Here is a 72,089-nt window from a genome sequence, read left to right on the forward strand (position 1 = left end):
CTGCTGGTGTTGTCACGACTACTACTACTGCTGTTATTGTCACGACTACTACTACTGCTGGTGTTGTCACGACTACTACTACTACTGCTGGTGTTGTCACGACTACTACTACTGCTGGTGTTGTCACGACTACTACTACTGCTGTTATTGTCACGACTACTACTACTGCTGGTGTTGTCACGACTACTACTACTACTGCTGGTGTTGTCACGACTACTACTACTGCTGCAATTGTCACGACTACTACTACTACTGCTGGTGTTGTCACGACTACTACTACTGCTGGTGTTGTCACGACTACTACTACTACTGCTGGTGTTGTCACATCGACGACTACTGCTGTTATTGTCACGACTACTACTACTGCTGGTGTTGTCACGACTACTACTACTGCTGGTGTTGTCACGACTACTACTACTGCTGGTGTTGTCACGACTACTACTACTACTGCTGGTGTTGTCACTACTACTACTACTGCTGGTGTTGTCACGACTACTACTACTACTGCTGGTGTTGTCACTACTACTACTACTGCTGGTGTTGTCACGACTACTACTACTGCTGGTGTTGTCACGACTACTACTACTGCTGGTGTTGTCACGACTACTACTACTGCTGGTGTTGTCACGACTACTACTACTGCTGTTATTGTCACGACTACTACTACTGCTGGTGTTGTCACGACTACTACTACTACTGCTGTTATTGTCACGACTACTACTACTGCTGTTATTGTCACGACTACTACTACTGCTGGTGTTGTCACTACTACTACTGCTGGTGTTGTCACGACTACTACTACTACTGCTGGTGTTGTCACTACTACTACTACTGCTGGTGTTGTCACATCGACTACTACTGCTGGTGTTGTCACGACTACTACTACTGCTGGTGTTGTCACGACTACTACTACTGCTGGTGTTGTCACGACTACTACTACTACTGCTGTTATTGTCACGACTACTACTACTGCTGTTATTGTCACGACTACTACTACTGCTGGTGTTGTCACTACTACTACTGCTGGTGTTGTCACGACTACTACTACTACTGCTGGTGTTGTCACTACTACTACTACTGCTGGTGTTGTCACATCGACTACTACTGCTGGTGTTGTCACGACTACTACTACTGCTGGTGTTGTCACGACTACTACTACTGCTGGTGTTGTCACGACTACTACTACTACTGCTGGTGTTGTCACTACTACTACTACTGCTGGTGTTGTCACGACTACTACTACTACTGCTGGTGTTGTCACTACTACTACTACTGCTGGTGTTGTCACGACTACTACTACTGCTGGTGTTGTCACGACTACTACTACTGCTGGTGTTGTCACGACTACTACTACTACTGCTGTTATTGTCACGACTACTACTACTGCTGGTGTTGTCACGACTACTACTACTGCTGGTGTTGTCACATCGACGACTACTACTGCTGGTGTTGTCACGACTACTACTACTGCTGGTGTTGTCACGACTACTACTACTGCTGGTGTTGTCACATCGACGACTACTACTGCTGGTGTTGTCACGACTACTACTACTGCTGGTGTTGTCACGACTACTACTACTGCTGGTGTTGTCACGACTACTACTACTACTGCTGGTGTTGTCACTACTACTACTACTGCTGGTGTTGTCACATCGACTACTACTGCTGGTGTTGTCACGACTACTACTACTGCTGGTGTTGTCACGACTACTACTACTGCTGGTGTTGTCACGACTACTACTACTACTGCTGGTGTTGTCACTACTACTACTACTGCTGGTGTTGTCACGACTACTACTACTACTGCTGGTGTTGTCACTACTACTACTACTGCTGGTGTTGTCACGACTACTACTACTGCTGGTGTTGTCACGACTACTACTACTGCTGGTGTTGTCACGACTACTACTGCTGGTGTTGTCACGACTACTACTACTGCTGGTGTTGTCACATCGACGACTACTGCTGTTATTGTCACGACTACTACTACTGCTGGTGTTGTCACATCGACGACTACTGCTGGTGTTGTCACGACTACTACTACTGCTGGTGTTGTCACGACTACTTCCACTGCTGGTGTTGTCACATCGACGACTACTGCTGGTGTTGTCACGACTACTACTACTGCTGGTGTTGTCACGACTACTACTACTACTGCTGTTATTGTCACGACTACTACTACTGCTGTTATTGTCACGACTACTACTACTACTGCTGGTGTTGTCACGACTACTACTACTGCTGTTATTGTCACGACTACTACTACTGCTGGTGTTGTCACGACTACTACTGCTGGTGTTGTCACGACTACTACTGCTGTTATTGTCACGACTACTACTACTGCTGTTATTGTCACGACTACTACTACTTCTGCTGGTGTTGTCACGACTACTACTGATGGTGTTGTCACGACTACTACTACTACTGCTGGTGTTGTCACGACTACTACTACTGCTGTTATTGTCACGACTACTACTACTGCTGTTATTGTCACGACTACTACTACTACTGCTGGTGTTGTCACGACTACTACTACTGCTGTTATTGTCACGACTACTACTTCTGCTGGTGTTGTCACGACTACTACTACTGCTGTTATTGTCACGACTACTACTTCTGCTGGTGTTGTCACATCGACTACTACTACTACTGCTGGTGTTGTCACGACTACTACTACTGCTGTTATTGTCACGACTACTACTACTGATGGTGTTGTCACATCGACTACTACTGCTGGTGTTGTCACGACTACTACTACTGCTGTTATTGTCACGACTTCTACTACTGATGGTGTTGTCACATCGACTAGTACTGCTGGGGTTGTCATGACTTTTACTATTGTTGCTACTTTGGCAACTACCACGACTACTACTGTTACAACTACCACGACTGCTCCTACCTCTGTTACAACTTCTACCAACACTACCATAACTAAAACCACCACTGTCTCCAAGTCTTTTGCTGTGTCCTTTGGTATAAACCTGTTCGAGCCTTACGGAAAGATTATCGCTTTAATGATCAGTAATCTTCATAACTAACTGATCGGATCAATGGATGATATTGACACATGTCAGCAGCGAGCGTGGCCTGGTTTCCGTGTACTCTGCGCCCTTCGCGCGTGTTGTTGTCAATCAGTGCGTAGGGTGCAGGCGGCTGAGCACTGCAGTGCTGGGTCGTGCAAGCGAGCAGCCGTGAAATTGATGTGTTTGCCTGCGCGTACTTAGAGACAATGCTCTCTCGAAGACAGGTCTGAACTGAAGTCGGAAACAGGATTCAACGTCGCGTCCAAGATTATTTTACATATATAGCGACGTGTATGTACGTGTGTGTGTGTGTGTGTGTGTGTGTCTGGCTGCTTGTACTAGTCCGGACTTTTATAGTACTATCCCACTGAGATACCATGCCGCAGTTTAAAATGTATACCCTACTCAGACACAGTATACTGACTCCAGCCCGACCAGTCCTTGTTTTAGCCCCTTAATGCCGAGCGGCAGACAGGGTAACAACAAGTACCACCTTTTAACGTCAATTTGGTATGACGCGGTCGGGAATCGAACCCCCGGCCTTCCGCTCTCTAGGCCGTCGCTCTACTACTACACCACGGAGGCGGTCGGGTAAGATGAGAAATTTCAAAGTAGACGTTTTTGGATCAGTAGTGCGTAATACCGCCACGATTTGTCAAACATTCATTCACCTGACGGGGCACAGCATGTACGCATCTCCCTGTGGCGATATGCGGGAGTCAGTCCCACTCCTCTTGCAGCGCTGGGCCAAGTTCAGCCAACGTGGTCGGCGGCCAATGACGTTGACGAACACGTTTCCCTATCTTGTACCGGATGCGATCAATTAGGGGGAAAGGTCTGGGCTCATTGCTGGCCATGGCCATGGGATTCTGTAGATGTTGTGCTGCTGGAGGTGAATATTGACGATTCATAAGCAGGTGCGTTGTCGTCCTGAAAGACAAAACGTCGATCCAAGCGCCTTGCACACGGGACAACAAAGACATTCGACCACACTCGCCCCTTTCCGTAACCTGCAAGAAGACTCGTCCCCCTCATTCGTCACCACTCGCCCCTTTCCGTAACCTGCAAGAAGACTCGTCCCCCTATCGATGAATGTTATGTGCGAAAATACGACAAACCAATCAGAATGCGTGTATGATTTCAAGTTCTTAGTCAAAGAATCCCTCAGAAATATGTTTTTATTTTACATATGTCTTGCATCTAAAAATATACCAAAGACACAGTTTAATCTATTCAATCATACTGTATAATTCCGCACGTCCCGATGTGCTTTAAATTGCATCTGAAATATAAATAATATTTGGGGAAATGTGTGAACCATTACGCAACGAGTTGACAACTGTTTTAGGTATGCCCGTTTGCGCTAAGACGGAACCCGGTCGCAAAAATGGCCACGAGAGGTGCACGAGTCGCTATTCGGCTTGTCACGGAATAACACGAGTTGGTCACGAATGCAACAAAGGGTGTCAGTATGTTGTCCCGGTAGTACTGCCCAGAGATCCTTCCTTGCACAATATGGAGAGGGTTCGCTCAGTCATAGTGATGCCACCCAACACCATAGCCGATCCACTGTCAAATCCGTCATGAGGTCTAGGGTTGATATTGGCTTGACGTTCATGTCGACGTCGCCAGACTTGACCACGCCTACAAAGGAAGTGCATGTGAATCGGGGCTCATCTGAAAACATGACACGTGACCAGCGACGATTACCTCAGTTCGACACCATTGACGTCTGTTTTCAACATGACGATTTGTAAGGGGCGGGAATTTAAAACACTTCGTTCGTGGCCGTCGAGCATGGATGAGATGCATGTCGACGAGTACTAATCGTCTGACCCGTAACTCGTATTAATGAAGCCTGATGAATGTTTGCAGCAATTCATTTCGCCGTTTTGAGCTCGATTTCGTTGAGCCTCGTTTCGGATCAATCGATCATGTACTCTTGTCGTTGACCTGTGTCGTCACCATTTTGAGTTTGTTGTTACCTGTTAGTTAGTCTGCTAATCACAGACTGTGTAACACTGCACTGACTTCTGCCAATTGCCAGCATGCCAACAGCCTTAGACCCTCCGCGCGTTGAGGACGCCCCATCGCTACACAGACAATGGATGATATCCAGTAAATAACAACTGTATGATAAGCAGAATCAATAAGATTGACAGAAATAATGGTCCATACGGATTAAACGACCTTCCTTGAAAGTGTCAAAATCAGGAATGACACCCTACGCACGTGTGTGTGCTACTGCGGCACGTGCAAACTATAGGATGTATTTGGCGTTAGGTTTTACAGACATAAACGTTCTTGCATAGGATGTTTGTTGTCAACACTTATCTTTGTTCTGATACTAACATTAATATTCATATTTCATTATCCCCTATACTCGTTTTGGAGAGTATTAAAGCCAACGCCAGAGGAGCGCATTGGATTGTATACTCCCCAGGGAGCTGAGAATACGATGTGTTAACGGGGGTAATAAGAGTACGCTGTGAGTTGCGTGCAATATTTCTTATAGAAATGCACTTTTTATTTATACTTATTATTATATATGTACGAAAGAATATCATTGTTGAATGTGTACCTAAAATAAATAAATGTAAACACAATCATTATCATAATTTCAATAATTGTTACAAAACATATAACCGACCGGATTAGCTTTCTTTTCTAGCAAAATTCAAAATGATTAACAGAATTGTTCGCCTTCAGTGGGATTCTTTTAGAAATGCGTTTCTGGTGAAAGACAAATTGGTGTTGTATGTTTTACCATGGAGTTTACATATGACACATATATTGACACATCGGGTTTACTGAGTTTAAACTCCTTTCATATATATTCAGAAACGTGCAGATGGATTCCAGCAATATCACGGCGGGGGACACCAGAAATAGGCTTCACTCACTGTACCCATGTCGGGAATCGAACCAGGGTCTTCGGCGTGACGAGCGAACGCTTTAACCACAAGGCTACCCGACCGCCCCACATTAACTGAGGCTCACGAGTGAATTTCATGTTTTTTCAGGTGTGTAAACATTAAATAAGGATTGCAGTTGTATGTTGTGCAACAATATATGGTACATACAGTTCTCGTCCTTGGTGTAAAGCAGAGCACTCAAGCATATAGAGGAATTAATCCCCAAGTTAGGATGAGTTATACAATCTACAAATTCTATCGGAAAAGTGAATGAGTATGGTTTTACGTCGCTTTTAGCAATATTCCAGCAATATCACGGCGGGGGATACCAGAAATGGGCTTCATTCATTGTACCCATGTTGGGAATCGAACCCGGGTCTTCGGCTTGACGAGCGAACGCTTTAACCACAAGGCTACCCGATCGCTTCTCTATCGGAAGAAGGTACGTTAATGTGGCTGTCTCAACAAGCATTGATTGATTACTAGTCCGAAATATTAACAAAGGTATAGATAACTTATAAGGAATGATAAATACGTTCTTTTCAGACTGAAACGGGGTTTAATGTAACTATATATTTTACCTTTAGATGAGTGTTGGTTCCTTGTATCGTGTTTGCAAAAATTGATCAAATGACATTCTTTGTGCAGTGGAGAGCAATCAATGTTTACTTAAGGATTCTTGAAGCGTTCGAGTTAATATTGTATAGTGCCCTTTGTTTTGTTACATAATCCCTCCATCGTCGTTCAATGGTTGCCGTTAAGGTTGACGCCCCGCGTGCACTGACGACATGGAGCAAGTGCGCGTGTCTTGTTCTTCTCTGAGAATCAAGGCCAAGGAATAGCGTGAACCCGCGTTGTAAAGAGCACATGTCACACAAAGACTGAAGTATTGACCCGTATTGAACGTCCAACGCTCGGGCTGTTTTGCGGTCTCTCAATCAGTACGTGAATTTAGGCCACACGACCCAGTTTATCGGGTAGATCAGCGGGGGAGGACGGGTGGTTGTCATAAAGGCAATTACTGGTATGGCAATTTAATCATCGTGATGTCCGCTTGACGCGTCGTGTGTACACACGTGGAGTGAGGACACGCTGGTGAACTCGGGTATGTGGGTGAGGTGTACTATAGGGAGGGTTAGGGTGCTTGTGGGGACAAGTCAGTGTTTGGGGTTCCCAGCCCAAACAGTACGTTGGGGTGGTTATGGAAATATGGGTTGGGCATGATGTTGGGAGTACTGTGTGGGATGTTAATACGTTAAGTTTTAAGGTTGTAGCTCATGTTAAGTGTGATATAGTTGAAATGTTAAGTGTGGTAGAGGTGACGTGTTAAGTGTGGTAGAGTTGAAGTGTTAAGTGTGGTAGAGTTGAAGTGTGTGGTAGAGGTGACGTGTTAAGTGTGGTAGCGTTGAAGTGTTAAGTATGGTAGAGTTGAAGTGTTAAGTGTGGTAGAGTTGAAGTGTTAAGTGTGGTAGAGATGACGTGTTGAGAAGAGTTGAAGTGTTAAGTGTGGTAGAGTTGAAGTGTTAAGTGTGGTCGAGATGACGTGTTAACTGTGGTAGAGTTGAAGTGTTAAGTATGGTAGAGTTGAAGTGTTAAGTGTGGTAGAGGTTAAGTGTGGTAGAGTTGAAGTGTTAAGTGTGGTAGAGTTGAAGTGTTAAGTTTGGTAGAGTTGAAGTGTTAAGTATGGTAGAGTTGAAGTGTTAAGTGTGGTAGAGTTGAAGTGTTAAGTGTGGTAGAGTTTAAGTGTTAAGTTTGGTAGAGTTGAAGTGTTAAGTGTGATAGAGTTGAAGTGTTAAGTATGGTAGAGTTGAAGTGTTAAATATAGTAGAGTTGAAGTGTTAAGTATGGTAGAGTTGAAGTGTTAAGTTTGGTAGAGTTGAAGTGTTAAGTGTGGTAGAGTTGAAGTGTTAAGTGTGGTAGAGTTGAAGTGTTAAGTATGGTAGAGTTGAAGTGTTAAGTGTGGTAGAGGTTAAGTGTGGTAGAGTTGAAGTGTTAAGTGTGGTAGAGTTGAAGTGTTAAGTTTGGTAGAGTTGAAGTGTTAAGTATGGTAGAGTTGAAGTGTTAAGTGTGGTAGAGATGACGTGTTGAGTAGAGTTGAAGTGTTAAGTGGTATTTGAAGAGTGAGTGGGTTAGATGGGGTTTAAGTGTTGCGTGCAGGGGGAGAGTATAAGTGAACCGCGAGATGGATTTAAGTGTTGCCTGCTGGAAAGTGTAAGTGGGTGGTGAGCGAGCCTGACCACCCGATCCCAATTAGTCGCCTCTTACAACAAGCATAGTTGCCTTTTGCGGCAAGCATGACACCTAGATCTAAAAGGTGCCTCAGTCTTGGCAGTCTTCCGTGTGCGGCATACGCTTGCAGTCGGAAAGCGCACGTTAAATCTCCAATATAAGTAAGTAAGTAATGGGCAGTCTTATACATAGTGCGGGGCGGTCGGGTAGCCTAGTGGTTAAAGCGTTCGCTCGTCACGCCGAAGACCCGGGTTCGATTCCCGACATGGGTACAATGTGTGAAGCCCATTTCTGGTGTCCCCCGTCGTGATATTGCTGGAATATTGCTAAAAGCGGCGTAAAACCATAATCACTCACTCACTCACTCTTATACATAGTGCAGTTTCGTGAAAAGCGATATATTTTATAAGGCGGATGCAGCCCCATATTTCAAGACAGCAAAATACGTAGGATTACCCAATGGTGTCACATACAAATTGGACATTTCCTACACATACTGCCGCACGTGCATTTCACCTATATGTTTAAAGGTAAGCAGGACATAGAGCTTGTCTCGTGCTGAAACAACATGTCGACAGCCAATCAGCGTCACACAATTCACACACCTGGGGGAAATTGCAGACATTGATTTGTGAATATGAGCAGTGCGAAACTAAATATTATTTCAAGAAACCATTTCCTCCACCTTGAATAGTACCCCAGTGCATTTCCGAGACTACTATTGATTTACTGCCTCAGATATAGCATCCTCATCTCCTAGCTGGGTAATCGCTTCTTTAAAGTTCAGCATCATTTTAAACGCTTATCTTGAAGCTGGTGTGTACATCTTTAACGCCTGGGTGATCACGGTTGTAAGGGTGCATGCTTAACGAACGATGTTGCCTATAATTAGCGTATACCGAAGAGCATAATTGTTATCAATGGCACGTTGTTGTTGTTGTTGTTGTTGTCGTTTGACGCCACTCTCTGCAATATTCCAGCAATATGACGGTGACTATTAAATAAGCGTATTTGGACCAGACAATCCAGTGATCGAATTGTGAGCAGCGATCCACGCCTTCGGAGTTCGATGACACGCAAGCAAGCAGGTCACCGAGCCTGAGCACTCAGTAGCAAATGCACTAGAGGTTCTAGTAAAGGTGAAGAAAAAACTGCCTTGACTTGCTACCTAGTTTCGCACTGCTCACGCACGCACAAATCAGTGTCTACAATGTTCTTCTGGTGTGTGGGGATCGGCGGCCGGGTAGCCTAGTGGTTAAAGCGATCGCTCGTCACCCCGAAGACCCTGGTTCGATTCCCGACATGGGTACAATGGGTGAAGCCCATTTCTGGTATCCCCCGCCGTGATATTGCTGGAATATTGCTTAAAGTGGCGTAAAACCATACTCACTCATTCACTCTTCTGTATAGTGAATTGTTTAATATTCTGATCGTCTACATTATTTTTGTCAGAGGTATAAAAGGTGATTTTAAATAATCTTCTGGAACTGTCATTTTCTAAATTATTCCCCAAATTCCATGTCTGCTTAAAACGTATGACCTGTTCAGCACAATTACAGTAAGAATTTAAAGAAAACTTTCGAAAGTGTGCAGTCTATTTATAAATCCCGCCCATTGCGTTGTACTGCTACCCCCCCCCCCCCCCCCCCCCCCAAAAAAAAAATAAAAAATAAAAAGATAAATTAAAAAAACAAACAAAAAACAACAACAACCCCCCCCAAAAAAAACAAAAAACAAAAAAACAAAAACAAAAACAAACCCCCCCCCAAAAAAACCCAAACAAAACAAAAACCAAACAAACCAACAAACAAAACAACAACACACAAAAACAACAACAACAAAACAGACAAAACTGTATTTCATACTCGGGGGGAGAGTACGTGTAAATTGTGTACATATACATTTATGAATGACTGAATTGTTTGTTATATATTTTTACACTCAGGTTCCCCTCATACCGCTGTTAGATTGTTGTAATAAAGTTTTGTCCCGTCAACCATAGGCTGGCACTGTCATTTGTCTGGCCCAGACTTAGCTGATAAACTCGGTACCGCCTCTGTGGTCTAGAGCCAGAGCGTCCGCCCGGAGACCGGAAGGTCCGGGGTTCGATCCCCGGCCGCGTCATATCAAAAGACGTTATAAGATTGTACTTGTTGTTACCCTGTCTGGCGCTCTGCATTGAGGGGCTAAAACAAGGACTGGTCGGCTCGGAGTCAGTATACTGTGTCTGAGTGGGGTATTCATATAAAACTGCGGCATGGTATCTCAGTGAGCTAGCACTATAAATCGGCATCAGTCAGGACTAGTACAAGCAGCCACACACGTGCACGCACGTCGCTATATAAGTGCAATAATCTTGGACGCGACGTTGAACCGAATTTCACCTCACCTCACTGATAAACTCGGGTAGCTGTCAAACCTCAACCTCACAGGCATTCACGGTCATGTTTTGTTTGTTTATTTGTTTGTTGTTTAACGCCGCACCCAGCAATATTCCAGCTATCAGACGGCTGTCTGTAAATATTCCAGTCTGCACCAGACAATCCAGTGATTGACATCATGAGCATCGATCCACGCAAATGGGATACGATGACATGCATCAACCAAGTCAGCGAGCCTGACCACCCGATCCCGTTAGTCGCCTCTTACGACAAGCATTGCCACCTTTTACAGCAAGCATGGTCGTGTATTTGAAACCTGTACCTGCAGTACATTTAGTTTACTCTGGGGGACTTGTCAGTTTTTTAAAAATGGGGGTGGGGGTAGGGGTGGTGTAATTGGTCTTAGGGCTGTATTGCTGACCAACCTACCCATGCACTCATGTTATGTAACACTTTTTTACAGCCACACACACACCTTCACATTTTTTTCATAAACATAATTAAACAGTCCCTAAATGATGTTTGAATTTATAAATTGACTATAATCAGAAAATAAAACTGGTTCATTGTTTCACCCTGTGAATATGTTGAAACACGTATTTAGGCTTGTGGTTACAATAAAAATGATAAAAAATGATTGAAAGTTTCATAATTTACAAAACTCCTACCTATTTCATTCATTATACAAATTTACTGTCTTTCTATTTTATTATAATAACTGATTTCAAACATTTTCGTGTTGAATTTCATCATCCAGTGACTGGGGTTAAAAGAAAACGAAAGATTCATTTATTTTTTGGCGTCTAATCCTAGCAAAATCAGTATATTCTGATATTTATAAGCCCTTTAGAACTTATTATATTTTTTAACCAGTCTGTGAAATAAATAGACACACTTTCCAGTTCATTTTTAAAATGACTAAAATATTTAGACATTTTGTAAATTGACTAGATCTAAGCAGAGACCATATACGGTATTTGGTCTCTGATCTAAGTGAGTCACATTTTGTCCATTTACTGATTGTACACATTGACTGTGACATTCACATGTTACGTGTTCCCCTTTTCATATATTTGTCACAAGACTATTACTCGGCCTTTTTTTCATAAGTCAAAGCTTAAATCAGGTCGACCTATGTGCATGCGACACCAACAAGTTATGACAATTTTGTTTACATTTTTACCCACACGTGTGACATTGCGGAAATAATTTCCCGCAATATGGGTCAGAGGTCAGCATCGGCTGCTATGCAACTCTGCTGGGGGTAATGAAGCTACTTTGGCGAGCTTCGGTCGATTCATCCGCGAGAAGAAATAGTTCTGTTTAGACGCCATGTTGAGGCGTCTATGTTTGTATATTATTAAAGTTATGTTATTTGTACTGATTTTATACACAAATAAAACTTTATTTATTAACACGTCGATATAAAAGGAAAGCAACCGAAACAAAACGGAAATAGCGCATGATGACATAAATGACGTCACAAGGTTGTGCGGTGAACAAGTACCTGCAAGATGGCGGAGCTGGAGAGTTCCCTAACTGCTATGGACTGGCTCCACCGCCTGCGTGTGGGTGGGGCGATGGGAGGGGCAGGTTTAGGGGGACCCAACGGTTCCCTCGACCCTCTATCTAAAGCCTCAGGGGGACAACTGGCCATGAGAAAGGGCCCAAATTCTCCCTTGGATACGAATGCAACGTACGATAATCAAGGACATCAGATCCAAAAAGATGGGAAACCACCATACAGCTATGCCAATTTGATCACATTCGCAATCAACAGTTCAACTAAAAAGAAAATGACACTAAGCGAGATATATCAGTGGATTTGTGATCATTTTCCGTATTACAAAGATGCAGGGAATGGATGGAAGGTAAGGATTTTACAGGTGTTTTTAAACAGGTGATACAAATGTTGACACATTACCCTCAAACTCACGTACTGATCTTTTGGAAATAGAATCTATCCTTCTAAATGTTGCATACCTATTTAGATAGTCTTCTAAAATTATCAATCTAATCAAATTGATGTATCAGTTAAATAAATTATCAGCATATGTGTTCGGAATCAAATTGATATACATGTAGTTTCTATCAGTTATATACATTTACTGATATTCTCGCCGATTGGCCAGTGTACCTGTTCAAAGCGACTTAATCGGAGCAATAAGTGTATCCTAATGAACTGTGACGACAGCTCGACTAAGTGCTTCATTACTCTGTAAGGTGTTGTGTGTTAATTAAGGTGAATATACAGTGATGTGAGAGGTGCCTAACACCTGATCGCTGACGGCTGGCAGATAGTCAGGTGTATTGTTCCACTTGAGTGATTCAGCCTTGAACTATTAATATCGCTCGTGAATTGCATCGGCAAGGCAATTAAATGTCACTGAAGTGATTAGCATTCAACTTGATGGACAGTTGGAATGTGAAACAATTTAAAATGTCATGCCAAGATACAATACTATATTCAGAGGCCATGTATTCATTCAAATAGTACTTTTATGCATTGAGAGCACATGTTATTTAGTATTAATATGAGTTATTGAATTATATTACAAATTATTTTTATAATGGTGTGTGCAAGATTTCTCATGTTAGTTTGACGCAATTTCTCCTTTAGTATATTCCCAAGGCATATCATACAATAATGTAGATTTTGCTAATAATTTTATTATCAATCACAAAAAATGCATGTTTTTTTTACATCACTAGATTCAGATATATCATCTCTACAAAGTGTAGAATTGTAAACCTAATGGACAATCCAACCCACAATAATGAAGGTTTTATTCAAGGATATAAAGAGAGTGGGATGGTACTAGGTGTAGGGCTCGGACGAGTCCAAATTTACTACCCAGGTACTCGACCCCCTATTACCTGACCCTACGCGGGTACTCGACCCCCCTATTACCCGACCCTACGCGGGTACCCGACCCCCTATTACCCGACCCTACGCGGGTACTCGACCCCCTATTACCCGACCCTACACGGGTTCTCGACCCCCTATTACCCGACCCTACGCGGGTACTCGACCCCCTATTACCCGACCCTACGCAGGTACTCGACCCCCTATTACCCGACCCTACGCAGGTACTCGACCCCCTATTACCCGACCCTACGCAGGTACTCGACCCCCTATTACCCGACCCTACGCGGGTACTCGACCCCCTATTACCCGACCCTACGCAGGTACTCGACCCCCTATTACCCGACCCTACGCGGGTACCCACTGTGAGTCTCAAGAGTTGGAGACAAAATTACTTATTGGGAATTGATTTACTGCAGCCCTGGCAAAAACTATTTAGATACATGTATCAAACAATCAGATCATGAGTTGACTTAAGCTTCATCTTTACTCAAACATTTACAAGTCAAAAGGAATGAGTGCATCGTCAGAAAGAAATGCGAACATTAGCGACTTGTAGTGTAACCACTGCGCTATAGTAAGTTTTTGTCATTTAACAATACTGTAAAACGTGAAATTAATGCGTCTCCAAATGCGACTTAATATGAATGCGACACTCCCTCCTCTCAAGCATCTGTGGATTTATATCTAAACAAAATGTCCTCTGTCAGGTTTACAGGAGAATCCTCACCTTAATCCAACCTTATATTAATCCAATCACACACCAAATAGCACTGCTTATTAGCACTGAGTAGAGTACTTCAGCTAAAACAATACGTGCGCGCTGGCTCGTGTCGGCCTTCGATGCAGTCGCAAAGAGCAAAGACACCGTGTTGGGTGGCGTCTGTCTGGACTTGCAGGTGTGATCAGTGATGACATGAGTGAGTAGAACGCTTGTCTTGACCCCAGCAGTGACAATTCACAGGATGTTATTAGTGTTTGAATGACATTGTTTATATACTTGTTACAAGTGCTGCTCAATAAACATTGATGTGGAATACATAGTTGTTTGTTTTCAGCGTATGTCTAAGTTGGTATTTCTGCTATCCAAAATGTCTTATTGTTGATATAAATGCGATGTTTAATAATGCGAGCAAAGACCACTCGCATTTTTTGCATTTAATTCACGCTCGCGTTATTTTCACGTTTTACAGTATATCACGTAACTAACCACAGATCTGGGTAGTACTGTGGGTACCCAGGTTTTAGCCGACCTGAGTACACAAGTTACCCGTCCCAGTCCTAGATGGTACATGCAATTAAAATATTGTTTTAGAATAAAATTCAGCTGAGATCATGTAAAATAGTTGTCAATATAAGATCTGCACCCAATATGAGAAGTTTTAGATATTCATCAGTAATGGCCATGGGAAGCAGACCAAGTGATAAACTCGGTGCGAGTACGTATTTTATGAGAAAATCTTCTGATCCTTGAAGGAATATATCAGGATATGGACTGGTATGCACTACTTAATAACTCACAATGCTTTATATTGGCAATAATGATTACATGATTAGATTACAGGTAATTTGTTTATCCGTATCTGATTACTCATAGCAAGCCTTTGAGCTTGCAACTTATTTCCAGGTTAATGATACAGCGAGTAAGATGTTAAGTTGTGAATAACGAACCTTTCCTCTGTGGTATTTGTTAATGAATGTTTTAGTTCTAACAGTAATTGAATTCAGAGCTGTATGACCACTTGGACATGCAAGAAAGCTATGATTGTGGGCCCGAAACCCTGTTTGCTCCGATTATGGTTCTTGGTTTATCAGCACCATACCCGTTCTCGTTTGAGACCTGCATCACTTCATGCTTTCCTCCCATATCAAGCTGATACGGGTGGTATAAGGCGCCGCAATCCGCAGTGCAGTGTTGCGTCCTTTGGGCACTCCAAAAAACTATGATCATGGGTTTGAATCCCAGTTCACCCCGACTATGTCTCATGGTTTGTCAGCACCATACCCGTGCTTGTGGGATTCACTAATGGGGTAAACGCCTGAGACCTGCATCACTTCGGGCTTTCCTCCCACATCATGCTGACACGCCGTGATATCTCTGCAATACTGTTCAAAGAGGCATTAAACCCAACTCACTGTTCAACGTGTCATGAAGCCCACCTCACTCACAAGCCCTAGCTACTTCAACTGTCACCAGGCGTGGTTTGTCAGTGCCAAGTCAAAATGTTTTGGGTGCCAGGATAGCCAAGTGGTTAAGGTGTTAGCTCATCATGCCAGCCACCTGGGTTTGATCCCCCACATAGGCACCATGTGTGAAGGTCATTCATGTTTTCCTCTGCTGTGATATGGTTGGAATATGGCTAAAAGTGCTTGTGGGATTTACTAATGGGGTAAACGTCTGAGACCTGCATCACTTCGGGCTTTCCTCCCACATCATGCTGACACGCCGTGATATCTCTGCAATACTGTTCAAAGAGGCATTAAACCCAACTCACTGTTCAACGTGTCATGAAGCCCACCTCACTCACAAGCCCTAGCTACTTCAACTGTCACCAGGCGTGGTTTGTTAGTGCCAAGTCAAAATGTTTTGGGTGCCAGGATAGCCAAGTGGTTAAGGTGTTAGCTCATCATGCCAGCCACCTGGGTTTGATCCCCCACATAGGCACCATGTGTGAAGGTCATTCATGTTTTCCTCTGCTGTGATATGGTTGGAATATGGCTAAAAGTGCTTGTGGGATTCACTAATGGGGTAAACGTCTGAGACCTGCATCACTTCGGGCTTTCCTCCCACATCATGCTGACACGCCGCGATATAACTGTAATACTGTTCAAAGAGGCATTAAACCCAACTCAGTCACTTCTCCCACATTAAACTGACGCGCGTTAAGCGGAACACTCACAACTCACTCAGAAGTGTTTTTTACAGTTACAGGTTAAATAATGTGCACACAAATACAGGTATGTTCTGAGTCTTGTCTTCAGACAGTTATGAAAAGTTCTGTTTGTATGTAGTGCAGTGGTAAACTTGTTACAAAGGATACCAGGATTCTGGTGGTAGAAAAGATGAGTAAGTAATATGTAGAAAAGGAAATGTGAATTTTTAAGGTCTGGAAACTGAAATGCGAAATTGCTCCCCTCGGATAAAAGTTTGCTGAAGCAGGATAGAAAAAGTTATGTGTGAGTCATGTGGGAAGTAGTTCTTGTCGACTGAACTAGTCGTAATGTCACTAAGTAATGAGTATGTACACATACATCTGAACTGATGAAAGCACTAGCATCAAGGTTTTGGTCTCATTAACAAATGTGTATGTGCCATTCAGAGCTCCAGATAAGCTGCGTATCTGCGTAAAATATGCATCAGAAATGCAGAAATACGCAGTAAAATAAAATCCAAGCGCATCAAATACGCAACGAACATTACAGATACGCTACACAAATAAAACTTGGGTATCATCAAAATATTGTGAAGTAACCCTGCGTATTCGATTAGCAAATCAGCAACTTATTTTGAAATTATAAACAGGCATTCCGTCAACCTTGCCAAACTCCACGATGACAGTTACATCATGATCATTTGCCATCACACTTTCGTGTGGAAGTATCGTGGTATTTTTGAGTCCTATAAAGCTTTCGAACCCACACGACACCAGTTTGCAGGGACTAGATGAATAGTGTTTTTAAATATTTAACTTAAATACCCACATGTGTAAAAACTAGTGGGTAACAGAAATTTGAATACCCAGATAGAATAACTGTTACCCAATGATTTTAAAATGCATGGGTAAAATACCCACAACACCCAATGATTTTAAAATGCATGGGTAAAATACCCACAACACTAAAAGCTTATCTGGAGCTCTGGCCATTGTCTTGGATTATGTGATCGTTTTGACCTGGATTGTTTTTGTTTAAATGGTATTTGAACAAAATATATTGCCTTTTGATAATTGATGAAACGGTCATTTGCAGCTTGGACTTGCTTACAAAAATTGTGTTTTGCATAACCTTTCGTCCTTTTTCTTTAGTAATTAATAACCTGCCAGTTATTAGTCGAAATATATTTGAACTAAGTCAGTAAAAACCTTTTGCTGACATATTTGGGAAAAAAGTTGTTAATTGGTTCAAAATTTGAATTCTTTTGAAATTTATTTTCTTAAGTTTAGAGATTTTAACATTGCATGGAAGTCAGTAATTAGGGTCTTTTCCTTTACTGATCGACCCGTGAAGATCCGGGGTAGAATAGGTCTTCAGCAACTCATGCTTGCCGTAAAAGGGGACTATGCTTGTCGTAAGAGGCGGGTAACGGGATAGGGTGGTCAGGCTCTCTGACTTGGTTGATGCATGTCATCCAATTACATGGATCGATGTTCATGATGTCAAGCACTGGATTGTCTGGTCCAGACTCGATTATTTGCAGACTGCCATGATATAGGTGGAATATTGCTGAATGTGGTGTTAAACAACAACCAAACCAACCCTTTCCCTTTATCAGACAACTGTACTCTATTAACATGCAGTGAGACATTTTTAAATCCAATTTAGGAAGTTATGCTGACATAGCTGCAGACTTGAGGCAGATTATCAGCCTCTGAGCAGGTCGAGATACATCCCTGTTCAGGCTATTACGTTCTGACAGTATCACCGATGGTAATGTCGACAGCAGATATCACACATCCTTTTTCTTGTTAGCAGGAAATTGTGAATATATGTGTGCAGACTTTGCAGTAGACCTTGATCTGTGCACCAAGTGAGGGGCAACTTTTATGATAATTTTACTCTTATTTTATCCCACTTCACCAGACCGTTTTTATTTAAGAGGCGACTAATGGGATCCGATGGTAAGGGTTGCTTACTTGGTTGATGCATGTCATCGTATCCCAATTGCGTGAATCGATTCTCATGATATCAATCGCTGGATTGTCTGGTCCAGACTCGATTGTTTACAGACTGCCATCATATAGCTGTAATATTGCTGCGTGCACCGTTAAACAACAAACAAAAATGCATGACATAATCAACATTATCCATAATCAGGACTTTCAGTGTTTCTCTCATTCTTTCTGGAAATACCTTCTTAAGAAGTGTAATAAATCGGAATCCTGATAGAGGTGTTTATTGCAAAATCATTCTCCTGTGAAACCTGCCTTTTGTGAGAAAAAATGTATCAGAAACAAACTGGATCAGTACGTTTGTAAATCTTTTCAACCCTGCATCCAGCTCCTAAATCCCTGACATGATGAAGTTGAAATGAAATGACAGCTATAGTAAAGCAATACCATTTTTCAAGAGGGGTATTTTATGTCATAAATGAATGACAGACACTTGTGGTGATTAGAATAGGTCCTGACTTCGTATGCCTGTCATACGAGGTGACTACTGTCATACGGGGTGACTACTGTCATACGTGGTGACTATATGGCTTGGCTCTGACCTACGTGTATGTCGTCATACCCCGACAGCATTGGATGGTGCTCATGATATTAATCACTGGTTTGTCTAGTCCAGACTTAACTATTTAGAGGCTGCTGTCATTAAGGAGGAATATTGCTGTGTGAGGTGTTAAACAACAAAGAAATAAACCGGCGTTATAAACTGATTTAGGTCACTTGGAGTCCATGATGGTCTGACCTTTTGGGATCATTAATTGAAAAAAGTGATTATGATTTTTTCGCGAACACTGCGATGATTGGACTGATCGAGTTATTAACCTGGGAGAGAATATTGATAATTATTAATGTCGTTACAAAGCCGGACATTCTACTAGCCCTTGGAATACCTTTTGTTCCAGTTTCCGGGGCTGCAAGATGAAGAGCTATTTGGAAAAAGCATGGGTCATTACCCCAAATGGATTAGCCACTAATCTCTTCTCGAGACCAGTCATGTGATATCTGAGGTGCTCATGCACTAATGCTCACAACCGTTTACTTCCTGTATGTGGTATTAGTATGATATTAACATGCTATAGGTGCATGATCACAGAATTAGAGCCATCACGCTAGAGACGAGCGTGAAGTTACCCACAATACAGCAGTGTCTTTGGTTCGCTGCCTCCGGTCTCCCAGCTATGCGCTATACATCATGCATTAGACCCGTGAAGATCCGGAGTAGAATAGACCTTCAGGAACCCAGGTTTGCCGTAAAAAGTAACCATGCTTGTCGTAAGAGGCAACTAACGGGGTCGGGTGGTCAGGCTCGCGGATTTGGCTGATGCATGTCATCGTATTCAAGTTGTGTAGATTGATGCTCATGATGTCAATCACTGGATTGTGTGGTCCAGACTGGATTTTTTACAGACCGCTGTCATGTAGCTGGAATATTGCTGAGTGCAGCGTTAAACAACAAACCAACCAACCAAATCATCATAATTATAACTAGACTTCAGGAAAATCCCATAAATTTATTAGTACGTTTTCTCGCTGACTGCCTCATTAGCAGACCCCCCATCTGATATCATTTGATTGTACCTAAGTACATACAGATGGCGAAAATCTTTATTCCATGACATACACCAAACACAGTCCTCGGAGATATCCTTGCTTCATGTGCATAGCACTCATTCATGTCTACAGATGCCTTGAATGGTTTGTGTAAAAGATTATTTTATAATGCCTCCTATCTCACATTATTGAAAAAGTTTGGATGAAAATCTAATACTTAATTTATTTAGGCCTAGCTTATCTTTTGTTTGTGTCCCATCTTTACGTTAATCTTGGGTCAAGTGGGGCACTTGCTGGGACAATGATGGCTGGTAACGGAACTACATGCCAGGTGACCTTTATAGGTCAGACATGGACACACTCTCCTACCCAGAGTTCCATGCGGCCGGCAGCCAGCTAGCATAGTACCTTTGCCACAGGCCAGCGCCATGTGACGATTCGTCACATCTTTCACAGTCCATTCAAGATATTGCATATGCTTTTCATCCGTTTCATGTTTGACAAGTCTACACACTTTCATAAACAAATGTCAAAGAATGGTTAACTTTCATTGAGAAAGTATGCAAATACATAAAAATCTACTTGTTTTTGCGTAGTTATCCTATGTTTACATTGGTTGTACGGCTCCACGTGCTGTCATCGAAGCCCAACGGAGAGCTAGCGACACGGTCACTTTGATGCATAAATATATATTGTCATGCAACTCACTGTCGCAGTTGCAGTAGCATATCTATATAGTTATGCAAAACAATATGTAAAGCGCCCCCAAATGCTTGCATTAGTCCGTTCTATACTGATTTCTGAAAAAGCGCGTTTGTTTACAAACAAGAGAAAAGTCTGGTCACGTGATATGCAAATTAGCCTGTGGCAGTGGTGTTATGCTGAGTCACCACTGCGATGGAGTGTGACATGGACAGTCATTTGTAGGGGTGTGCAATATAACTTTTATACCACTATGTACAATACGTCCATCAGCAATACACATATTGCAATACATGTTCCCCTTCGTATTGATATTTTCACAAAAGAATTAATATATAATTATATCAATTATAGCTTGATGCATTGGGATGGACTGGGTTCCTATCTAAACCATGTAAACAGCGCACATTAACATTCCATATTGATGACGTAAAAGATACTCTCGTTTGTCCATACTAACCATCTTGCAATCTGAAGTTTGGATTATTGAATGAAGAAATATCATATGAACAGTACACATATATATAATTTGGGCCCCAATATGTATTGCAACATGTGTGGCAATACAGGTCTAAAAAAATTCGATATATTGCAAGACGATTTATGTGCCAATATGTGAAACCCATCGATAGAAATTTGCACTTGTCCTGTATTCTTTAGTAACCACTAGTTAAGGTATCATAAGGAATAGTAGAAAGTTGCCATTTTTAAGGGATTTGCTATAATGCTATCATTATAAGGACTAGTGGACTAAACATGTTCGTTTCTATTGCTTCAAACCTAGTTGGGGCGGTCGGGTAACTCACTCACTCACTCAAACCTAGTCAATTGTTTTTTTAGGGACTGATGAGTCACGCCCCTTGGTCAACTGAAATTATGTACCATATTTGACGTAATAAGCACCCAGGGTGCTCTCAAAATTAGAAATAGGGGGCTTTTATTAGAATATAATTTTAGTGAGAAAAAACAGAGTTGAAAGATCGTAAATTTTGAGGTTTATGCTGACAGCCTGAAATCATACAAAAGAAAAGTCTGTGTGTAATATACACGACAGATATTTTTTCCAGAATTTAATTGCCCATAATTAACAGTGCATATAACACACGAGTGAGTATTATACACGAATAAATAAGTCTTGTGTACATTGATCAATCGGAAGGGGTGCTAATTGGGATTGTTCACAAGCCAATATATTAAAAAATATCTCCGTGGGCGCTTATAAGAGTGGGGCTCTTATTACGTCGAATACGGTATTTGCCAAAGACAGAATTGTCCACCACATTCAGTGGTGGACACTTAAAAACTGTGTCAGTCATTGATTGTATCTGCCATTGCTTTTCATTACAAGATATGAATAATACAATCATTTATGAGTGAGTTGTTCTCCTAGACAGTTTGTCCTAGATACTGAAATATGCATAGAGGGCACTGCATCCCGGGAGTTGGCGTTGATGACTCAAGCAGTCTTTCGATATCCTAAATAATCTCCTGCAGCCAAGCATGAATGATTGAGAAATATGAACAGACTTCACTTTCAGTTTACTGACATCCTTTAATAACCGATTAAGGTATTGATGACAAACCCATTGTTGCTGCTGCTGTGTTGTGCCATGTTTCCATTGAGCTCACGGTTTCTGTAGAGCGATAGAACAGCGGTGTGATCGTATCTAGGCTCATCAGCCATGTTGCCTAATTGCTAAATTGAAAATCATTATTCTGAATGTATTTTATATCGATTTTGCAAAGTTATCGCTAATTCAGGGCCTACATAAGGAGCATTAGATCAGTTTCAGATCTTTGCTTTCTTTTGATGATCCCGTTTAGATTAGGGCAATATATCTTTTGAATTCTTTATGTCATTGAGCATATTTTGGCTTTAGCTCAGTCTTTTTGTAGTGGATGTTTTATTTAGCAAGTTCTTTCATGTGCTTTGAAGAGTTTGGGCCAGTTTTGTATGATTAGACTGTTCAGGTTTGATAATACTACAGTATGGTAATTTGAATTGAAATATATTTTGGACAAGATAGAGGAAATAAAACATTGATTTTTCAGCAGCTCAATAGGGTTAGAAATACCGGGGTTAGCAGCTCAATAGGGTTAGAAATACCAAGATTAGCAGCTCAATAGGGTTAGAAATACCGGGGTTAGCAGCTCAACAGGGTTAGAAATACTGGGGTTAGCAGCTCAATAGGGTTAGAAATACCAGGGTTAGCAGCTCAATAGGGTTAGAAATACCGGGGTTAGCAGCTCAACAGGGTTAGAAATACCAGGGTTTGCAGCTCAACAGGGTTAGAAATACCAGGGTTTGCAGCTCAACAGGGTTAGAAATACCAGGGTTAGCAGCTCAATAGGGTTAGAAATACCAGGGTTGGCAGCTCAATAGGGTTAGAAATACCAAGGTTAGCAGCTCAACAGGGTTAGAAATACCGGGGTTAGCAGCTCAATAGGGTAAGAAATACCGGGGTTTGCAGCTCAATAGGGTTAGAAATACCAGGGTTGGCAGCTCAATAGGGTTAGAAATACCAGGGTTAGCAGCTCAATAGGGTTAGAAATACCGGGGTTAGCAGCTCAACAGGGTTAGAAATACCAGGGTTTGCAGCTCAATAGGGTTAGAAATACCAGGGTTTGCAGCTCAACAGGGTTAGAAATACCAGGGTTAGCAGCTCAATAGGGTTAGTAATACCAAGGTTAGCAGCTCAATAAGGTTAGAAATACAAAGGTTAGCAGCTCAATAGGGTTAGTAATACCAAGGTTAGCAGCTCAATAAGGTTAGAAATACCAGGGTTAGCAGCTCAACAGGGTTAGAAATACCAAGGTTAGCAGCTCAATAAGGTTAGAAATACCAGGGTTTGCAGCTCAACAGGGTTAGAAATACGGGGGTTAGCAGCTCAACAGGGTTAGAAATACCAAGGTTAGCAGCTCAATAGGGTTAGTAATACCAAGGTTAGCAGCTCAAGGCTAGAAATACCAGGGTTAGCAGCTCAACAGGGTTAGCAATACCAGGGTTAGCAGCTCAACAGGGTTAGAAATACCAGGGTTAGCAGCTCAATAGGGTTAGAAATACCAGGGTTAGCAGCTCAACAGGGTTAAAAATACAAAGGTTAGCAGCTCAACAGGGTTAGAAATACCAGGGTTTGCAGCTCAACAGGGTTAGAAATACCAAGGTTAGCGGCTCATTAGGGTTAGAAATACCGGGGTTAGCAGCTCAACAGGGTTAGAAATACCAAGGTTAGCGGCGCAAGAGGGTTAGAAATACCAGGGTTAGCAGCTCAATAGGGTTAGAAATACCGGGGTTAGCAGCTCTATAGGGTTAGAAATACCAAGGTTAGCGGCTCAATAGGGTTAGAAATACCGGGGTTAGCAGCTCAATAGGGTTAGAAATACCAGGGTTGGCAGCTCAATAGGGTTAGAAATACCGGGGTTAGCAGCTCAATAGGGTTAGAAATACCGGGGTTAGCAGCTCTATAGGGTTAGAAATACCAAGGTTAGCAGCTCAATAGGGTTAGAAATACCAGGGTTAGCAGCTCAACAGGGTTAGAAATACCAGGGTTAGCAGCTCAACAGGGTTAGAAATACCGGGGTTAGCAGCTCAATATGGTTAGAAATACCGGGGTTAGCAGCTCAATAGGGTTAGAAATACCGGGGTTAGCAGCTCAACAGGGTTAGAAATACCGGGGTTAGAAGCTCAATAGGGTTAGAACTACCAAGGTTAGCAGCTCAATAGGGTTAGAAATACCGGGGTTAGCAGCTCAATAGGGTTAGAAAAACCAGGGTTAGCAGCTCAACAGGGTTAGAAATACCAGGATTGGCAGCTCAACAGGGTTAGAAATACAAAGGTTAGCAGCTCAACAGGGTTAGAAATTCCAGGGTTAGCAGCTCAACAGGGTTAGCAGCATCTTTCCGAGGCAAGGTAGTTCACTGACTGTCAAAGTCAAGTCTCCACCCTTGCCGAACTCGCGCTGGATTTCTGTTACATTTTGTTACAGTTACAGTTACATTTTGGCTGGACTAACAAGTCAATGCAGAGTCCAATCAAAATCACCTAAACATCCGGTTCGTAAACATCATGGATTTCGACGTGCAGATATCAGTCGATTGCAGGATTTGCCAAGCATGCCTTCTGTCACCTTGGCGTCGACAGTTATTTTGCAAATCTTTTCATGTTTTGAAACAAAATGCTCAAATAATTTGATGCACTTCACGAAGTAAGACCCATTTTATTACAATATGGATCTTGATTATCGATCTGATCATCTTAACTGGGCACTGCCATTTTGTTGGAAGCAAGTGCAAGTGATATGAGAGAAGGTATCTGACTGGTCAATAGGAGGGACATAGAAGGGACATAATTTGTAATAGCTATTGGTGGCGCTACGATCGAGCCTGGAAATTCTAGCCTAGTTCGGCAAGGGTGGAAACTGGACTTTTCATGTCAGTTAATTCCCCTGCCTCGGGAAGATGGGTAAGCAGTTCAATGGGTTTTGAAAAGCAGAGTTGGCAACAGCAACACCAATATACCATCAATACCATAAACTGCAGAGCTCCAAGGCTCATGAATTACCTGTTTGATAGAGTTGTCAGAGTTGTCAGTGTTCCTGTTTACCGGTAATTACCAGTTTTTTACTGGTAAAATTAGCATTGGACTGGTAATTCATGTGACTGCCAGTCCCTGTGGACCGGCAAATAAAATACCTTATTAATCTTGGTTGTTGAACAAAACATCGGTGATATTCACAGAGCTCCAGATAAGCTGCGTATCTGCATAAATTATGCATCAGAAATGCAGAAATATGCAGTAAAATAAAATCCATACGTATCAAATACGCAACGAACATTACAGATACGCTACACAAATAAAACTTGTGCTTATCATCAAAATATTGTGAAGTAACCCTGCGAATTCGATTAGCAAATCAGCAACTTATTTTGAAATTATAAACGGGCATTCCGTCAACCTTCCCAAACTCCACGATGACAGTTACATCATGATCATTTGCCATTACACTTTCTTGTGGAAGTATCGTGGTATTTTTGCGTCCTATAAAGCTCTCGAACCCACACGACACCAGTTTGCAGGGACTAGATGAATAGTGTTTTTAAATATTTAACTTAAATACCCACATGTGTAAAAACTAGTGGGTAACAGAAATTTGAATACCCAGATAGAATTACTGATACCCAACGATTTTAAAATGCATGGGTAAAATACCCACAACACCAAAAGCTTATCTAGAGCACTGATTCATATAAGTACATTTTTTTAACAAAGTCAGCTTGTCTGCAAGCAGGAACACTGGTTGTGCTTATTGCCAAAATCTATATCGGTCTGACCACATGCGATTGCTGGCATTAATACTTGATATTGTACAATTACTGTCTCTAGACAGGTGCCCTTTGATCTTTGCTTTGATGTTGTCACTATATAGGTAGATCCGATGTCAATTATGTATTGGACTGGTGTTTACGTATTGAGGGTAGTCGAATTAGGTTAAATTGCCCTTCCACCTGGTCATAAGGAGGTCTTCGTCTGTGAAAACATTTCTTTAAAATAATTGTAATATATTTTTTTCAAAAGAACCTTATCCTCTGCTGTTTTCATGTGGAATCGAGGAAACTAAACTTGGGTTAGTTTGATCTTGATTCATGTAGGCATTTAGTAAATAGTATATATATATATATATACATACATATATATATATATATATATATATATATATATATATATATATATATACTCACCGCCAAACCTGAATACTATACAAGTTGGTAAATATATGAAGACTTACTCATATTTAAGAGATATTAGATTGGTTCGATGCACAAATGAACATATTGGTATGTTGTGTGAACTGATGCACATTTGACATCCTAGATCCATGACTCGAGATGCACCATTTGTTTTGTGCAGGATTAGCGTGTAAAGTTTGGAAGTCACGTGCAGCATATCGTGCTAAGAATAAAGACACGCTGTTGTGCCCCTTGACTGATTGTAAGTTTTGTCATTAAGTGGTACACATTGGAAACACCTCTTCTAAACGTATATACTTCTCTATATGTTTCTATGGTTCACGTTTCTTTTGGTGGTGAGTATATAGTGTAAATCTTGAAATTAATGCGAGCGTGAATTATATGCAAAAATTTGCGAGTGGTCTTTGTTCGCATTAATGAAACTTCGCATTTATGTCTCCAAAGTGATTATCAACAATTTGCACACTTTGGATAGCGGAAATACCAACTTGAATATAAACACAAACACGGTTTATTGATCAGCAGTTGTAACAACTATATAACAATGTCAGTCAAAGAATAGGAATTACACAATAGGCATCCGGTGAGTTATCACTGCTGGGGTCAAGAGTTCTACCCTCTCGTGTCAATCTAGGCATCATTAACCACTCCAATCAGTGAACTGTTGTTGGTTCAATTATTTTATTACCTTTGAACTTCCTTAATGCCCGTCAACAGCATAAACATATAAACTGTGTTGTTTTTAGGAAAACACTGTTTATTGTTATTACGTAAGTGCTTTACTCAGTGCTAATAAGCAGTGCTTTTTGCTGTTTGATTAGATTAAGGTAAGGATATGTATCATTCCATTTGGGATAGGGTCAGGGAGTCGCATTTTTGGCAAGGGATCAGCAGTCATATTAATTTCAAGATTTACAGTATATGTTCCATTCATGGCACAAGACTAGTGGGGGGGACTAGTGAGGGCGGTAACTGTAGCAGTCAATGTAGCCGTCGCTGTAGCCGTCAATGTAGCTGTCGCTGTAATAGTCAATGTAGCCGTCACTGTAGCAGTCAATGTAGCCGTCACTGTAACAGTCAATGTAGCCGTCGCTGTAACAGTCAATGTAGCCGTCGCTGTAACAGTCAATGTAGCCGTCGCTGTAGCAGTCGCTGTAGCAGTCACTGTAACAGTCAATGTAGCCGTCACTGTAACAGTCAATGTAGCCATCGCTGTAGCAGTCACTGTAGCAGTCGCTGTAGCCGTCGCTGTAGCAGTCAATGTAGCAGTCAATGTAGCCGTCACTGTAACAGTCAGTGTAGCCGTCGCTGTAACAGTCAATCTAGGCATCGCTGTAACAGTCAATGTAGCCGTCACTGTAACAGTCAATGTAGCCGTCGCTGTAACAGTCAATATAGCCGTCGCTGTAACAGTCAATATAGCCGTCGCTGTAGCAGTCAATGTAGCTGTCACTGTAGCCGTCACTGTAACAGTCAATGTAGCCGTCGCTGTAGCCGTCACTGTAACAGTCAATGTAGCCGTCACCACAGCTGTGAGGTGCTATTTAAATATTGGTTCAATATCAGTCTCTGGCTGTTACAAAGACTTTGTTCTTTAAAAATTTTGAAATTTTGTTTTATTTTCTTATTTCGATTAAATGCGACACTAGTAGACACTGCAACAAATGAAGCTATGAAAGGATTCATGATATACCGGGGTGTATTAGAAATTCCCCAGGGTTTGAGGAGTCAGCATGCTCTCAACTTTTGTACCTTATCTGTACCATGTACCGTACTGTGGTAACTACCCGTAAAGGGTGGGGCTGCAACAATACCTGCCTGTATGACAATGCATTTCAATACAAGTGTCAATGCGAGTGAATTGTGCAGTGCTCAAGGATACAAAATCTTCTTAACCTTCACGTAATGGAAGATGATTGTATCGTGTGGGCACATGAAAAGTCACGATGCACCGGTGCGCCGATGGATCATTTCACCTCTTTAGCCTAGTGCCCTCTAGCCTGTGTGTTTCATATTGTTACCCTGTCTGGCGCTCGGCATTAAGGGGCTAAAACAAGGACTGGTCGGCTCGGAGTCAATATACTGTGCCTGAGTGGGGTATTCATGTTAAACTGTGGCATGGTATCTCAGTGAGCTAGCACTATAAGTCGGCATAAGTCCGGTCTAGTACAAGCAGCCACACAAACACACACACGTACATGCACGTCGCTATATAAGTGCAATAATCTTGGACACGACGTTAAACCCAATTTCACCTCACCTCACCTCACCCGTGTGTTTCTGCCCAACAATATCCCATCTGCATCCCATCTGCATCCCAAATTCACCTGCAAAAAGAAACAATATCATCTTATGTAATAAAAAGTACTGTATCAGGATATGAATCGTATCGCACCAGTAGTATCGGGATGCATATTGCGAACCCGCTGTATCGTAACGACCCTTACGTTGAAGGCTGCCTATAATCCTACTCGCTGTCGGTTGATTGGCTGAATGTTCAGGACCTTAATTGCAGAAAACAAAACAGTAGCTATAAAATATGTATATCAACAAACAATTGTAAAAGGGTATCCTGAAATCTATAGCATTGTAACCATTAACTTAAAACTGTCACGGACATGTGACTTGATATCTCAAATGGTCAGATAAGCTAAATTGATGGAAATGTCATGGTATAATTGTCAAGATAATGTTTTGATTATTGTGCTAGTGAATCTGATTATTATGGTCAATATAGTCAATAAAATTGGCTTCTTTAATAGAGTAAGTCAGGTAATCTGAACGGTGTGAATCGTTTGTTGTTTGTAGGAGATATTACAGCATAAACCCACAGACTACAACCATTGAGAGATAAAGAGAACATTAGTAATAACTAATCATATACAAACTGTCCAACAGTAAATTATTACCAGGTGATTTCTCCGGCACACTGGCTATATTGACTATCAACATTGATCTCGTGTCACGCATGGCACTTAACAGTTGGACATTCTGACACATCTAAGTGTCCACAATCAATGGCAGCAGCTCACTGACACAGGCTCCTTGAAGACAACAATACATTGTGTACTTTGATATGATGGGACGTCATGTTAGGGACGTCATGTCAGGGACGTCATGTCAGGAACATCATGTTAAGGACATCATGTTGGAGACGTCATGTTAAGGACGTCATGTCAGGAACATCATGTTAAGGACGTCATGTCAGGGACATCATGTTAAGGACGTCATGTTAGGGACGTCATGTCAGGGACGTCATGTTAAGGACGTCATGTTAGGGACAACCTATGATGGACACCCTTTAAATGCTAACATCACTTTGTGAGATGGGACCCTTACAAAAAACAAATCTTTAATGCGAAGGTATATTAACATTTTATTTATTGCAATAATTGCTTTTAAATATCAGTATTGGTCCTGTTATTAATGAAGTAGTGAAGTACAGGTAACCTTTGCAATAATAATAATAATAATAATAATAATAATAATAATGAAAATCCAAAATATAATGAATGATACTAATTTTAGTTGTTGAATTTGAAACTATATTTCAGGAAGTAGAATGTCTTTTGGTTGTAATGTTCGCTACTGTTATTCTACTATCATGCCCTGCAGCCATAAATCTTGGACCCTTATGACGATCCTTACCTTATGGGTCGAACTTGAATTAAACCACAAATAGTTTGGTGAATAATAAGCGGCCTGTGTAATCAGCAATTTATAGCTGCCCTTTCAGTGTACATTAACAGCCAAGCAGGTGCTTGTTCATGTCAAAGTGATGAAGACTGTTGTTGACACTATCAGTGTCATCACTCACTGATAATATCGGCAACCTGCAGACAGGAAGTGTGTCATTAGATTAAAATCAGGGCTTCTTTCAAGTCCCCTTCTTATGGTTTGAGTGTGTTGCCTTGTGAAGTGCGCATTGGTGTACGACAACAGTGATGTTTGAACAATGCAGGTGATCACCTTACCTTGCTCGGATGAGGTAATATGAAATAATTATAAATCTAGTTTTATGTGATAGCAGTTCATTGGCAATTGGGTGGTTGGCCTCGTGATTCAAGTGCTTGCCTGTCACAATGAAGATTTGGCTTAGATCCTCAATATAGACACAATGTGTGAAGCTCTTTCTGCTGTCGCGTCGCGCGATGTTGCTGGAATATTGCTGAAAGTGGTGTGAAAAGTCACTCATTCGAAATATTTGTATTTGAGTGTGTGAGTTTTATTTGATGCTAAAACAACAGCTTAGTTGTACCATAGCGTGTCATATGATGCAATGGAAAAGAGATATTGCTGGAAAGGTTATAAGAGCTAATTGTCAAGCAGAGCAGATTGTGTTTTCAGGCCTACCAATGAAAACTGACAGACTGCAAGAAACAACTGTCATAAAGTTTTGTCTACACACACAAGGAATCGGCAACAGAAAAAGATTAGAACATATGACAGTGTTTTGTTGCAGTCTGTTTTGGTAGACCTGTTTTTGTCCTTGATGGTCTAACAGAGCAATAGGTGTTCAGCAACCCATGCTTGCCGTGAAAGGCGACTATGCTTGTCATAAGAGGCGACTAACGGATTGGGTGGTCAGGCTCACTGACTTGGTTGATGCATGTCATCGTATTCCAATTGCTTGGATCAATGATATTAATCACTGGATTGTCTGGTCAAGACTTGATTATTTACAGACCGCTGTCATATGGCTGGAATATAGCTGAGTTCGGCATTAAACAAACAAACAAAACAGAGCAGCTTGCCGTTTTCCTTGATGGTCTAACATGACAGGCTCCCAGTTTCCTTGATGGTCTATCATGACAGGCTCCCAGTTTCCTTGATGGTCTAACATGACAGGCTCCCAGTTTCCTTGATGGTTTAACATGACAGGCTCCCAGTTTCCTTGATGGTCTAACATGACAGGCTCCCAGTTTCCTTGATGGTCTAACATGACAGGTTTCTTGTTTCCTTAATGGTCTAACATGACAGGCTTCTTGTTTCCTTGATGGTCTAACATGACAGGCTCCTTGTTTCCTTGAAAGTTTAACATGACAGGCTCCTTATTTCCTTGAAAGTTTAACATGACAGGCTCCCAGTTTCCTTGATGGTCTAACATGACAGGCTCCCAGTTTCCTTGATGGTCTAACATGACAGGCTCCCAGTTTCCTTGATGGTCTAACATGACAGGCTCCCAGTTTCCTTGATGGTCTAACATGACAGGCTCCCAGTTTCCTTGATGGTCGAACATGACAGGCTCCCAGTTTCCAAAGCGGGTTAGACCTTGTACATGTAGTTGAGATTTCTTTGGTGAGTTGAACAGAGTCTACTGTAACACAATATTTCCTTTCTTTGACCAGACAAAGATAATTCATCTTGCCTCAAGTCCTTCATCATCCATGCTTGTCACTGAAACCAGAGTTCTTACAGGTGTGAGTCACTATGCAGGCAACGGCAGGGGAAAAACATGTTTCGAGACAGATCAGATAATTCTCACGTTGGGTGTTTTTGAAATCCATCACTGCTCATGCAGATTATGTTCCGTTCATACTTGATACTTGCAGGTCTTACCTCAGCTATTTTTAGCATACAAGTATTTTCCATCAAGTCGTTCAATATCTCTATAATGGAACAGGTAATATATCAAGTCGGTGAAAGGCATTTAGAAGTGATACGCATAAGGGAGAGAACTTATGCATGTCATCTTCTTTATTATGAGGGGGCCCGTCGGGTAGCCCAGTGGTTAAAGCGTTCACTCGTCATGCCGAAGGCCTGGGTTCGATTCCCAAAATGGGTATAATGTGTGAAGCCCATTTCTGGTGTTCCCCGTCGTGATATTGCTGGAATATTGCTAAAAACGGCGTAAAATCATACTCAACTCGCTCATTATTATTATTATGCCTAAATTCTCTATCTTATGTACTTTATCCAGGTAGAGTGTGACATTGAGGGTGAGTGAGTGAGTGTGCAGAGAGAGAGAGAGACAGTTTGGGGATATTTTTATGTGGCTCTAATCACGCTCTCATTTTCTCTCTCGCTTTATTTTCTCACAAAATACACAAATGCTAATTGATATCTTAGACATCATATCTTTGAAAATCAATACATTTGCATATTTTCCCACCAATTTAAAACATAATAGGGGTCAAGTGGTGGTAAATTCAGTTCTTACCCCAGTCTATATTTGTACTCAGAATTACCCAGCCACAGATAACCCTTTACAATCTGTTGCAGGAATGAATGCTGGGTAAATAGATGTGATCCTATTTGACAACAGTTCTTTCAATTTTGAATTACATAAAAAAAAAAATCGTGTTTTCTTTCTTTTGCCCCTCAGGTTATCAATATATTTGAAGAATTGTGAGGTTCAAATTGAAGAGGCTGTTACCATGGTTACTGTTCAACATACTTACATCAAACGTCATTCTGATTGTTATATCCTGCACCATGACTGGGGAATGTATTTATTTTATGAAAAAACCCCAGACAATCCAGATATGTATACAAAAGCAAGTCTAGCCAGCTCTAGCTAGCTCTGTTCCACAGCATCGGGAAAATTATCTGTTTAATTTTAGACTCAAGAAGGGTATTGTGTAATATAAGATTTCATAGACTAAATGTGAGTCTACGATTGTTACTGTTGTTGTCATTGATGTTGTTTTGTGTTGCAGAATTCCATACGTCACAATCTGTCGTTAAACAAGTGCTTCCTAAAAGTTCCAAGGTCGAAGGACGATCCAGGAAAGGTACGTTCATGTGAAAAGCGCCCCTATTTGCAACACTGAACAGCAACACGCAGTGTCACGTGCACACAGGCTGGTAAAATTACTCATGTGCTTTGAACATGATGGAGAAAAGGACACACCCAGGGAGATAGCTAGGATTTAACACTAAGTGCTCCTGGCAGGCCAATTGGGAAAGAATGGTTGTTTTGTTCAAAATAGGGTTTTTGTGGGGAGTTCTTACTTTCAGAGGTTGCATTTTAACATTGCGTTCATCACAGTCATGTAAAATTATCCCTCTTTCTCTGTCTCCCACTGTTATCAGTGAAATGAATACAAGTTACTTCGACCAAACCGTTACATGAGTTGTAGCTATATTACACGAATTTAGATATTTTAACTCCACTTTGGGGATTTTTTACTGACAATGCTGCAGGCTAGGCTGTGGATGGAGTCTTTTACAGTCATGGTAGCTAGGCCGTGGATGGAGTCTTGTACAGTCATGGTAGCTAGGCTGTGGAGGGTGTCTTGTACAGTCATGGTAGCTGGGCTGTGGATGGAGTCTTGTACAGTCATGGTAGCTAGGCTGTGGATGGAGTCTTGTACAGTCATGGTAGCTAGGCTGTGGATGGAGTCTTGTACAGTCATGGTAGCTAGGCTGTGGAGGGTGTCTTGTACAGTCATGGTAGCTAGGCTGTGGATGGAGTCTTGTACAGTCTTTGTAGCTAGGCTGTGGATGGAGTCTTGTACAGTCATGGTAGCTAGGCTGTGGATGGAGTCTTATACAGTCATGGTAGCTAGGCTGTGGATGGAGTCTTGTACAGTCTTTGTAGCTAGGCTGTGGATGGAGTCTTGTACAGTCATGGTAGCCGGGCTGTGGATGGAGTCTTGTGCAGTCATGGGTTTTTCAGATTTATCATGGAGTGAGTAAGGTTTTTGAAGCAGCAATGTTCTGGTGATATTACAGCAAGATCACTGCAGGGGGACACCAGACATGGGTTTTCCATGTTTTCCAAATTTATGACTTCAACATTAGGGTCCCAACAGCAACCCCATTGATTTCTTTGCTTTCAGATTCCGGGGTAGAATAGGTCTTCAGCAACCCATACTTGCCATAAAAGGTGACTATGCTTGTCATAAAAGGCGACTAACGGGATCAGGTGGTCAGGCTCGCTGACTTGGTTGAAGCATGTCATCGATCCCAGTTGTGTGGATCTATGCTCATGATATTAATCACTGGATTGTCTGGTCCAGACTCGATTATTTACAGACTGCCGTCATAAAGCTGGAATATTGCTGAGTGCGGCGTAAAACAACAAATTAAATCAAAATCTTTGCTTTCATTTCCCCCCCACTGCAGTTGCCGGTGACTTGTGTAAGGTGTCTGTGGCTGTAAGGTAGACTGTTATGTTGTAATGGAAGCTACTAAATTCATCTTGAAGGGCTGGCTTATTATGTTTCAGCAAAAACCAAACTATCATCTTCTCTTGCTGAAGCGTTTCTCCTTTCATCCTTGATTCTATTGAGGTGGTATGGTTTGATCTGGGATAATTAAAAGAACATAAAATTCAGTAATGAATCAAAACTTAAGTCGACCAGTGCAAAAGGAAATTAAGCAGCCAAATATTCATTGAAGCAGAACATCGATAGTAAAGTTAAGCAATGAAATCTAAATGTTGGTATAAGTGAGGAGTGGAGTCAAGCAGTTTGAATTGATGTATAACGTCGAGAAAGTGGAGGTGAAAAAGCTAATCAGAATGTACGAAGACCAAGTTAGTTATTTGCTCTTTTAATTGTGTTTCACAGAAAACCGTTCTCACTCCTCTCAAATTAAGCTGACACACCATGATATTGCTGTAGTTCTGTTCAATGTGGGGGGCACTGGTGGCCCAGTTATCTAAGGCGCTGCGATTCGCTGTGCAGAGTTGAGTCCCTTGGACACGCCAGAAACCTATGATTGTGGGTTCGAATCCGGGTTCGCCCCGATTATGTTTCTAGGTTTGTCAGCACCATACCCATGCTTGTTGGTTTCACTGAAGTGGTAAACGTCTGAGACCTGCATCACTTTGGGCTTTCCTCCCACATTAAGCTGACACACCACAATATAACTGGAATACTGTTAAAAACGGCGTTATACCCAACTCACTGTTCAACGTGTCATGAAGCCCACCTCACTCACAAGCCCTAGCTACTCCAACTGTCACCAGGCATGGTTTGTTAGTGCCAAGTCAAAGTGTTTTGGGTGCCAGGATAGCCAAGTGGTTAAGGTGTTAGCTCATCATGCCAGCCACCTGGGTTTGATCCCCCACATAGGCACCATGTGTGAAGCTCATTCTTGTTTTCCTCTGCTGTGATATGGTTGGAATATGGCTACAAGTGGAGCAGTGGCGGTTGGGTTGCCTAGTGGTTAAAGCGTTTGCTCGTCACGCTGAAGACCCGGGTTCAATTCCCGACATGGGTACAATGTGTGAATCCCATTTCTGGTGTTCCCCGCTGTGATATTGCTGGAATATTGCTAAAAGCAGCGTAAAAGCATACTCACTCACTCACTCACATTTGGAGCAAACACCAACTTACTCAAACAGATGTGTTGTTTCCGGACGGCATGGATCGATGCTCATGATATCAATCACTGTATTGTCTAGTCCACTCTCAATTATAAACATCATCGTATACCCTGAATATTCCCGAAATCAGCATTACTCACAAACAAGAACGACGTCGACTTACTTGGCACTATCCTTGCGAACTGAGGTTATGTTTCACAGCTCATTCAGGACGTGACAGTGAGCAAGTGTTTCAGTGCAGCAGTAAACATTTTTACCGTAAGATTTTTACCATACGAGTAAACATAGAAGTGGGTCAATGGTTAGACTTGTGCAAGTCTCTAAGTCAATAACTATTAGTTTAAATCTTAAGTTCTAGATCATATAAATAATAAGAACAAGTGGTCCCTATAAGAGACTGGAGTCCTTACTGTCCACATATCTAGACTTGACTATTAGGAGGATAGAATTACTACACATCCATGGACTTTTCTTTCAGTACAGCCTTGGAGCAAGGCTAGTCAATGGTAAACCCTGTCGCAGACTGTCCTTGAGAGAAAAGGGACAGTTGTTGGCGCTGTGAGATACATGGTCGTAAAGCCTACCTCTGTGTAGCAATAACACACAGATGAGGGCGTGATACAGTGCATGTACTGTACTTTTTACTGGAACAGTTTGGGTGTTGATGTTTCAAGCATATGGACCTCCCATGTTGGTAAAAACGTCCAGATTGTGTTTTGACGATGGTAACAGCTCATTCATTTACATGTGTAAATTGTCATGATGCAGTGTTTGCTGTGGGGACGGCTGTATCAAGTTCACATTATTATTAGGACTGTTGTCTGTGGGAGGTCATTACTCCAATTCACTGTCAATACAGTGGTAAGATAGGACCAGGTGATACATGCTTCTGTCTCAAGATTCTGGTGTTACGAGTCTTAGATATGTCCAGTGGATAGCTAGATTCTGGTGTTGCAAGTCTTAGATATGTCCAGTGGATAGCAAGATTCTGGTGTTACGAGTCTTAGATATGTCCAGTGGATAGGAAGATTCTGGTGTTACGAGTCTTAGATATGTCCAGTTGATAGCAAGATTCTGGTGTTACGAGTCTTAGATATGTCCAGTGGATAGCAAGATTCTGGTGTTACGAGTCTTAGATATGTCCAGTTGATAGCTAGATTCTGGTGTTACAAGTCTTAGATATGTCCAGTGGATAGCAAGATTCTGGTGTTACAAGTCTTAGATATGTTCAGTGGATAGCAAGATTCTGGTGTTACGAGTCTTAGATATGTCCAGTGGATAGGAAGATTCTGGTGTTACGAGTCTTAGATATGTCCAGTGGATAGCAAGATTCTGGTGTTGCAAGTCTTAGATATGTCCAGTGCATAGCAAGATTCTGGTGTTACAAGTCTTAGATATGTCCAGTGGATAGCAAGTTTCTGTAGCAATGCTGAAGTAGCAGTGTAGGGGGACTGGATGAAGTCAGCAGTGTGTGCTGTATGTATAAATGCCCCGCTCTAATTTTGAAAGCGCCCAGAGCGCTTATTACGTCGAATACGGTAACAATTTCCCTATTCATGTTACCAGACTTTTTGTTCTGGCTTTGGGGAGGTAACTTGTGTATCAGTGACAACAGGGCCAATGAAGTGGAGGAGGCATTAATGCTCAGTTTTACAGTATCGCACTGAATGCAATAGTAAAATATCCCCAAATTTAGGAATATTGAAACTTGTTAAAAAATCCAAATTTTGAAGAAAATAATTATTTCCCCCCAATTTGCCTGCCATGGGCACTTAGTTTTAAATCTTGGCTAAATCCCTTCTTCCTGTAAGAGCTGATTTATGAGGATCAGTTGGTTACAGTTGTCGATTGTGTTATGGAGACGGTGATGCTCATGCTGTCAACGGGGCGGTCGGGTAGCCTAGTGGTTAAAGTGTTCGCCCATTACGCTGAAAACCCGGGTTCGATTCCAGACTTGGGTACGATGTTAGAAGCCCATTTCTGGCGTCCTCTACCATGATATTGATGGAGCATTGCAAAAAACTCACTCACTCACTCACTCTCACTCTCACTCTCTCACTCACTCACTCACTCACTCACTCACTCACTCACTCTCTCACTCACGCTGTCAACCACTAGTTATGATTATACTGATGTTATGATGTTATCTTCAGGGGTCGTACTGGGCAATAGACAGCAACCCCCCTGAAGACCCCCTCCCTGCCAGACACAAGAAGAGGCCGAGGCTGAACGATCGGGTGAGTACACAGCTGCTGAAAGACTAAGGGGACGACCGGTAAACATTCAGGGTTGGGTGTGGCTGGGATTGTCATAGGACAAATATTTTTTAGGAATGTTTTACGTGAACCAATTCTTGTTCCAAAATGGTGTCAAAGTAACTGTGATGAACTCCTTCATTTGTGGCGTGCATGCATGTGAAGGGAGATGGTTGGGATTGCTCCATTTTGAAAACACTTATATTGTTGCGATGCAGTGATCCAAATTGAGAATGACCCTTATGTTAATAGCTTAAAATTTAGTGTGTTCCTAGATTTAAAAAATCAGTCAAAACTTCTTGATCATCATTTTGAACCTGATAACTAGAATGGTACTGAAAAGAATGTATTTGCAATTAAGGCCATGATAAAATATTAGATTCATCCCAGCCATTATTTATTGTCGCCAAGCAACCACAAATGATTTAAAAATATTTCTTTCTTTGCTGGATAAAATACATCAGATTCACATTCCAAATATTCAACTGTGTATTAAGCCTGGCCAGTTGGAACATCAATGCCTTGAACAATTTCTTTAAAAGAGTAGTAAAAAAAATAGAATTCCTCCTGCCTGGTTAAAATCTAACCATGTATTGTCGCCGGACCGTGCATTGATATACGATAACAGCCTTGTGTATGACAGCTTGGTCACATGACTGGTATGTGGTATTGCAGGCGTCACCGTACAGTCCGGAGCCAGGGCTTGGTGTCACTAAGATGCCGCCCCAGACGTTGACAGCCGTCAATGTGCAAGTGTCTCCTCCCTCACCTCAAAATCAAGTAAGTTATTTCTCATATTGTCAAACCGAAAAAACAAAATGTTTTAGATATATATGGCATTGTGGTACCAGGTTAGAATTAGTCCCCAGCGCTGCTTGGTGTCAGGGGATGGTGGTGATGGTCGGGCGATGGCCGGGCGATGGTCGGGTGATGGTCGGGTGATGGTTGGGTGATGGTCGGGTGATGGTCGGGCGATGGTCGGGAGATGGTCGGGAGATGGTCGGGTGATGGTCGGGAGATGGTCGGGCGATGGTCAGGCAATATTCGGGCGATGGTCGGGAGATGGTCGGGTGATGGTCGGGAGATGGTCGGGTGATGGTCAGGCAATATTCGGGCGATGGTCGGGAGATGGTCGGGAGATGGTCGGGTGATGGTCGGGCGATGGTCGGGTGATGGTCAGGCAATATTCGGGCGATGGTCGGGAGATGGTCGGGTGATGGTCGGGCGATGGTCGGGTGATGGTCAGGCAATATTTGGGCGATGGTCGGGTGATGGTCGGGAGATGGTCGGGTGATGGTCAGGCAATATTCAGGCGATGGTCGGGAGATGGTCAGGCAATATTCGGGCGATGGTCGGGTGATGGTCGGGAGATGGTCGGGAGATGGTCGGGTGATGGTCGGGTGATGGTCGGGAGATGGTCGGGAGATGGTCGGGAGATAGCGAAGTGATAGACTTGCTTGATTGCCTGTCCTCTCCTTACCTCAAGGGTGTAGGACATTGCTCATATTACTTGATGCATTTCCTATAATTGGCTCAGATAGCTTTGAAAATATGTTCCTAATCTGGGGTTTCTCTTCTGAACCGGGCTTTCGACATCCAGATTACAGTTGATTTCAACACAAGGTTTCAGACCTGCACTTCCAGTTATAACTTTAATCGTAATGAGTTAGAAATATGGTTCTGCTCTGGTGTGGCATGAAATACCTGGTCAATCTGAAAGAGCGGAAGTAAAGATGTGTGAAAGTGGTATTGATTTTTAATCTACCTTCAAACATACGTCAGTCATTGATTTGGTACAGGCATGAAATATTAATAGCGATGTATTAGGAAATGTCCTGGAGTGCAAGCAGTATTGATTATATTCCCCTACCTATATACTGTTACAAAGTGTATACTGTTCCACTGGATAAATAGCTGGTGGATTTATAGGCAGATGGTTTGATTCATATTACCTGAAGCAGGGCTTGTTTCACAAAGCAAAGCTCAATAACAGGCTTTATTTCCTAGAGGACCAAGGCAGTATACTGACATTTGTCACAGTTAGTACAGTGTGTAAGTTTGACTTGTTTGGGGATATTTTATTGTATTTCCCTGTCTAATATTATTTATCATTTTTTTCTTTATGATTAGTTTGTTTATTTGCTGTTTAACAAGCAATCAGCAATATTCCAGCTATATGTAAATAATCGAGTCTGGACCAGACAATTCAGTGAATGATATCATGAGCATCGATCCACGCAATTGGGATCGATGACATGCATCAACTAGGTCAGCGAGCCTGACCACCCGATTCCGTTAGTCACCTCTTACGACAAGCATAGTCGCCTTTTACGGCAAGCATGGGTTGCTGAAGACCTATTCTACCCTGGATCTTCACGTGTCTTTTTCTTTATGATATAGGCTGGGTGTGTAGAAATAATGGTAAATATGATAATAATGCAAATATATCTCACCCAAAGACTTGCTGATGGAGACCCATGAAGGGCCAGGGAGAGAATAGGTCTCAGCAACCCATGCAAGAACCTTGATCGTTGGTTTGTCCTGATTATGTGTCAAGGATAATCAGCGCCATGCCTGAGAATGTGGGTTTCATTGCAGTGATAAATGTCCTGCATCCTAATTATTAATACCCCAAGTTCAGTGTGTTTAGAACTGGCTGGAGTGTGTTCTAACATAAACCTATTCAAACGTACTTACCCGGCTATAAGGTATGCCAAGTGTCTTTATCCCGAGACATGTACCATTTTCTAACTCCATTTGTGCTTTCAGAATAAACAAACAACATAATCTCCCTTTCAGAGTTGTAAAAATAATATTTACTATAGTATTGGCTGAATGCCATTGACTGGGTTAGAGAATGGCAAAATGCCAACACGGACCCACTTGGTCACATAAGATGTTTATAAAGATCTCTGGGTAGAAAATAGCTGCTAGGGGGTACTTTCTGGGTCAGACATGGTAGGCGAAGGGGAGGTTTTTGTACGACTCAGGTGTCATGGCTTGTGTTACCGGAGCTGAATTAGATTTGTGAATGTACTGTGCGGGTATTTATATATTGAAATGGTTGGTCAGGTAATATTTAATTGAATCTGGAGTCTGAAATAGGTCTGGTACGTATGTGTAGGATAAAACACGTCAAAGGGTTTTTATGAGATTTATAACCCAAAGGCAGTGGATAAAACCAAGGGGCCAGATGTTTTATCCTAGAGAATGAGGTTTTTAAATCTCATAAAAACCTGAAGCAGGGTTAGAAATTGGCACTAGTCCTATAGTCCTTGCCAAACTGCCCAATGGTAAAGGTATCACAAGGACAAGTAGAAAATTGCCATTTTTAAGGGTTTTGCTATATGTTATCATTATAAGGACTAGTGGACGAAAACTGTTAGTTTCTAACTCTGTGAAGGTGTTTTATCTAACTTATAAACTAAAAAAAGAAACTTAAAACATTTATCAACAATTTTTTGGCTTCAAACATACTTTCCATGAACCTCAGGAAACGGGCATAAAATATCTCTTCTTGTTGTTGTACGGTACTTGAAAAAGACGTTCTTAAAAGCATTGTGATTGATCAGCGCCTCTGTGTCCTGGTGGTACACTCACTGGGCTATGAAGGCTGCATGTTCGATCCGCGGGAATATAAACAAAACATTTGTCATTTGATTTTACATTTCATGACATTGTCTTCAAATGCAAAATAAATTTCCATCAATCAACATTCCTATGTTACAATATATACAGAAGTTGTATTATTAAAATTCCCAGGGATATTATGTAAAACTCCCGTGATATTATAGAGTGAGTTAATATTTAAAGTCACATCGGCAATATTTCAGCCATATCGTGACCCGTGATATTATAACATCCCTGTTTATGAGATTAACCCTCATGGAGAACAATAGGATGACGTCACTGGAGGTTGGTAGTACTGAGTATAAGGTTTGCTGAAAACACATAAGATATAGGGATCCTTTTTCCTGAAATCAATGTTGCTTCGTATGCATTAAATATGTTGAAAGAAAAGGGGCATTGTCTGGAGCAAGTTGTTGCGGTAATTATGGATGTGCAAATAGGAAAACATATATCACTAAGTTCTAACATTTACATTCAACATATATCTGTGTTTGGGGAATGCGGAACTTTGTCGGTTGTGAAGCAGGGCTTGATTTAAGCAACTGGATTTAACTTGCACCAGGTGTATGTTGACATGAAAAGGTAGTTGGTACTGATATAACCAGGTTGCACCCTGGTCCCATAATTTTATCAAAGTGGAAACAAAGATGCATTAACTAGTCCTAATACCGTATTCCACATAATAAGCGCCCAGGGCTCTCTCCAAATTAGAAATAGGGGGCTCTTTTATTAGAATATTATTTTGGTGTAAAGTTGAAAGATCGTAAATTTCGTTGTTTATGCTGACAGCCTGAAATGTTTATATACAACAGATGTATTTTTCCAGAATTTAATGTCCCATAATTAAAGATGCATATAACACACGTATTACACACAAATAAATAAGGCATGTGTACATTGATCAATCGGAAGCGATTCGCTGTGCTGAGTTGCGTCCCCTGGACAGGCCAGAAACCTATGATTGTGGGTTCGAATCCTCTGAGACTTGCATCACTTCGGGCTTTCCTCCCACATTAAGCTGACATGCCGTGATATAACTGGAATAATGTTAAAAGAGGCGTTAAACCCAACTCACTCACTCACACTCTCGTAAACTAAGCCACTGAAAAGGAACTTGGGGTTGGTAGTGCTTTTGTAGGGCTGCCATCTTGTCTTTATAATCTTATTTGGTTTTCCTTCTGAATCTGATACAGGTTATGCAACTCTTAAATGCCAGTGTGTTTATATGTTGTTCTATTTTCAGAGTAACTGCAATTTCTCTGAAAGTAACGGAAATCCAGATGACATGAATGCATCATCCAATCTTGTTAACCTCTACAAGTCCGTCTTTGAAAACTCTACAGGTAACCATGGTAACATAGGATTACCAGCACTCTCTGCTCATTTCCTGAAGCAAATAATTGAAATATTAGACGTGAAATGTATTTTTATTAATTGTTTATTGTTATTATTATTGTTTGTTTGTTTATTATTATTTGTTTATTTTATTACTGTTGTTATTATTTGTTTATTATTTATTAATTAATTATTATTATTGTTGTTTTTGTTTGTTTATTTATATTGTTGTTGTTTATTATTGTCCATGTTCCTGCAAGCAGTTTGTGTTTATCTTGCACGACTGGTTGATTTAGGTTTGTTCTGATAGTTTCATGCAAGGAGATGAATCATAATGTTTAGTGACACATGGTCAGGTAATGCTAGTAGAAGTATAGTTATTGTAATGTTATTGCAAAATGCACCGAATATAAATTTAGCAAACTGATACAGAATTTATCCATAAATCGATACATGGTTAGACGTATCGTGTATGTATCGTCAGGTGTAGATTTCACTGGGAAACAGTTTTCAGGAGAACTGTTCAACATATATTGTCCTTTGATTAGTCGGAATAAGGCTTTGTTATCAACGCTTAGCCTTGCTCCAAGACTGTACTGAAAGATAAGTCCATGGATGTGTAGTAATACTATCCTCCTAATAGGCAAGTCTAGATATAGGAATCCAGTCTCTTATAGGGACAACTTGTTCTTATTATTTACCTCATCTAGAACTTATGAATTAGACTATTAATTACTGCCTTACAGACTTGTGCAAGTCTACCCAACGCTCTGCTCTGTTTCAGGTAACTTGAATGCTCTCCTCAATGGAAACATCTCACAGAGCCAAAGTGGGACAGGTGAGATGATGATGATGATGATGATGATGATGATGATAGGTAATCTTATCCATGAAAAGTGTGATTTCCATGACAAACTTATTGCTTCAAAGTTTGTAGGAACCATGTCTTACCCAAGTGTCATTTAGCCATTCCTCCTATCTGACGTAATGATGTTGAATAAACCAGACTTTGGAATAAACCAGACTTTGGAATACACTGGCAAGAAACCATACAGGCCTACACATTCCATGTTGTAGATTTTTTACTCCAGTATATCTTTCTCGGTTATAAATAATAATTCATGGTGCCAAACAGTTTTGATTGAATAAAACTTGCTGATTTATTTTTACAGGCATTCCAAGTTTGAATTGTTCCACCAGTGAGTGGTTACAGAACCTGGACTCGCTGAAAGAGAGCATGCGATTGGCTGGAGCAGGGAGTGACCTCAATAATATCGACATGACCCAGTTTCAAGGTATTTTTGGGATCTGTGGCTAACTACAAGAATGTTACAGACATAGAAGGGTTTCAGATAATGCCGATAACAGTGTTCAAACATAATTTACCACAACAAATAGGAAATTATTTATAATTTTGGATAGTATCATTTAAATACTTACATAACAAATGTTATATTTGGGATAACACTTTCTTAGTAAAGTACAGATTCCAGTACGTTTTGGGGTTGAGTCACATCCGGGATTCGACCCCGCACTGTCAGAGTGAGGTTACATTTGTCCACTTTCTAAATGGCATTGTGTGTTCATAAGTACTTACAGTGCAGACCCGTGAAGATCCGGGGTAGAATAGGTCTTCAGCAACCCATGCTTGCCGTAAATGGCGACTAAGCTTTTTGTAAGAGGCGACTAACGGGATCAGGAGATAATCATTGTGTATAATCTATCCATCATGTAGTCATCTGCTCATCAGGAGATAATCATTGTTTATAATCTATCCATAGGAGATAATCATTGTGTATAATCTATCCATCATGTAGTCATCTGCTCATCAGGAGATAATCATTGTGTATAATCTGTCCATCATGTAGTCATCTGCTCATCAGGAGATAATCATTGTGTATAATCTATCAATCGTGTAGTCATCTGCTCATCAGGAGATAATCATTCTGTATAATCTATCCATCATGTAGTCATCTGCTCATCAGGAGATAATCATTGTGTATAATCTATCAATCGTGTAGTCATCTGCTCATCAGGAGATAATCATTCTGTATAATCTATCCATCATGTAGTCATCTGCTCATCAGGAGATAATCATTGTGTATAATCTATCTATTGGAGTTCTGGTTCTGGCTTGTCATCTGGAGATATATACTCCTTACCTACTAATATTCTGGTATGTGTTTGTGTGGATTCACCTCACCTGCAGTGTTCACTCTCACGTAACTGAACCTTTGAAACCCATCTCAAATTCAGCGTGACCCTGTCATAGTCTCGCTACCATAGGTATCTTGATAATGCATAGAGTACTGGGTTCGCACTCCCTTGCAATGGCCTGGAACTTTTAGGTCTTGTCAAAAGTTCTTGAATTTAGATTCTACCATGAAAAGGCGTTGCACTCACTTGCAATGGCCTGGAACTTTTGGGTCTTGTCAAAAGTCCTTGAATTTAGATTCTACCTTGAAAAGGCCTTGCACTCCCTTGCAATGGCCTGGAACTTTTGGGTCTTGTCAAAAGTTCTTGAATTTAGATTCTACCATGAAAAGGCCTTGCACTCCCTTGCAATGGCCTGGAACTTTTGGGTTTTGTCAAAAGTCCTTGAATTTAGATTCTACCTTGAAAAGGCTGTAACTGTCCGGAGCAATTCCCATCTCAAGTAAATCTGAAAACTGTTGATATTTTGGAAAATTTAACTCTTGAGTTATCTCCCTTCCAATGTCCTCCTGATTCAAAATCCATAATAAATTGTAGAGAAAGGCCTGAGGCAACACGTTAGTAATTTGAGTATTGTTAAAAGCTGTGAAACTCTGAACCCATTTTCTCCTCAATGTCCAATGCAAGGAACTGTGAAATTATTGGAATTGACACTGAGGTCCACCACCCCAGCATGTCACCCAGTGTATAGATAGTGGCTAGTTGCAGTCTCAAGCCTCATCTACAGTTGAGTCTCTCATCCAAAATGGCCGCCTTCATCCGCTGTCTTCACGTCTGAGCTAACCATCACACTTCTGCTTGCATCACGCTCGGTTACTAACACTGACCATTATCATTATATAAGACGTTTTTCTTTGCACAAGCAGGCCTGATGGAGACCATGAAACAGGAGGACCCAGCAAACTGGTCGTTAAAACCAGAACAGTTTGCCGATTTAGCATCTTCTCTAAACAATTTCTTCAATCAATCACTGCTGCAGAGTCAAAACCAGTCAAGTAGTACCAGTGGAATATCAGGTAGGTTTGGGTTTGATTTGTGTTGGTAACTTTTAGTAACATCAGAGTTGCTTCCCTTAGTGCACCAGAATCCTATGAGCATAGGTTAGGATTCCAGATTCAACCTTAAGTGTAGCTAGGATTGTCAGCACCATGCCCATGCAAGACCACTTCCTGCTTTTCCCCACATCAGGGGCAGTGGTGTAGTCTAGTGGTTAAAGTGTTTGCTTGTCACACCTAAGACCAGGTTTTTTTTAGCACCATCCCCATGCTTCTGGGTGTTTAATGTGCAAGACCTACACTACTTCAAGCTTCTTCCCACATAGGGGCCGTGGGGTAGCCCAGTGGGTAAAGCGGTCGCTCGTCACGTCAAAGATCCGGGTTTGATTCCCCACAAGGGTACAATTTGTGAAGCCCATTTCTGGTGTGCCCGCCGTGATATTGCTTGAATTTTGCTAAATGCGGCGTAGTGCTATACTCACTCACCCTGTCTGTAGTTCTTTTCGTTCCTAAAGTGTTCAGAGGATTTCCCTTGTCCCCTGAGTCACTTGTCATTCTTAACGATGCTTGAACCACTTGTATTTTATGCTCAAACCATGGTTTTGAGGTAAGATCTATGTTGTGAATTGAAAATAGGATTGACACTCAAACCTGTGTATGGTTGCTAAGCAACTGTGGATAACACATCCCCCATCTGATATCTCCATTTATCCTCATCTGTCCTTGGGAGCTGGGCCTCGTTCCACAAAGCGATCGTAGCATTAAGACGATCTTACTCCCATACTTTAACATTGACTTGTGACTGTCGTAGCTCTACGATCGCCTTGTGGAACGGGGCCCTGGAGATTAACCTGTTGGAGGTCTGCTGTGTGATGTGTTAGTCATAGTCTTACAGCCAATGGGATGACTAGCACTCATGCCAGCTATCTTTATTAAAGTAACACTATAACAGTGGAAACTGCTGATGTGGCTAGGGGGATACGGAACATTATCACACTCCTGATAACAATGTTGTTATATAACAGTAATACTGGTCAACACGTTGTTGACTCTCATTCGTCCTCATGGAAGTTTTAAATGTTGTGTTGTCCTCTTTCAGGTCCTGGAAACGGCTTCTGTAACAGCAGTAACTCGGTGAGCAGCAGCCAGCTGAACATGGCCGACGGAGGGCCTCCGTCAGTAAGGGCACCCTTACACTTACCTTAAGAGAGAGAGAGCAGGATTTCATTTTACCAATTTTTGATGATATATTGTTTGTCCCAATTGCTGCCATATGTTGTTCTGTTTACATATGAAATAGGGAAATGGGTAAAAATCAACTTTTCTGAAACAGAAAACTCTATAAAAGACAAAAAGTGCTGCAATCCTTTGCCAGGATTTGATGGTCAAGGTTTTGAATCCCAGATGTAGGCACCGATTGCCCCTTCCTCTTAAGGTGTCCATTCCTCTTAAGGTGCCCATTCCTCTCAAGGTGCCCCCATCGTCTGTCAGGATCTATAGTCCTAGAATCGCTCTCATTATGGTCCTGGGTTTGTCAGCACTATACATTTCTACTCCTGAGTTTCCCGTGAAGATCTGGGTTAGTTTAGGTCTTCAGCAACCCATGCTTGCCGTGAAAGGCGACTATGCTTGTCGTAAGATCCGACTAATGGGATCGGGTTGATGCATGTCATCGTATCCCAGTTGCGTAGATCAGTGCTCATGATATCAATCACTAGATTGTCTGGTCCAGACTTGGTTATTTACAGACCACCATCATATAGCTGGAATATTGCTGAGTGCGGCATTAAACAAACAAACAAATAAACAAACAAAAACCCATATGTACATGTCTACTCATGGGTTTCACCAAAGTGGTGAATGTCTACAACCTGAATCACTTCAGTCATTCCTCCAACATTAGACTGTGACTGAACAGATTTAAACCTCACTCACTCACTCACTCAAATCTCTCAATCGAACACCAAACTTTCTCTGATGAGTATCTTGGTATGCCAGTATGCATTCTCTAGGGGTCTGTACCAGGGCGGTTATTGCAACAGTAGTCCACACACCAACAGAAATAAATAAGGTATTGTGGACAACCTCCAAGTCTATATTCCTCCCTGTCACTACACAAATCAGGGGAAGTAACTCTAATCTGAAGTTGTTCTAATCCTTGCTAACCAACACACAGGCAGGTTGAAATTTGCTATCGATTGTTATGTATACTATCAACGATGCTATTGGCGTTTGAAATTCCTATCGATATAGTACTATTGTAGGGAAAGCAACTGCGATAGTTTGGTAGTTCGATATGTCGTTGCACTTATCTGTGTCCCAATGTTAAAAGTTTGGAGGATCCCTCGATTCGAGTGACATTGGCGCAAAGCTCAGGGATCCCAGAAGCCACCATAATTCTGAGTTATGATAATACTAATAACAAAATAATAACAATAACAAAGCCTACTCTGTTCCAGAATGCTTCAGAAAGCTACTCATCTTGTCAGACCGTGGTTTCACTGCCGTCCGGGACACAATATCACCATTCGGACGACATCGATGACGACTTCAACTGGGACAAGCTGCTGTAGTCGTGTTGCCATCACATCACATCACCTCATCCAATCAGAAGCCTCATTGAAGACCATGTGACAGTTCACATGCTGCTCACAGAGTTAAACCATTTGTTGATATTCATATATACTGCTTATACAAGGAGAGGAGGGTTGGACATAGGGCGTGTTGCCTTGTGGTAGGACTATATGGTGCAATGTGCTTTGTAAATATTCTGTTGATTGTAAATAACATAGATATATTCAATTGTTATTGTCTTCTGTTAACCCAGCAAAGATCTTCTATTTCCCTTGTTTTGAAATAGTTCATAGTTTTGCGTTTAGCATTTCAACGTAATGACAAGAAAAAGTCTGTTTGGAGGTATTGTAAGTTTTGAAATGCGAAGTTTGTACGTTTTGTGCATGGAATCAAACTCCATTTTTGTGTTACATATGGATTCAGACTATTTTGGAAACAAAAACTGTGACAGTTTCCATATTGTACGGAGCTACTACCCCGACCTCTGCCTGGTTAAATCTTCAACTCCAGGGTGGTCGGGTTGTTGAGGTGGTAGTTCTTCATGACCAAGTCCTGGGTTTGATTCCCCACATGGGTACAATGGGACCAGCCTATTCAGGGGTAGACTGGGATACTGCTGGAACAGTCCTGAAACTTGCGTCAACACAATCTTACACTCTTACTTTCCATGGGTTTTTTATTTATTTTTCCATTGTTAGCAATGATAGTTGGACATTGTTGTAACTATTTTTCTCCTCCAGTGTTTATATCGAGTCCAACAACACGACGCCAGTCCTATGTTCTGCCTCTTCTCTCCTCGGGTTGTAGGGTTCCTTTGTGTGTCAACCTCGGTCACAGTGTGTGTAGATGCAAGGAGAACCAGGGATGCCAGAGTTAGATGTTAGCCCCCATCAGGGCTACTGTACTAGATAGCTTGGCCCCAACTGTGGATATGTAGCTAATTCTGGTATTTTGTAAAAAGTGTGTAGTGGAGCTTATGTATTGTAAATTGAATTGTGATGGTTTTATTCTGATCGTGTGTGGAAAGTTCAAGTTTGTGAAACTAACTAAGGAAATTCTGTACATTTTGTCTAAAATATTCATCGAGATATTCATTGAGATAGGTATGCCATTCTTCAACTCAGAATCTTCTATGCACGAATAGAGAGATTTTGTCATTGCATTCTCGGATGTGACTTGAAACGTGTAGCATAGTGCAGTAGTCAGTTTTTGAAAGAATTAATATATTACAGCTGAAGACGAATGCTGTCATAACTTGTGTTACGATAAACCATTGAATGATCTCACTACGATAACCATAATGGTCACCTGGATTTTTTAAATACAGGCTATGACAGTTTAGGCCGCAACAACTTGATATTAGTTTGTACCTAGAATCTCCAACATTGTTTACATTTTGTTCAAAGAGGAGCACACAAGTCATTTTGTCTATTAAGTTACATGACAGAATGCATTCTGCTGTCCAAGGTTTTTCAATCTGGCTGCTCTGTGTCCCCTCTCTGTCGATTCCTGCAGTGTGTCACGTCTTGCATGATGAGAACAAGAGGTTTTCATGAACTGCCAGAACTGGGACCCCAAAACATTTAACAAACAAAAAAATCAATGTTTTGGCTTTTTTGTAACAAGCAGTACCATTTTAAGATGCTCATGGAATTATAGAAACATGTAATATAACATCGAAACATTAATTGTCGTGATATTATTGGATGAAATAGGTCATATCTTGTAGGAGACTGGCGACTGTTTGTAAGTTAGTATTTGAGAATTAAATATTGCCACTTCGGAATGAAAAATGGATGTTTCGTTGCAAGAACAAAATTCTACTGTATATTATGTTGCAGTGATTCTGAACATCAGGTCATTTGTTTCAAGTCCATTTCTTATCTTGTGTCAGCAGACGTCACTTGTGTCGTGTCAATTTCACTCCCACACACTCACGTCATGTCAAATTCAATCCAACTCACTGTGTTAGGGCAATTTCATACCAACATCACTTGTATCAGATCAATTTCATGCAAGCTCACTTGTGTCAGGTCAATTTCATACAAGCTCACTTGTATCAGATCAATTTCATGCAAGCTCACTTGTATCAGATCAATTTCATGCAAGCTCACTTGTGTCAGGTTAATTTCATGCAAGCTTACTTGTGACAGGTCAATTTCATGCAAGCTCACTTGTGTCAGGTCAAATCTTAGAGTGTTGATGACCGCTGTCAATCTGATCTTGCATGAATGGACATGACAAGTCAGGTTGGGAATGTACATTTTTATTGAATCCTATATTTGTTTTTATTTATTTCCTAGACGACATTCTGCCGAGAATGAAAATGCTCCATACATTGCTTTTGCCCAGATTGAGTTTATTTTCAATATTGTATATACAATATGACAAGGAATAGGCCTGATTGTTCCTGAGATTGATTATTGTATATATTTCTTGTTTCTTTAGTGTGTTTTGGCTCCGATGGAAAACCTGTTTCAGAACATCAAGTATTAAGAGATGCTTGGATGATGATTATTAATAATATTAAACAATGTCTGTATATTAACCTGAAGATTGTTTGCATAGACCATGTATATGTGTTAGTGTTCTTGTAACTTGGCATGAAAGGTTTAACATTCATTTTAATTTTAATCTTTTTGTTATACTACATCATTAATAACAGGCAAATGTGTCCTTTTTATCCTATATGATCACCTGGGTTCGATTCCCGACATGGGTACAATGTGTGAAGCCCATTTCTGGTGACCCCTGCCATTCTTAATTATTTTCATGTTTATAAAGCTGCGGTCGGGTAGCCTAGTGGTTAAAGCGGTTGCTCGTCGCACCGAAGAACCGGGTTTGATTCCCGACATGGGTACAATGTGTGAAGCCCATTTCTGGTGACCCCTGCCATTCTTAATTATTTTCATGTTTATAAAGCTGCGGTCGGGTAGCCTAGTGGTTAAAGCGGTTGCTCGTCGCACCGAAGAACCGGGTTTGATTCCCGACATGGGTACAATGTGTGAAGCCCATTTCTGGTGACCCCTGCCATTCTTAATTATTTTCATGTTTATAAAGCTGCGGTCGGGTAGCCTAGTGGTTAAAGCGGTTGCTCGTCGCACCGAAGAACCGGGTTCGATTCCCGACATGGGTACAATGTGTGAAGCCCATTTCTGGTGACCCCTGCCATTCTTAATTATTTTCATGTTTATAAAGCTGCGGTCGGGTAGCCTAGTGGTTAAAGCGGTTGCTCGTCGCACCGAAGAACCGGGTTCGATTCCCGACATGGGTACAATGTGTGAAGCCCATTTCTGGTGATCCCTGCCATTCTTAATTATTTTCATGTTTATAAAGCTGCGGTCGGGTAGCCTAGTGGTTAAAGCGGTTGCTCGTCGCACCGAAGAACCGGGTTTGATTCCCGACATGGGTACAATGTGTGAAGCCCATTTCTGGTGATCCCTGCCATTCTTAATTATTTTCATGTTTATAAAGCTGCGGTCGGGTAGCCTAGTGGTTAAAGCGGTTGCTCGTCGCACCGAAGAACCGGGTTCGATTCCCGATATGGGTACAATGTGTGAAGCCCATTTCTGGTGACCCCTGCCTTTCTTAATTATTTTCATGTTTATAAAGCTGCGGTCGGGTAGCCTAGTGGTTAAAGCGGTTGCTTGTCACACCGAAGACCCGGGTTCGATTCCCGACATGGGTACAACGTGTGAAGCCCATTTCTGGTGACCCCTGCCTTTCTTAATTATTTTCATGTTTATAAAGCTGCGGTCGGGTAGCCTAGTGGTTAAAGCGGTTGCTCGTCACGCTGAAGACCCGGGTTCGATTCCCGACATGGGTACAATGTGTGAAGCCCATTTCTGGTGACCCCTGCCATTCTTAATTATTTTCATGTTTATGAGGGGGCCGTCCGGAAGCCTTGTGGTTAAAGTGTTCGCTCGTCACGCTGAAGACCCGGGTTCGATTCCCGACATGGGTACAATGTGTGAAGCCTATTTCTGGTGCCCCGTGCCATGCTTAATTATTTTCATGTTTATGAGGGGGCCGTCCGGAAGCCTTGTGGTTAAAGTGTTCGCTCGTCACGCTGAAGACCCGGGTTCGATTCCCGACATGGGTACAATGTGTGAAGCCTATTTCTGGTGCCCCGTGCCATGCTTAATTATTTTCATGTTTATGAGGGGGCCGTCCGGAAGCCTTGTGGTTAAAGTGTTCGCTCGTCACGCTGAAGACCCGGGTTCGATTCCCGACATGGGTACAACGTGTGAAGCCCATTTCTGGTGACCCCTGCCATTCTTAATTATTTTCATGTTTATAAAGCTGCGGTCGGGTAGCCTAGTGGTTAAAGTGGTGGCTCGTCACACCGAAGAACCGGGTTCGATTCCCGACATGGGTACAACGTGTGAAGCCTATTTCTGGTGACCCCTGCCATTCTTAATTATTTTCATGTTTATAAAGCTGCGGTCGGGTAGCCTAGTGGTTAAAGTGGTGGCTCGTCACACCGAAGAACCGGGTTCGATTCCCGACATGGGTACAACGTGTGAAGCCTATTTCTGGTGACCCCTGCCATTCTTAATTATTTTCATGTTTATAAAGCTGCGGTCGGGTAGCCTAGTGGTTAAAGCGGTTGCTCGTCACACCGAAGAACCGGGTTCGATTCCCGACATGGGTACAATGTGTGAAGCCCATTTCTGGTGATCCCTGCCATTCTTAATTATTTTCATGTTTATAAAGCTACGGTCGGGTAGCCTAGTGGTTAAAGTGGTGATTCGTCACACCGAAGACCCGGGTTCGATTCCCGACATAGGTACAATGTGTGAAGCCCATTTCTGGTGACCCCTGCCATTCTTAATTATTTTCATGTTTATAAGGGGGCTTTCGGGGAGCCTAGTGGTTAAAGTGGTGGCTCGTCACACCGAAAAACTGGGTTCAATTCCTGACATAGGTACAATGTGTGAAGCCCATTTCTGGTGACCCCTGCCGTAGTTAATTATTTTCATGTTTATGAGGGGGCCGTCCGGAAGCCTTGTGGTTAAAGTGTTCGCTCGTCACGCTGAAGACCCGGGTTCGATTCCCGATATGGGTACAATGTGTGAAGCCTATTTCTGGTGACCCCTGCCATTCTTAATTATTTTCATGTTTATAAGGGGGCTTTCGGGGAGCCTAGTGGTTAAAGTGGTGGCTCGTCACACCGAAAAACTGGGTTCAATTCCTGACATAGGTACAATGTGTGAAGCCCATTTCTGGTGCCCCGTGCCATGCTTAATTATTTTCATGTTTATGTGGGGGCGGTCGGGAAGCCTAGTGGTTAAAGTGGTCGCTTGACACACCAAAGACCCGGGTTCGATTCCCGACATGGGTACAATGTGTGAAGCCCATTTCTGGTGTCCCCTGCCGTGATATTGCTGGAATATTGCTTAAAGCGGCGTAAAACCGTACTCACTCTCACAAGTTTATACGAAATGTTAAATTTATAGATACAGAATCCTTTCATAATTGTTGAACCAAATCTGAAATGGTTCTTCGTGGGATATACATGTACTTCTCCGGATGCTCCCGCGTTGTGTGGAGATCCGATCCACAACAGACTTGCATAATCAAAATTGTTCAGTGTCCCTGTGTCGTCAGTGTTGGTGATGCTGCGAGCATCGCCAACTGTGTTGAATGTTGTTGATGATGCACGCATCGCTCACTGTGTTGAATGTTGTTGATGATGCGTGCATCGCTCACTGTGTTGAATGTTGTTAATGACATGAAACCTAACCTACTGTGTACCACTCTGTGAAACAAGTCACACTGAGGTCATTAAGTGGATATTCCGTTGTATGGAATGTGAGAAATCCTGTGTCAAACAATAGTTACTGATCTTTTCTTTGTGTCCATTATCATGGTAATCCATTGATAATTATCATCTTTGTGCTTCATGTTCATGATGCTTGGCATGATCCAGAAAAACTGGAACTCTGGATTCATTGTTTGAGTAACTGAATTGTCCTTTATAGTTTTGAGTTTAGATAAGATAGGTGCTTAGGAACATGCTAGGTGAAGGTGACAGTGGCATATGTCTTACCATGACAAGTGTCAAGTGTCGTGTATGTTCTGGGTGTGTTAATGTGGTCCCAGTATGGAGATGTGTGTTGTCTCAACAATATATTGTAGTTCCATCGGGCAGTGAACACCAGTGTCTCCTTCGTCTTATGACTTGGTACATTAGACAAATACATCTTCAGGTCACTTAGAAAGATGACTGGAAAGTAATTATTATTTCAGGTTCCAGAAAGGATATTTTATGTTAATAATGTTTTACTCTAAATTTACCCAAGATGATAATCTGACTCACTGTAGGTTAAGCTAGGGTGACAAGCAAACAGTCAAACAGTCGTGTTGACGGCGATGTCATGGATGAAATTATTAAATGTATCAATAGTTTTTCTGACTTTTCAATCTATAATTTTGTCTTTGTGAACAGAATGTATTTGGCCTAATAAGTGCCCCACTTCATAAGCACCTAATACTTGATAAATGTCTCATTATTTTTTCGAACTACAGTATCATAGGAACACTAACATACAATTGACAAGCTTCAATGGATATTTACTACAGAGATACATGACATCAAACATTTGGACTCATTTTCCGAGGTATAACTGTTTAAGTAATACTTGCAGTTTTTAGATATAATGTCTGATTAATTGAAAGTACTTCCAGGTCAGACTAGGTCCCCAGTACCCTTGCTTGTCTCTTGGCTGAGTGTGTGTCACTGGGCTCTGACAGGATGGAGGCTGGTGCCTTCTACCACGGCCCACACTTGGTTGTCTCCAGGCCACCAGGAGGAGCTGATAGTGCTGATTGTGTCGTAAAACAACATTCACTCAGCCCCCCCCCCCCCCCTCATTCATGATGATGATGATACTTATACATGCTCCAGTCCTGCAGAAATGAAAGAGATAGTACTACATGTGTGATTGTGGACTTTCGCTGAGGCACTGCAGTAACTGTCTACAAATAATCCTATGAAACAAGTAACTCACCAGTATGAGAGGGGTGGTTGGGTAGCCTAGTGGATAAAGTGTTTGCTCACCGGCCAAAGACCTGGGTTTGATTTTCCACTTTGATTCAATGTGTGTCCATTTCTGGCGTCAGCTGGCAGAGGTATGGCTGGAATATTGCTGAAAGTCGCCTCGTTCACTCTCAGCCCTCCTGTTATCATGTGATCCAGGGCACTTATTTGGTCAAATACGGTAAATAGAACTTGAACCTTAGCCTTGTTTATGTGAGTGTTTGGTGCATACTGCTGTCAGAGCCTCCCAGTGATCAGCATTCCCTCTCTGTTTTACATGTGATATCATGCTAACCGTCCATAACTAGCACACCAGATCATCACCAGAAATTAACGCGGTGATCTTTGAATCCAGTCGAACTCTCAGTTGAACTCTTGATTATATATCAACATATAATTTTATTTTTCTGTTTTTTGGAAATTTGCAGGCTGTTTATATGGAATGTAGTTCCAACTGCTTATTGGTCAAAGGGAGGTAACTACCCCTTTGTGCCATAAAATCTTTGGTAAATCATTTGTTTGCTGTAACAGTTCATTCACACAAAAATATGTGTTTTTAAGTAAATAATGTCACAGCAAACCTTGTGTTGGCCGTGGTGTGCATCATGCTATTTCCGCTAGCCATCACTTTTGCTATTATTTATCATTAGCCATTACAGATGCGATACATTCCGTTAAATAGTTCAATTATCTAACAGACTATATTTTCTTAGTTTACAGCAATCATTAAGTGTTTGAAGTAAGCCATTGATTATAGGGTTGATGGTACAGATTGATATTAAACAGATTGTAATGTGGTATGGAAGGTAGTATTTAGGTTTGATTGTGATCATACTACTTCCCTGACCACATTACATCACCTCAACTTACCTTCAGCTGATCATGAACTCAAGGCGCTTCATACAGTCGGTGATAACGGACATATTTGACACTTTGTTTCCAGGACAAAGACTGAAATCTTTAAAAGCACCAACATTAGTTTTGTTTATTAAACGGGACATACGTGACACCCAGTGATTTGTTGACTAGAATTGGCTGTAGCTTCAAACTAGGTTTCAATCTGTTTTATGTGAAACTTGCTACACATACGTCAGTGTTGTTGTGTTCTTGTGACCTTGACCTTGGTGTTCCCTCCATTTAATTTATTATCTGTTAGCCGTCCATAGTTTTGTCGTTTTATACTGTACATATATAGATTCAGTGTTTGTGACACACTGAATCTCCATGCTTTTTCAAAATATGTTAAGTATATTTGACTTCTTTAGAATATACTCTTACATTCTTATCGCTATACATTTGTCACCTGGCATAGTCCCAATTTGCATAATATCAATCAAAACCACATACATGCATATTTTGCATGGGTAGATTACTATATTCTTGTTACAGAAAGTATTTGTGTGTTTAAAATCGTTACTGTGTGGACCACAGAGATATATTCTAATTTAAGAAGTTTTGATATAATTGTCTAGAATGTTTTGTGTAGTTATGAACAAATCAGGATCTATTTCCGTTGTCAAGCTTTCTTTTTGCTCCAGGAAGGAGTTTAATGGCTGACGTTCACTGTACACAGTTTACAGTTTAATTTGTTGTAGGATATATCTGGAATATATTCATGATCTTTTAGGGAAATTCTGAACTGAACTAATTTTATGCACACTTTTATTTTTAAACGCAGGTACGTTTTTCTGCTCAATAAGCTCTTTGATAGCCTTCTCCGACACTGATGGACAACCAGGTGTACTTTGAGTGTTCTGTATTTCCTTCTGATGCGGTGTCTTTAGTAATACCACATACTGCTCAAGTTTTGGTTGGTATATTAAGGGGTAAACTTTGCAGTGGACTAACATTTACTCCCAGAAATCTTTTTCAAAAATATATGTGTACAAAATACAAAATATAATCCAAATGGAGCCCAGAACAATGCTGAATGTCAGGAGCTGAGGCAATCTAGACTTGCCAAAGCACTCTAGACTTGAGTTGGATTCATTTTTTAATTTGTTCTCAAGGGTCTGACTAACCTTGCAGGGTGTTTCACAATCTCATTAAAATCAGATCTTAGTTTTCGCTTCCCCTAAACAAAGATCTGAGGACATCCCATTACGGGTTACGCCAGAACGACCTTTCGCTAACTATGACAGACCAATGAAATGACTGACAAGAAATCGACACTAGCCAACCAGAAGTCAGCTTTCTCAAGCTTTACGACAATAGTTTCAAACTGGCAACTGCGCTTCGAAACATATTTTGACGTATTCTCGATTCTAAGAACATTCTGGAATGGCTTCCAGATGAGCTAAATTGTATGGATAGAATCATAAAACCCGTAACTGTTGTTCGGAATACCTTCTGTAAAATATTTCGAGGTAGCATAATTAGAAAACACATTCCAACTGTCACTTTCATGATCTGGTAAGCGATGCTCTGATTGGTTGGATGAAAGGTCGTTCTGATGTGACCCGTAATGGGATGTCCTCAGATCTCTGTTTAGCGGTAGAGAGAACTAAGATCTGATTTTAATGAGATTGGGTGTTTCACAAAGTGATCTTAACCTCGTGACTGTTGTAATTTTATGTTACAGGAGGGGAGTCGTGATTGTCATCGTGCCCTGTTAAAAACATCCAAAATAATCGGCTTGTTTTGGCATTCAATAATAAGACTATCCCTTTCAAAAGTTGAGCAGTATGTCTTGCACCGTGTAGTGGCTATGTTTCTTAAGTTAGGTTGAGAGGTATGTTTGCAATAAATCATGACTCGTTGAAATAGGCTGGGAAATTCAGCTATGAGGGAACCAGGGGTAGATATCATGTTTCTTTGTGATTATTTTGATTTACAAGTGCTCTTAAATCTACTTATTATTAATAGTATCGGTTTTAAGATGCAATGGATATTGTGTGTATTTAACAGTATTTGTCCGTCCATATTTAAACCATCCACATTTATAGATGAAAAAAAGGATTTTTAATTTAACCATGATTTTATAATTATTTACACATTGTTTCATATGAATTGTCCATTGTCACGATCCCACAACTCTCAAGTCATGGTCACAAATATGACGTGTATAGAGAAATAATATATATCTACGTTTGTTGTTAATTTTGTTTGTTTTTTATCGGCAGTACATTTAGAGAATACTGCTTCTGTGAGATCAAGTAATGTATTGCATTCATATTTCAACATGTATTTCATTTGATGGAACATTTTCATCATTGAACGATGTTATTTCAATTTTTCCTGTTTGGCTCATGAACAAATGCAGTTATTGTTAATGACATAGAGAGGATGATTATACAAATTGTAACAGTGTATCTTATTTATTAAATGGCCTCAACAGGAAGTATTACTTTATTAAATCTCTTTCTTCAGTGGTCAGTATTTTATACAAGTCAGGGCTAATTATAGAACTACCATGTATTTTCACAACTGGAGTATATCCTCTTAAGGGGCGGTGGGGTAGCCTAATGTTTTAAGCGTTTGCTCGTTACGCCAAAGACCTGAGTTTGATTCCCCACATGGGTACAATGTGTGAAGCCCAATTCTGGCGTCCCCTGCCGTGATATGGCTGGAATATTGCTGAAAGCGGAATAAAACCCCACTCGGCCTCAACTATATCGTCTTAAAAGTAGTGCTAAACTTCACTCACTCACTCACTCACTCACTCAATACTGCAGGTGTTACAGCTGGCCCAGTGATCTAAGCCACTGCAGTTTATTGCAGGGTTGCCTCCCTTAACTGTGTCAGGATCCACTGATTGTAGGTTTGGATAATTATGTCAACCTGATTATGATCCTTGGCTGTGTCAGGATCCACTGATTGTAGGTTTGGATAATTATGTCAACCTGATTATGATCCTTGTCATGTTAACATCTTGCCATGCTTGTGTGTTTCACCAAGTGGAAATATCTAAGACCTGACCTCCGTGGTCCAGTGGTTGAGCATCAGCCTGGAGAGCGAAAGTTCCGGAGTTCGATTCCCAGTCGCGTCATGCCAAAAGACATTGAAAGATGGTACTTGTTGTTACTCTGTCTGGCGCTCGGCATCAGGGGCTAAAACAAGGACTGGTTGGCTCAGAGTCAGTATACTGTGTCTGAGTGGGGTATTCATGTTAAACTGCGGCATGGTATCTAAGTGGGCTAGAATAATAAAATCGGCATTAGTCTGGACAAGTACAAGCAACAACAAAAACACACACATGTGGATGCATGCCTGTTGCTATTTAAGTGCAATAATCTTGAACGCGATGTTAGACCCCATATCATCTCACCTCACCTCACCTCACCATAAAAACAATATCAATATACAATATCCCCCCCACCCCATATTACTTATGTCATACTATGTTACTTATGTCTCTTCTCGGGGGGGGGCACGGGTGGCCCAGTCGTTTAAGGCGCTGCGATTCGCTGTGCAGAGTTGCGTCCCTTGGGCACGCCAGAAACCTATGAATTAGGGTTCGAATCCCGGTTCGCCCCGATTATGTTTCTAGGTTTGTCAGCACCATACCCATGCTCGTGGGTTTCACCGAAGTGGTAAGCGTCTGAGACCTGCATCACTTTGGGCTTTCCTCCCACATTAAGCATGACACGCTGTGATATAACTGTAATACTGTTAAAAGCGGGGTAAAACCCAACTCACTCACTCACTCTGTCTCTTCTCACTTGTTACTCCAGGGCTGTACTGGGGAAGTTTCAACCAGTAAGCGTGGCCATACCCTCCTTTGCCAGTATGATGAACATTACAGCTTCCAGCAGAGAATGTCGCACCTGCCAGTTTTCTTGGGCACCATGGACACTTTATTCACTCCTGCTCACCGTGTGTTGAATGTTATCATGAGTCCTCCAGCATGTCATTTACAATAACTGTTTATTAGCTCATATTCTTGCATCAGCAGATTCTAATCCGTCCTGTATAAACCTGTACATTTGGCATCCATTTTCTATCATGTTTTAGTTCCCACTTGTGACAGTTCACTAACTATAGTTAGCTGCAAAGGCAATGTCAATGTAAAATACTATAACAATGGAATGAATAAACCTTGAAATGAGACTTTGTTTATTTCTTGACAGTGATCACTTCTACTCTGCTAGGGGGCTGCTAGCCTTGTGGGTAAAGGTTCGCCCATCATGCAGATAGGACCAGGTTTGATTCCGCACTTTGGTACATTGTGTGAAGCCAATTCTGGTGTCAGGCATGGTATTAGTGGGAGATTGCTAAAAGCCTTATAAATCCAGAATCACTCACTTTTCGTTGCGGGACATGGAATGTTGAATTATATACTGAAGATAAAAATAAGGGAACAGCGTTTGGCATAATATTGGTGGAATATTGTGAAAAACTTTATTAAACCAAACTTACTCGCTTGTTGCAGGACATGGAATATTGAATAATGTACTGATGGGGGAAAATAAGGGAACAGCGTTTGGCATAATATTGGTGGAATATTGTGAAAAACTTTATTAAACCAAACTTACTCGCTTGTTGCAGGACATGGAATATTGAATAATGTACTGATGGGGGGAAAATAAGGGAACAGTGACTGGCATAATATTGGTGGAATATTGTGAAAAAATTAATTAAACTTTATTAAACGTTACTTGCTTGGGGCAGGACATGGATTACTGAATGATATACTGATGAAAAAAATAAGAGAACAGCCTTATAGCAGGAAATGGTTCCCAACAATGTGGTATACAGGTAATTACTGATAGACTATATGCTCATCTTGTCACTGTACCATGTGGTATACAGGTATTTACTGATAGACTATATGCTCATCTAAAGGTCACTATACCATGTATACAGGTAATTACTGATAGACTATATGCTCATCTAAAGGTCACTATACCATGTAGTATACAGGTAATTACTGATAGACTATATGCTCATCTAAAGGTCACTATACCATGTAGTATACAGGTAATTACTGATAGACTATATGCTCATCTAAAGGTCACTATACCATGTGGTATACAGGTAGTTACTGATAGACTATATGCTCATCTTAAGGTCACTATACCCTGTGGTATACAGGTAATAATTGATAGACTATATGCTCATCTTAAGGTCACTATACCATGTTGTATACAGGTAATTACTGATAGACTATATGCTCATCTAGAGGTCACTATACCATGTGGTATACAGGTAATAATTGATAGACTATATGCTCATCTAAAGGTCACTATACCATGTTGTATACAGGTAATTACTGATAGACTATATGCTCATCTAGAGGTCACTATACCATGTGGTATACAGGTAATAATTGATAGACTATATGCTCATCTAAAGGTCACTATACCATGTTGTATACAGGTAATTACTGATAGACTATATGCTCATCTAAAGGTCACTATACCATGTATACAGGTAATTACTGATAGACTATATGCTCATCTTAAGGTCACTATACCATGTGGTATACAGGTAATTACTGATAGACTATATGCTCATCTAAAGGTCACTATACCATGTGGTATACAGGTAATTACTGATAGACTATATGCTCATCTTAAGGTCACTATACAATGTGGCATACAGGTAATTACTGATAGACTATATGCTCATCTTAAGGTCACTATACAATGTGGTATACAGGTAATTACTGATAGACTATATGCTCATCTAAAGGTCACTATACCATGTGGTATACAGGTAATTACTGATAGACTATATGCTCATCTTAAGGTCACTATACAATGTGGTATACAGGTAATTACTGATAGACTATATGCTCATCTAGAGGTCGCCTACAATGTAGTAGGTAAGGAGGGATTTCTGGTGATGATTTACCTGATGCAACTAGGATTCGAAACCTTAAAACATGCAAATTCAATAGAATTCCCCCATGGGAATTCAAAAAAATTAAGGGGCGGCAGGGTAGCCTAGTGGTTATTTCTGGCGTCCCCCACAGTGATATTGCTGGAATATTGCTAAAAGCGGCGTAAAGCCATACTCACTCACTCACTCACTCCCAAATCCATACTGTCACAACTAGAGTGATGGAGATTAGGACTGGCAGACTAACATGCTACCGGACAGACTGCCGGTGTGTCTGGCCCAGACACAGCTGTTCACAGGTGGCCTATGATAGCAGTGATGGAGCGACGTGTGATTTATACTAATAATTATAATGAGGTACAATGTATAAAAGTATACTAAAATCACATCATGCATTGTCTATTGTGCTCAGATTGAATGTATTGTTTTTCTTTGTTGTTTAACGCTCAGCAATATTCCAGCTATATGGCAGACCAGACAACCCAGTGATTGACATCATGATCGTCGATCTAGGCAAATGGGATACGTTAATATGCATCAATTAAGTTAGCGAGTCTGACCACCCAATCCCGTTAGTCGTCTCTTATGAAGACCAATTCATACCCGGATCTTCATGGATCTTAGATGTTATGTGATATTGTATAGATTTTGTTTCTCCTGATACCGAACCCAAGACCCTAACAGGGGAGCCCCACCCTTGCCCTGGTTCCCTAACCCTAAGACCCTAACAGGGGAGCCCCACCCTTGCCCTGGTTCCCTAACCCTAAGACTCAACAGGGGAGCCCAACCCTTGCCCTGGTTCCCTAACCCTAAGACCCTAACAGGGGAGCCCCACCTTGCCCTTACTCCCTAACCCTAAGACCCTAACAGGGGAGCCCAACCCTTACCCTGGTTCCCTAACCCTAAGACCCTAACAGGGGAGCCCCACCCTTGACCTGGTCCCCTAACCCTAAGGCCCTAACAGGGGAGCCCCACCCTTGCCCTGGTTCCCTAACCCTAAGACCCTAACAGGGGAGCCCCACCCTTGCCCTGGTTCCCTAACCCTAAGGCCCTAACAGGGGAACCCCACCCTTGCCCTGGTTCCCTAACCCTAAGACCCTTACAGGGGAGCCCAACCCTTGCCCTGGTTCCCTAACCCTAAGACCCTAACAGGGGAGCCCCACCCTTACCCTGGTTCCCTAACCCTAGACCCTAACAGGGGAGCCCCACCCTTGCCCTGGTTCCCTAACCCTAAGACCCTAACAGGGGAGCCCCACCCTTGCCCTGGTTCCCTAACCCTAAGACCCTAACAGAGGAGCCCGAACCTTGCCCTGGTTCCCTAACCCTAAGACTCTAATAGGGGAGCCCGACCCTTGCCCTGGTTCCCTAACCCTAAGACCCTAACAGGGGAGCCCCACCCTTGCCCTGGTTCCCTAACCCTAAGACCCTAACAGGGGAGCCCCCCCTTGCCCTGGTTCCTTAACCCTAAGACCCTAACAGGGGAGCCCCCCCTTGCCCTGGTTCCCTAACCCTAAGACCCTAACAGGGGAGCCCCCCCTTGCCCTGGTTCCCTAACCCTAAGACCCTAACAGGGGAGCCCAACCCTTGCCCTGGTTCCCTAACCCTAAGACTCTAATAGGGGAGCCCCACCCTTGCCCTGGTTCCCTAACCCTAAGGCCCTAACAGGGGAGCCCCACCCTTGCCCTGGTTCCCTAACCCTAAGACCCTAACAGGGGAGCCCCACCCTTGCCCTGGCTCCCTGACTCTAAGACCCTAACAGGGGAGCCCCACCCTTGCCCTGGTTCCCTAACCCTAAGACCCTAACAGGGGAGCCCCACCATTGCCCTTCCCAGAATCTAAGGCCCTAATAGGGAAGCCCCACCATTGCCCTTCCCGGAATCTAAGGCCCTAACAGGGGAGCCCCACCCTTGCCCTGGTTCCCTAACCCTAAGGCCCTAACAGGGGAACCCCACCCTTGCCCTGGTTCCCTAACCCTAAGACCCTAATAGGGGAGCCCAACCCTTGCCCTTCCCGTACTCTAAGGCCCTAACAGGGGAGCCCAACCCTTGCCCTGGTTCCCTTACATGAAGCCCCTAAATCTTAATCTAGTCATCAAGTGTGTTAAAAGTTTGTTCATTCAGGACATGTTGTGTTATATGCTGACACTCTGGGTTACAGCTGATCCCATCAACTAGGGCACATCAACTCAATGGCCAGGTTGTTGTTTGGTAGGTTTGGTCTTTAACGCCGCACTCAGCAATATTCCATCTATATGATGGTGGTCTGTAGATAATCGAGTCTGGACCAGACAATCCAGTGATTGACATTATGAGTGTCGAGCTCCCCAATTGGGATACGACGACATGCATCGACCAAGTCAGCGAGCCTGACCAGCCGATCCCCTTAGTTGCCTTTTACGACAAGCATAGTCTCCTTTTACGACAGACCCGTGAAGATCTGGGGTAGAATAGGTCTTCAGCAACCCATGCTTGCCGTTAAAGGCGACTATGCTTGTACTGTGTACAGTTAGAAGTTCAACAATTATCTTCACAGTAACACACTATTAAATTTATTATACAGGAGAAGGCACGGTAACATATTTGTGTTTTCACAAGCCATTAATCTAATAAAAGCTTCCAGCGTTCGGTTTGATGTAATATATACCCCGGTAAGACGGAAAACATCCTTGCATACAGGTTCCTAGCATTTACGGACCGGTATAACCTGGAACTCATTCTGAACGTATCACATGTTATGTGAATGACAAGACAAGCATAGCCTGTCAGCAAGGGGAGTATTACACTGTCTTATTGTTTCCACAGCCAATCTAAAACTATTACATCTAAGTCTACACGTAACATGTTTATAAAATACTGGAATTTCAGAAGGTACATTTCCACATTAATCATTGATTTGAATTGTCCATATGACTTACATTTTGGATGATACGTCAGAAGCATTATGCCAGTCTTGGCGAAGACAGTTATAATCTCTGTTAAAATAGGCCTGATCCAACCACACCACACCAAATCCATGGTGTCACTGACATACGGGAGATTTCTAAAATCGTAACACCACTGTTCAAGTGATGTAGTCATGGTGATTGTACGACTGCTTCTCCCCAAAACACCTTGGATCCTTTCTTAAGTGAGTGAGTTGGGTTTGACACCGCTTTTAACAGTATTCCAGTTATATCATGGCGTGTCAGCTTAATGTAGGAGGAAAGCCCAAAGTGATGCAGGTCTCAGACATTTACCACTTCGGTGAAACCAACGAGCACAGGTATGGTGCTGACAAACCGAGAAACATAATCGGCCGAACTTGGATCCGAACCAATAATCATAGGTTTCTGGCGTGCCCAAGGGACGAAACTCTGCACAGCGAATGGTGGCGCCTTACACCACTGGCCTACCCGTGCCCTGTTCCTTTCTTAGGATTTATTTCACAGTTTTTTGTTGTCACCCCCCAAAACAGCTTTCCTAAAATCATTTTGTAGCCTCCTGTAAGTGTCAAAGCTAGTACTGGTAGCTCTATGATCCCTCAGGGCTGCAAATGTCTTCTGTTTTAGACACTCTAGTCCAGAGCACAGTCCCACCCATCTTCCGAGGGAAGACCATCCATCCACTAGCCACTTATCTTTTTTGATTGAGTTTCCAATTTAATGCACAAACAAGTGGAAAATGGCTTGGGTCATCCCTTTCAAGATTTTTAAAATCACTAGAATGTTGGATAAATCAGTAGAGGCAAGCATATGGTTAACTACGCCGTTTTGTGTTACACATGTGAAGTTGCCCACAACATCATAGAACAGTCTTCCATTTGGAGCAGGGCGGTGGTGTAGCCTAGTGGTCAAAGCGTTCGCTCCTCACGCGGAAGACCTGGGTTCGATCCCCACATGGGTACAATGTGTGAAACCCATTTCTGGTGTCCCCCGCTGGAATATTGCTAAAAGCGGCGTAAAATCTTACTCACTCACTCTATTTAGAGTTTGAATACCATAAGTACAAAATATGTCAGTAAGTTTAACTCCATCTAACGGGATCGGGTGGTCAGGCTCGCTGACTTGGTTGATGCATGTCATCGATCCCAATTGCGTGGATCGATGCTTATCATATCAATCACTGGATTGTCTGGTCCAGACTCGAATATTTACAGACCGCCATCATGTAGCTGAATTTTGCTGAGTGCGGCGTTAACAACACCAACAAACCACCTCCTCGCGCCACCACTCCACCCCTACCCACAGTATCGGCCACTGACATAAGTCATGTCTGCTTCACAATATCTGGGATAAACACATGCAGGAATACGTAGCTGTAGGTGGCTGTACTTTCTCCGTGACCGCCATTTCCTCCTTACTTCAGGTCACAACAAATGTGTTGTTTGGTAGACTTATTTTCAGTTTTGTTTTCAATTTGCATATTACCGAGTTTTAACGAACAAAACAGACGACATTGATGGGTGCCGACATTGAAATAAATGTAAAGTTTGCATGCACTCTACCGTAAAAGGATAATTGTGTTTGTTCTGAAGTAACACAGAGTGGTGTATATATACACAGTAGTGTTGTTTTTCGTATGTGTACGGTAATGTTGACGCTGGTGCCTCAGGAAGTATCTGTGGTGTGCCAGCTGATATGGTAAGACAAACAATGTTCATTACTTCAGATTACATGATCTGCTCATTGCTTGTGCTTGAAATAAAAGACACGACAATCACAATGTACTTTGAACCCAATGCCAATCATCTATCTAAATTGGAAGAGAGAACCGAAAACGGTGCCGATGTTTGTACCTCGGTCACTGTCGTCTCGCCTCTGGGTCCAGCTTCTGACCAGTATGGCGGCGGTCACGTGACGTTATATATAATTTATCAACGTAATATCTCTTTTTCCTTTTTTATCTCCGTTAAAAAAACATTCCGTGGCCTTATTAATACATATCTATCAGGAGTGAACCTATGACATTTCTTCAATGCCAAATCTGGCCCCATACACTGACGCTTTGGGCAACAAACGTCATCTTTAAGTTGACCCGGTTTTGGCCAAATTCAACAGAAATTTGACTACATAAAGCGTCATTGTCAGCTGCCTGAGGACCAAGGTCACAGAGTTCAAGTACAGAGAGTGTGACATCACCATCGCCAGTTCTGACGTCACAGGTTTCAAGTCGGCTGTAGGTAGTCTAAGCTGGGCCCCGTCTCCCATATCGCAAGTTGACGACGCGCATAGGGAGACGGGAACCAGTGTAAGCTTGGTTCCGTCTATTAACGTCTCAAATTTCGCGCTGGGAGAGAGGAAACCAGTTCGATCCGAGTGGTTTTGATTAAAACATTCTGTGCGCTCTTCTATAGACGTATCCAAGTTCAGTGCCTTGGGGCGGAAAGACGAAATCGTTATTTAATTTTGGTTTGCATTATAGGCCAGCTACATTTGGAATGATATGTACCATATACAGGAAGCTGTATGCATCGTTCCTTCTTTTTTAAATATTCCTTCATACAGATACACATTCATCTACATATTATTTTTATATTACTCACACTATTCAACACACACGCCCCCTTTATCATGAAGAATGCATTACCTGCAGCTCCTGTGCATAGCGTTGATAAAAAAATATATGAATGATCCATGGTAAACCTTTCCTAAAGCTATATTTTCGCTCTGTAAATAAGTGCATCCTTAAAATCCTGAAATTTAATTACTGTTTTAATTGCAAAACCGAATTTAGAGTCAGTCTAAATGTATATAGTAGGACTATATGTTTATATATATGTTTTTATTTAGTACTGTCTTTTGCTATGTCTGTCGTGAATATTCTAAATCGGTGCCACTGATGCCTGGGCCTCGTAGTCCCCTCCGATGTATGTTTCGGCCACGCCCACTCTGAGAAACGCTCCTACGGGCTGTGTTCCATCATAAAATCACCCATCCCCTCCCATGTATGTTTCAGCCACGCCCACTCTGAGAAACGCTACTACGGGGCTGTGTTTCATCACAAAATCACCCATAGTTTAAAAACATCCACCCAGCATTCTGCTGTTTCATAGTCTGACTTTTGCATCTACAGACGATCTGCATTTTCCCAACACCAGTGGTCACAAATGAGCGATGGAGACATAATTTGTACATCCCCGTATGTATTAATTTTAAATCTGTCATGTTCAATTTCTTTCGAGAACCTCCAAAACGTTAAAGTATGTCTAGGAAAATTACATCTCTATTTATGCGTGTCTTTATGGCGCAGACCGTAACGAATTATTGTTTTGAAAACAGAGATCGTGAGTTCAAATCTTAGCTTTATAACATTCTTTTCAATTATCTTTTGTACATATGATACATGCATAGCTCAATGAATCTTTTACCGTGGCTTTAATTTTTTTAAAGACATGGTTCGAGTAGTGGAAAACAGAAGCATTTGGTTGCTACACCTCATACTCAGGCGTCAGGCCACTGCAGCAAACTTGGTTCATGTGAACGCCTGTTTTCAAATATTTCTCTGCCGCTTCAGTCAGTTCTATGATATTGAATATTCCAGCTATATGACGGCTGTCTGTTTATAAAGGAACCTGGACTAGACAATCCAGTGATTGATATCATTAGCATCGAATTGGATGTGATGACATGCATCAACCAAGTCAGCGAGCCTGACCACCCGATCCAGTCGCCTTCTACGACAAGCATAGACGCCTTTTACGGCAGAAGACCTATTCTAACCCGAATCTTCACGGGTCAGTGAGACGATGAATAAGCCTGTCATAGAACAATAGCATTGACCTAGCGACAACCCATCCCAACGCAAAGCAAGCAAGCGAACAGGCAAGCAAGCAATGAAGCAAGCAAGAACGCAAACAAGCAAATCAATCATATACATGTATATAATGCGTGCAGTCAAGGGTGACAAACAAGTGGTCGATAACACGAGCACACATCTATACCTCCAGGATGCACAGCACAGCACACAGTCGCCGAGGTCACATATCTTAGCTGATTGTAAGCTTAGTTGTCTTACGACATTGGGTTCTTGGGTGGCTTTCTGGCCGTGAATCTCAACGGAAAATCTGTAGCAGAAGGTTTGTATTTTAGTGGCTAGCCTCCCATATTTGAGCAGCAGTCGTGACAAAATAGAGTCCGTGTTGTCTTAGAGGGCCCTTATAAAAGAACAGTTGTCATGGTAACGCGTTCCCTGGGGTATTTCAGTTTTTACAAATATATATTGCAGTAATTAAAAATGAGAATCGTTGAACTAATCAATTACCGTAGTTATTTCATTATTTGTTATCATGTAGCTCGTTTGCTTTAGGAAATGCACATCGTTAATATTACATAACCGTAGTCACCAAAATGATCGCTACTGAAACTTTCTATCCTCTCATTTAAAACTGAGCTCTATCGCCTACCGCGTAGGTAGAATAAGTCTTCAACAACACATGCATGCCGTAAAAGGCGACCATGCTTGTCGTAAGAGGTGATAAACGGATCTGGTGGTCAGGCTCGCTGACTTGGTTGATGCATGTCATCGTATCCCAATTGCGTGGATCGATGCTCATGATGTCAACCACTGGGTTGTCTGGTCCAGACTCGATTATTTACAGGCCGCCGTCATATAGCTGGAATATTGCTGAGCGCGGCGTTAAACAACGAACAAACAAACAAACAGACAAACAAACAAATCCTACCGCGTACCTTCGTATCTTTATTCGGATCAATCACCCTGTTATTATATTTACCGTTTTTGCCGAAATTGTTGCGTCCCCTTCGTGATAGATTACCGTAGTCACCCAATAGGATCACTAATGAAACTTAATATCCTCTCTAAAACTGAGCTATATCTCCTACCGTGTATCTTAGTATCTTTACCAAAACTACGCATATGAATGTTTACCGTATTTACCAAAGTAAATGTCATGTTCCTCGTCTGAACACTGCGCAGTTTACCATATATGCCCTATGTATGTATTTCTCATTCTCAATCAAATTGGTGTTAACCTTAATCATACATTCTTACCGTAGTTACCCAAGTAGACACGACATCCCACACATAGAATTATCGTGTAGGTTGTACCCTACATGCTCTATCAAAATGTTAGGATTACTCAATTAATCTCTAAACAAATGTTATTGCCGTTATTACTCCAGTAAGCTGCTCCAATATGTATCCCTTATACAATAATTCTGTGCATATTTACCCTACACACTCCATTATTATTATCATTATTTTTTTATTATTATATATGAATTAATTACAACACACTTGCTTGAATATACCTCACTTTTTGTCAAGGCTAGCTCCCAACAGCTAATTCCCCATATCGAGGCCTTGATCAAGGTCAACGCTGTCTTAGTACAATTAGCAATTACACTCTTCAAAAAAAGAAACGCACACGTAGATTTTTAGTAAATCATTTTATACCCAAATTGACATGTATTGCCACTGGCTGCGTTCAGGCGTGGGGTTTTGGAAGTTATTTCCATCACCTTCAATCTTGCACTTTTCATTATTTGTTTTTATAGTCCTTGTCCATTTTTCCAGTTTCGTAGAAAACATCCAGTCATCATCAGTGTGACATAGGTATAAACAATATATTCTTCAACTGTCATGTAGTTGGAATATTGCTGAGTGCGGCGTTACACAGAAAACAAATAAACAAACAAACTGCATAAACAACATGTTATACAACTGTCATATAGTTGGAATATTGCTGAGTGCGGCGTTACACAGAAAGCAAACAAACAAACAAACTGCATAAACAACATGTTCTACAACTGTCATGTAGTTGGAATATTGCTGAGTGCGTCGTTACACAGAAAACAAATAAACAAACAAACTGCATAAACAACATGTTCTACAACTGTCATATAGTTGGAATATTGCTGAGTGCGGCGTTACACGGAAAACAAACAAATAAACAAACTGCATAAACAACATGTTCCACAACTATTAACCACATTGTCACCATACGCAGACCTATTTGTGGGTGTTGGAATATGTTCATGTTTCACACCCAACATACCTCGGTGACCCTTCATTAAGCACTCTGAAGATACATACATACACTACCGGATTTTCCTGTCTCTAGAGCAAAGTCTGTCCATTCCAGAGCTCCGCCTTTATCTAAATCGGAAAGAAGAACATGTAACATTTGCACACCATATTGCCAAAACATCGAGCCCCATAGTATATGGCATGTCGGTTTTCACACAGAGAAGCACTAGAAAATAGAGGAAATCCTTTGTTTGGTAGATGTGCGAGGTTTCGATGTATGAGTTTCATATACTGATCAAAACTATTGAGGGATCATGAATATTTTGGGGGATATTTCTTTGGTAGTGAAGGCTGGGTTGTACAGTATATATTAATAATTCGTGATCACTAACCTTTTTTGCTCAGTAGATGTATTGAACCATATTCAAGTGGAAATGTAGGAAAATAAGGCCAAACACACTAGTTATATGAAAACATAAAAACCCTGACGCATTCGTCCTGTAATACTGGTGTTAAGAAGGTGCGATTTGTCTTTTTCAGCTGAATAACCCCATCAATACACATTTTAATTTAAAAACCTCATAAATCCACATTCCATCGAAGTTTGAATTAAGTAAAACGTGGATTGATGTTCTGCATAAATAAGCAACATTATATCACAAACATATCAATATAATTAAATAAATGAAGATCCGGGTTAGAATTTGTCTTCATCAA

The 72,089-nt window shown here is 41.6% G+C and overlaps 1 protein-coding gene across 3 annotated transcripts; it reads left to right on the forward strand.

Moving 5' to 3' along the window:
* Positions 1-12,047: 12,047 nt before the first annotated feature.
* On the forward strand, positions 12,048-49,799 carry LOC124148209 (forkhead box protein J3-like). Of its 3 annotated transcripts, none has more exons than XM_048391649.1 (10): positions 12,048-12,419; positions 32,961-33,035; positions 37,732-37,815; positions 38,509-38,613; positions 42,707-42,806; positions 43,583-43,636; positions 43,971-44,093; positions 45,876-46,028; positions 47,107-47,186; positions 48,467-49,799. In XM_048391649.1, the coding sequence occupies exons 1-10, from the start codon at positions 12,063-12,065 to the stop codon at positions 48,578-48,580; spliced, it is 1,245 nt and encodes a 414-aa protein (XP_048247606.1). In that variant the 5' UTR covers positions 12,048-12,062; the 3' UTR covers positions 48,581-49,799. The 3 variants fall into 3 exon arrangements, with proteins under 3 accessions (XP_048247606.1, XP_048247608.1, XP_048247607.1); XM_048391651.1 differs by having other exon boundaries at positions 47,107-47,141; XM_048391650.1 differs by having other exon boundaries at positions 45,879-46,028.
* Positions 49,800-72,089: the final 22,290 nt, after the last annotated feature.

The sequence above is a fragment of the Haliotis rufescens genome, unplaced genomic scaffold (genome assembly GCF_023055435.1).
Source record: "Haliotis rufescens isolate VD_foot unplaced genomic scaffold, xgHalRufe1.0.p SCAF_94, whole genome shotgun sequence".
In the NCBI taxonomy this organism is placed as follows: Eukaryota; Metazoa; Mollusca; class Gastropoda; order Lepetellida; family Haliotidae; genus Haliotis; species Haliotis rufescens.

Excerpts from the sequence above, each read along its gene's own strand:
- LOC124148209 (XM_048391649.1), top strand. The coding sequence starts at position 12,063 with ATGGCGGAGCTGGAGAGTTCCCTAACTGCTATGGACTGGCTCCACCGC. Across the intron at positions 33,036-37,731 it reads CGAAGGACGATCCAGGAAAG|GGGTCGTACTGGGCAATAGA; the intron begins GTACGTTCATGT and ends TGTTATCTTCAG. Across the intron at positions 46,029-47,106 it reads TAGTACCAGTGGAATATCAG|GTCCTGGAAACGGCTTCTGT; the intron begins GTAGGTTTGGGT and ends GTCCTCTTTCAG.